At 46.4% G+C, this 68,755-nt stretch overlaps 2 protein-coding genes across 6 annotated transcripts; one reads left to right on the forward strand and one right to left on the reverse strand.

The window, feature by feature from the left end:
* Positions 1–5,857: 5,857 nt before the first annotated feature.
* Positions 5,858–43,586, forward strand: ARHGEF6 (Rac/Cdc42 guanine nucleotide exchange factor 6). Of its 5 annotated transcripts, XM_064712781.1 has the most exons (23): positions 5,858–6,022; positions 7,021–7,104; positions 14,822–14,906; positions 19,586–19,713; positions 20,123–20,324; positions 22,838–22,908; positions 23,911–24,005; positions 24,669–24,764; positions 25,587–25,709; positions 27,018–27,156; positions 29,033–29,092; positions 31,190–31,336; positions 32,198–32,284; positions 33,267–33,345; positions 34,220–34,353; positions 34,632–34,757; positions 37,480–37,500; positions 38,301–38,394; positions 39,501–39,590; positions 40,292–40,391; positions 41,206–41,260; positions 42,168–42,333; positions 42,778–43,586. In XM_064712781.1, exons 1-22 carry the CDS (start codon positions 5,858–5,860, stop codon positions 42,306–42,308), a joined length of 2,322 nt encoding a protein of 773 aa, XP_064568851.1. In that variant the 3' UTR covers positions 42,309–42,333; positions 42,778–43,586. The 5 variants fall into 5 exon arrangements, with proteins under 5 accessions (XP_064568851.1, XP_064568850.1, XP_064568852.1 ...); XM_064712780.1 differs by lacking the exon at positions 42,778–43,586 and having other exon boundaries at positions 42,168–42,527; XM_064712782.1 differs by lacking the exons at positions 37,480–37,500; positions 42,778–43,586 and having other exon boundaries at positions 42,168–42,527.
* Positions 43,587–48,630: 5,044 nt separating this feature from the next.
* Positions 48,631–55,512, reverse strand: CD40LG (CD40 ligand). Its single transcript, XM_064712858.1, has 6 exons — positions 55,301–55,512; positions 53,037–53,174; positions 51,798–51,840; positions 51,441–51,497; positions 51,106–51,168; positions 48,631–49,213 (listed from the first exon to the last, which is right to left on the reverse strand). The coding sequence occupies exons 1-6, from the start codon at positions 55,454–55,456 to the stop codon at positions 48,822–48,824; spliced, it is 849 nt and encodes a 282-aa protein (XP_064568928.1). The 5' UTR covers positions 55,457–55,512; the 3' UTR covers positions 48,631–48,821.
* Between the last annotated feature and the right edge of the window lie 13,243 nt (positions 55,513–68,755).

The following is a 68,755-nucleotide window of genomic DNA, read 5'->3' on the forward strand; positions in this document are numbered from 1 at the left end:
AAGACACTACTTGTCTGCAAAAACAGGGACAATTTGAGTACAGCTAAAGAAAAGTGATGTGGCAGAAAGTGCTGAGCATGAGTTTTTATAAGAGCAGACCTTAAAAATCAGAGTTGTAATAATAAATGTTAGTATTGACATTTAATTTAATCCTGTTGAATGTGCAGGATTAACAATTTTAGTGAGTGTAATCTTGGATTAGGAATTGATCTCTGTAGAGGTCTTGGGATTAAGCTGCAGACTTCAGGTGCCTCCAGAATGGTTTGAGACTGTAGAACAGCTGTGTTTCTTGGCTCTAAATCCTGCCCTATTAAAATAATTTTTCAAGAAGATTGAAGAGCGGCAGTCTTTTAATTTTATGTGAAAGTGTGATTTGCTCCTATTTCTCTGAAAACTCAGAAGAAAAAAAGTGGTAGTGGCTGTCATGTTAATCTAGTTTTCTGGAAAATAAAATTTCTCTACTAAATAATTGCTAGTAAAAAAATGGAAGTAACTTAGAGTGTGTGAAGAATTTGACAAAATCTGGTACAGATTAAAGGAAAAGAACAACTACCTTTTCCGAGAGAAGCATTTATGTAAAGAGGCATGTGTACTGCCTTATGTAATTGTTTATTGAGTCTGTAAATGTAAGAACCTTTTTTGCTTAGGTTCTACTTTCAAGAGCCAACTTTAAAATGGTAAAAAAGCTGTAGTTTGTATAGTTGGTCTATCTGATAGCTGGTCACTGTTACCAGGGAGATTCTATCTTGTGATAAGGATAGGTTCTGTTGTATACTGCATGTTTGTAGCCTCAGTTGGGCTACAATTCAGAGCTCCCTATAGAGTGTCAGTAAATGTGCAATGCCCTTGTCAGAAGATGCTAATAATGTTTTATAAATACTCCTGATAAATTGCTGACCTTACCTTGATAATAAAGGAAAAATATGCTTTGTTTCAGGGTACTGGAATGTGTTTCAGATAAAATACAGAATCGTCATGAGTGTTTTCTGTTCAGGGGATGCATGTAGTTAAGTAAAACAGAAGCTACTGCCCTACTAGCTTTTTATTTTTCTGATGCTTGATAAAATTTCAACCAGCAAATGCTGTCCTTTTCTTTGTTTTCCTTTTAAGATGTGGGTGTTGAAATATTTAAATTAGAGTCTTACTGAAAGGACCCTTCACAATAGGTGTTTCTAAAGGTTAAGAAAACTGAACCTTTTTCATTCAAAAATCATTGATATCCCTAGTGTGCCACTAAAGTGGATTAGGGAAATAGGTCTAAAAGTAGAGTTTCCCCTTCATTTCCTCAACCACCTGCAAAAACCCACAAGGAGTCAGTTTTTAAATTTATAGTTTGACCCAGATGGAGGTCTTAAATTCTCTAATGAAGAGATGAAATGCTGTCTTTAATGCAGTGTTCTAAGAGCCTTTAAAAGATACTGACAAATCATCACACTGGCTGTGTCAGAATGTTTTAAACTTCATATATATGCACCTCAGTTGCCTCTGTTAGCTGGAAAGCTGAAGCTTAATTATTCTTGACAAATGAAAAAGCTTCCCTTTGTAAAAAAAAAAAAAAAGTGATTTTTTTCAGCTTAGTAAATCTGTTGTGACCATGTTGTAATAAATACTGGTGTTAGAGACAAAAGCACACTCCATCAGCCTTGTCTTCAGCTTATGAATGTTTCCAGATTCTTAGCAGGCATGGTACCAATGTTAAGGGAGCAGTAAATAGATCTTGTGGCAAGGAAGGTAATAATAGTCTTGTGGAAAATCAGGGTGCAAATGGAATTGCCAGCTGTATACCTTCCCTTGATTACAAGTTTGATTTTATTTATAGCACATTATTACTTACAGATTAATACCAGTATGTATACCAGTGTATTACAGAATTCCTGAGTAGCATGCTGAGGTTATCAAGAGCTGGTGGAATTTGAAGGGGGAGTTCTCCCAGGTACTTAGTACCTGCCCTGGAGACAGTCTTATACAAGCAGTATGCATTCATACAAGTTGTCCTTGGGGCATTTTGATTATTGTAGTTAGCTATGGATGTACTTTCATACTGTTGGAACAGATCAAATGCAATCGAAATGTACTAACTGTATATATAAAATGAATTCAAAGATAATCTAGTGTTTTTGTCTGTTGGCTTCTGAGAGGGTACTAACTTGCATTTCCTTTTTCCAGTTACAGTGAAAGGTGAAGGCGGCAGTGCAGCAGTGGATGTGCATTGGAGAATCAAAGGATAACAAATCACAACTGATACAGCCTGGCTTTTGAGTGTAGTGTTGCCCACCATTTTCTAGAGGAATGTGTAAGCATTCTGGAGTTGCCTTTGAAAGTAGCACTACCAATATCTTGGACGTACATAAAATTTATGGTGGAAGCCAACTGCTGTCTGCCATAGCTTGCACCTTCCGACAGTCCAGAGTGAGCTGGTTCATTGCTCGTTGCACACGCATCCTACAGCAGCAAAATACTTTGGTTGCCTTTTACACGTGTGCTTGCCATTTATGCTGGTAAAAAGAGCAAGTTACACAGAAGTAAGTCTTAGTGTACTTGAATACAGAGGACTTCACCAAGAAACTACGGAAAGTTCTGCTATATTACATTAACAGTTTTGTCCCAACCTTCTGGATAAGAGAAGGGGAGTATTGCTGTGCTGAGACAATGTTAGTGATGAATGGCCAGAATAATTAGTGTTCCTCGATGTACACTGGACATATTGGTGCTTCCTTCAAAACTTTGTCTTGATTTTGATGCATTTTTCTCTTACATACATGTTGATGGGCCAATGTATGTGAGAGGAATCCTCAGGCATTGGTATTTCATGTAGAAAACTCATAAACAATAATGGATAATAAAATATAAAATAATACTGACTTCTGTGATAGACATAAACTGATCTAATTTAAACAATCCTCAGCTTATGAGTGACTGAAGAAGAAAAAGCATGCATACCTTGTCTAGAGATTTAAAACTTAATGTTTGGGATGAGGACATCACTTCAAATCTCAGTTAGGGGCTGCAGATTCTAGGAGTAAATCTGTGTAGCAAATTGGTAGAATTGCAGTATTTCCCAGGGCAAATAAATTTACTGTTAACAAGAATTATGGGTTTGGGGTTTTATTGTCTAATTTAAAAGAAAAACATATTCTTCTTGGACACACTTGGATGGTGGTCGAGATCACTAGTGTTACATCTTGGGAGGTTATTGTTACACAGTGATCTCAGTATCCCTTCTGCAAGAAGGAGTAACATTGTGTACTATTTTCAGCATTAGCTTAGTGTTGAGCGGTGCTGTTCAGGCTGACCTGGATCCTTCCTCCTGAAGTGTAGTGCCAAAATGGCAGCTACTGTATGATCACTTCCTGCCTAAAATCCTACTTAATGAGAATGTATCCTGATCTACAGTATTAGCTCATGCAGAGAGTCAAACTTTTCATTGAAAGCCACCAGTTGAAATGTATCAGTAGATTCTGCAGCAGACAAATACTTCAGTGCTGTTCCTTGTGGTATTTTCCCTCTGCTAGAAAAAAAGAGTGAATTACTTAAGCGTGTGTGACTTGAAAAGAACCACTCAAAAATGGTTTCTGAATATGTGACTGCTCATCTTACCTTTCTCCTGTTGCTGTGCTGTTCTGATGTGTATGCTGCCAGAGTCACTTGGTTGTTGGGTAAAGGAAACTCACCCCCTTTTAAAATAACACTGTGGTATAAATCAGGCTGTAAATAAGATTTTAAACTAAGTTGACTCTGCAAGAGATGATTGATGATTCACTTGATTTGTTGCTGTCAGCAAATAGACAAAGGTGAAGTCTTTCCAAAGACCAGACCAGACACTGTTCTTTCCTTAGTGGCTCTACCTTCATACCTTGGGTTTGCCACAGGATTAATTTTGGTGTGTAAGTTGGTAAACAAGCTGGAATGTGTTTAGAAAGCACTCTAAAGGATGTGAGGTTGGGATTGAAGTAGCTAATGAGAAACTCCATACATTTTTGGACTTTGTGAATATCCATATCTGCAGATTTTTTCAAGTTGTTGGTAAGTGTTCAAGATGTGGGAAGTATTTTCATTTAATTGTAGTTGCAGACATTAATATCTTCTTGGCTGTAGCAGCTGCATGTGAAATAATCATAAAACTAAACCTGCCCATCTATACCAAAGGTTTCCTTTAGAGGAGGGAGTGGGTGAAGTACTTTGGTGTTCAGGTTTGTAACACTGACTTCAATGAAGCAGATGTGTCATTCTCCCAGTGTTGGAAGTACTTCTATTTACATCAGAAACTGCTGTGTTCTGATGCGGTGGCTGAGGTGTTTTCTACATCCAAATGCATGTCCCCTTTGATAAATGATCATTAGTAGTTATCTTGGCTACTACAGATTTGGAAAAAGAATTATGAAATTATGGATAATGTATGTATTTCCTTCTGCAAAGCAATAGTGCTCATGACAACTGGAAAAAAAATCCCAAAACAACTGAATTGCCAATTAGTCATAATTTTGAAGTCTTTTGCACACTGCTCACCAAGTGCAGTGAGCTGCGATTGAGCTGTAACCCACTTTATTCACAGTGCCTGCAACCATGTGTTACGAATATTTCCACACTACAGCGATCTGGAACTCATCCCAGAGTCCTGAAAAAGGTCAGAATTTGTGTCTAACCCTGAAGGGACAGTTTTTATTTACTGGTGGCTCTTAAAATTGGTCTATCAGTAGGTTCCGGTACCAGTCATAAAACTTGCAAAGTACAGGCAAAACCATGCCCATTTACTGTGTACAATTTTATCATTCTGCTGCTCTGATTTTCCCCAGCCCTTTAAATCATTAGTTTGGTAACACTGGGTTCTTGAAAGCTGCTTTAAGTGACAAGGGTAGGAATTGGCTCAGAACACTAACCAAGAAATTCTGGTCTCTAGGATACTTTGTTCTTGGATTTTTCATGCCATGGTGTTCCAGCTTCATCATCAACAGAACTGCTTCATTTTCCATCTGTTCTGTTGAAAGGACAGTTATAAAGATGACTGGATTTTTCTGACTTGCTGTGATAAGTAATGATCGTTAATACTGCCCAGGCAGGGTGGAAAGCTACCTTCAGTAGATCCTGCAGTGGTGCTAGAAAGGGACATCTTAATAAGACAAGTAAAATAGTGGGGAATTTTTTTCTCAGCTTTGGATGACTTAAATTCCTGACCTTTTTGAAGTTATCCAGATAATTGTTTTGAGAGATTCTCATCTCCTAAATAACCGTTTTGGATTATATGTGGACTTCTACACAGCAGTTGAAGAGAGGCATTATTCATACGTAAAGTGCATGATCAGAATTTATTTTCAAAAATGAGACAATAGAAAATTACTGTAAAAGGCAATTTTAACAACTAGGTTTGCCACATAAGGTTGAAAATCTCTATTTAGTCCTACATTCCTTCAAAACATCACCATTACAAATTCTGTTTTAACACTGGAAATTTATTGTTCTTAACAGTATTAAGAAATTTATTTCTTTGGGCAATAACCTTAAGTTCAGACTAAATTTACTAGGTGATAGGGTGCTAGCTGCCACAAGGAGGAAGTCCCTATGTGAGATATTTTGGTGTAATAACTATTGAAATAAAATACTTGCATTTTCAATAATTTTGCAGAGATGTAGTTAACAATCTGTTTTCCGTTTTTCCTGCTGAGTATTAGAAACGGTTTTATTTTGACAACAGTTTTGTACCTTAGAGTAACTTCTTTTAGTTCCTAAGATTTAGTTTCTGTACTAAGCCAAAAAAAAAGGTAGTTTCACACTTGAGCTGCAGCAGGAAGATGTAATCACGGATGTGGGTTCCAGTACACTGTTGTACAGGAGAACGGCTCTGGCGGCAGAGCTCTCCGCCATGAATCCAGAAGAACAGATTGTAACGTGGCTTATTTCACTAGGAGTCTTAAATTCCCCTAAGAAAATAGTGGATGATCCAGAGGGGTTCCTGAAAACCTCTCTGAAAGATGGAACTGTGCTTTGCAAACTCATTAATCGGCTTCTTCCGGGATCTGCAGAAAAGGTAATGCTTTCTGATGTATTTTGCTGTGTTGAGACAGCCCTGCTCAATGAAACCCTGCCCTGGGCATTCTGAGCCCTAGCTGCTCTGGTGAGAGGAGCACAGAGCTTCAGAGAGAGATGTTTTACATTTAAGTTTCTAATTGAGAGCCAAGTATGATTGTAGCTTTGGTTCCTTGATTTTGTTTCTACATCCAGAAAAAAGCCCTGCAAGGTTGCTGTTAATTCGCTTACCCATGTTCAGTCAGTGGCAGGAAATACTTGGCCTACCAGAGATCAGAATAGCTTGATTTTTAATAGAAGGATTTGCAGTGTGTCAGTATTTACATCAATATAATTAACTACAACTGTAAATATAGTCAGTCTTTCAAAACTCTTACTGCAAAATGCTTTGTTAGTCAGTAAATGCACTGGAGAAGCAGATTGGAACAGGAATAAGCAAATAACCCTTGCATTTGTGCCATTTGGTCTGTCCCAAGACCAGCAAATCCATTGGTACTGAAACCATGTGAATGCCTCCTGTTACAGTTTGACAAGGCATGTATTCACAGTCCAGAAGTGTGTAAGAATCTGAAGGAGAAAAAAAAGGGAAGGAGTCCAATGAGAGATAGGAACTGGCAACACAGAAGCGAAGCTTTTAAAAAAGCAACTACACAACGGGTTCTCCACCCCATAAAAAAGGAGCCTTTCATTATGCAGAAATCAGTTTTGCTAGCTCCTTATCTTGTGGTGGTTTGGGGCAGCATGTTGTTAAAGGTCATCAATTTCCCACTGTCAGTTAGGGCACTGTCATATGCTGGCATTCAAAACAAGATGCCGACAGTTTCTGTGTGTGCATCACTTCCTCCAGTGGCTTTCTTCCTGCTTCAACAGCTTGCCTGCCACCCCCACCCGCCCCCTGAAGAAGCTTCCCTAATTCAGTATAAAAGGCACATGTCAATATTCATGCAGGCCTTCTCAGTACAGGCAATGCAATGAGATCAGTGGATTTTCTTTCTTTAGTTTTGCCTGGAGCCTAAAAATGAAGCTGATTGCATCAGTAATATTCAAGAGTTCTTGAAAGGCTGCGCACTTCTGAAAGTGGAGGTAAGTCAACTTAGATCCTTTCTTTTATTGTAACATGCCAGTTTGATCAGCATTCTCAAAGGAAGCCAGATATCAGAGGGAAAAAGTTGGTATCTTTTGTATTAATAACACAAATCAGAGCATGGATGATTCAATATTCAGTCTGGGTAATTTGGAAACAGTGTATTAACTGTGAGCTTGACAGATTCTCATCTTTTGAGACAAAGCATGTAGCAATAACAGATCTGTCTAAAAAGACTTAACCTAGACCTGTTCATAATTTTTTTTTTCATTATTAGAAGGAATTGCACATTTTAGCCCTGCTTTAATGGGAAGGTGAAGTATTCTTAATACTGCACTATTTTTTCATCCCCTGCAACTGTTGTGTAAGATTCTGCAAAACATATTAAATTGTTCCTTACACAAAAAAAAACCCCAAAAACAACCTAATGAAGTCAAAAGATACCTTTCTTGTGGCTGTTCCTGATCCTATCTCTGTAGATTCTTATGCTTAACCATAGCTCATATTTGCAAGATCAGTCTAAATGAATCACTTCAGAATTCAATTAATTTTGCCATCAAATTTGTTACTATCTAAAGACTTTTGTGTTACACTTAAATTCCTACAGTAAAAAGAAACCAAAAACCTGTAACTATCTTGTTTGAAATATGCTCAGGATTGTGAAAAAAAATTTTCTGAAGATGAGAAAGCAGGGACAGAATCCTTGGGCATTATACAGAATATTCATGCACCACAGTGAGAAAAGTCCAACCCACAATAGCTCTGTTTCTGCATTTTTTCCTTTGAAGGTCTAAACAAGAAAAGGGCCTTTCTACTCTTTAGAGCTTTTTAGCTAAGCAGCATGAAAATGTGCTCATTCCAGAACTGTCTCCCCGGTCCTTTGTTGCCCAGTGATGCATTTCTTGGAGCCTGCTGCAGCAGCACAGTCTTAAGAGCATTTATATATATAGAGAGAGAGATTTATAATCCCTGAAGGCCTATTGCATCAGAAATCACTTGTTGCTAGTCTTCTGGTACTGACCATGTGATTTCCTCCATTTTTATGAGTTTTGTTTTCTATTTGTAAACTAATAATAAAATGGTTGTGATGGAAGGTATTCTTAAAAATGGGAATCTTAAACAGCTGAAAGGCAGGACAGGAGAACAGTCCTCGTCTGTTGTGCAATGCCATCTCAAAGCTTTGAAGCTCATTCTGCAATATTGCAGTCACACTCCACAATTTTCAGATACTCAGAACAGGTAACATGGTGTGTCCATCTCTAGGTGTTCCTCTGATCCTCCATGTGCCTTTTCTTCCTTGGCCTTAATAACGTTAAGATTTCTGGCTTTTTTTTCCTTCTGATTTATAACCCACTTCATCTTTGAAATATTCTGAGCCTTCCGTAGCTTCCTTTATGCTCATGTGTGTCTCTCTTGTTTGCTGTGAGAGGAGACCTCAAAAGCTGGATAAAAACTTGAGCCTCTCTAGCTCGAGTTTAAATTTTGCAGTGAAATGACAACAATTTCTTCTTGGTTTTTTTTTTCTTTTCCAAAATATTGTCATTTTATAACACCAAGACATGAATTTTACTTCTTCTTAGTTCCTCTGTAGCCTCGTGTAGAAGAAGGCTCAAGGTAGGACAGCTGAGATGGTGGGCAAGACATGGCACAGGCGGAGTGCTTATGCTTCCTTCCGTCTCTTTTCCCATGTTGCCAGCTTTTCTGAGTCCTCTCAGGCAAAGCCTCTGCCATCTGTTCTTTCTAAAAGCCGCTCTGTTTGGAACATCTTGACAAGGAGACTCTAAGCAACATTCCTACCAGTGATCCTCCCTCAAGCCTGACCCCCAGTTTGCCTTGGAAAGGGCCATTGCCCTTTAGGAAGGGGTTTACTCTGTCTCATTTACTCTGGAAGCGTGTCTGGAGCATCAGAACAGGCAGAGAACCTTCTGCTTCTACGATCTATCAGCATTTAAGTTGCAGTGATCAGGTATTAGGTAAAAGGAAGATGAGCACAGAATAGGGTTCTGTTCTGCCTCAGCAACATACCCTGAGGAAAGAGTAACATCACGAAAGGTCTGGGCTTAGTACATTTTAATTCTGTGAGAGCCATCCTGCTACTTACCCAGACCATGGATATGAAAATCAAACCCCAGAGAGTGGTTCTCTCAAATTCTGCCCTTCCCCAAATGCCACAGTGAACTCTTGCTTCTTAGATGTGATGTACCCTAGAGCTGGACCTGAGCCACCTCTGTCTTGAGACTGACAAGGGTATGTTAAGGTCAAATATTCTGTTCCTGTTGCAGATGTGAACAAAAGAGGGTATTTTGAGGAAAATGAGAATTCACAACTTCTTTTCTGGATGCTGACTTGTACAAAAGGGCCTCACCCTGAGGAATCTTAAACATGACATTAGCATGCCATCGTGGCATCCCTTGGCTTCATTGTACTCTGCCTTCCATTTGCTTTTGTCATGGGTGTTTGTGCAGCTGCCATGTAATACACCACTTCACTGGACATTGCCAGCATGCAGGAAAGTGGTCAGTGTGGAAGGCAGGGTTTCCAGCAGCTTTTGGTGGAAACTCAAGTCCCACCTCCCACTGAACAGACACTTCTTGCCAGTCTTTCCCAGCAGGAGGGAATGCATAGAGGTTACTCTTTCAGAACTACACATACGCACTTTCCTCCTACCCTTTGTTGTCCTGGTAAGTCAGGAAGTGGAAGAAAGACACAGTGAGGCAAACAGCAACTTCTCTTGTTTACAGGTGCAGTGAAACCTTTGGACATAGGGGTAGAAGGACACTGACCTTCCTGCTATGAGCTGGCTCCATTAAGATGAAGCCATTCTGCAGGCTGGAGGTGTGAGCTGGAAGAATCCACCTCATGGCAGAGTATAAATAACAAAACTGTTCCTTAGCTTCAGCCCAGGACTGAAGCCTGAAATCTTTTGCTCTTTCATGTATGTTAGTCCTAAAAGAGATGGCAAGTGGGGGAATCACCCCATCCTTCTAACCAGGCAAGAGTTTTAATGAGGTGAAATAATGAGACTGTGTCCTAAACTTTCCAGCAGCTTTTCAGTGCTAGAATTTGATCCAGGTTATAAGAATATCAGTCAGCCCAGCTCTGCTGAGGCAAAGGACTAGTCAAAAAACATGGACACTTCACTGGAGCTTAGGTGTCCTTAGAGGATTCTTTCATGGTTTGGAGGGAGGAACAGTGCAGAAATCCTAAATGTGCTTCATTCACACTGTGGCTTCAGCATCTGAGCTGTGTTTCTCACTCAGGAGCTGGTCCAGTGAGTGAGCGCTGCTAAGGTAACACCAGCTGGATGCTGGTGGGTTGAGGTGGAAAGTGGACAACAAAGAGTTTTGTCCTGATGGCGAGGTGCAGTCTAGTGTAGAAAAGACAGGGAAGAGATCATGACTATAGAGGAAAATCATGGAAGGCTCCTGGCCTACCTTGTTTTTGAGGACAAAAATGGGAACTCTGATTTTGCTGTTGACACCAGTGTGCATATAACAACAGTAGATCAATAGCTAAGCACCATTTGCTAGTGAAGAAGAAGAAGACCTTTATTCAGTAGCCACATTTTATTGTTATTAACTACAAAACTTCTGACAAGGTCTGTATTTTGTGAACTAAGAACAGTATATGCAAGATAAATCAATAGCTGGATTAACCTGGCTGTCCAGAACAATCGTAGAATATGCAGAGGACAATTACCATCACGGGCAGCACAGAGGTTATTTGTGCTATTGGAGGTGCCTGCAACCTCCGACAAACTACCTGGATTGAAGGTGTGGGAGAGCAGGTGAGAGATCATCACCCTTTTAGCTCCCCAGCCATGCACTCCCAAAACCTGCTCTGCTTTGGCTTCACTCCAAAGTGACATTACCTCTCCTAGCTGGATAACGTCAGGAAATGCTATCCAGCTAGGAAATAACAAGAGCTCAGAAGAGCTCCTGCCCAGCACCAACCAGCACAAGCACTGGAGAATGGGTCCGTCTGCAGTTAGAGTGACCCAGTGTACCAGAGACCCCTGGCTCCAGGTGTGTGGCATGTCCCTGCATGGGGCTGGGACAGCTGGGCTTCACCCTGGATATCAGTGCAGCGCTGCATCCCCGTCCACACTGCAGCCTGCTGGTGTGCTGAAGTATCTGAGGATTTTCCTGTTCCCTGTAGGAGAATGTTCTCCAAACAGATGGGCAGAGCCAGTAGAGCATGCAGGCAGTCTCACTGCCTCAACTGAACTGTGCCCCATCTATGGGCCCTCTTGCAGTGTTTCTCTTCACAGTGGTGCAAACCTGCTGCAATTACTGTTCCAATAGTGTGGGTGTTCCTTTTCTGTTCTATCCTTTCCTGTCCTTTCAATTTTTTCCTTTCCCCTTCCCTTTCCTTTCCCTGTCCCTTTCCCCTAATTCACTTTTTCCCTTTCCCTCCTCCCTTTCCCCTTCCCCTCCCTGATTTACTTTTCCTCCTCCCCTTTCCCTTTCTTTCCTTCTCCCTCTCCCCCACCTCCGGCCTTTCTCTTCTTCCCTTTCCCATCTCTTTGCGCTTTGCTATCCCGTTCGTGCTCCTCCGGGTGTTTCCCGGTGCCTCCGGCCCGCGGCCGGCGGAGGGAGCTGCGGCCGCACGGCCGCGCCGCGTCCCGCAGCGAGCGGCGGGGCGGAGCGGGGCGGCGGCGCCGCCTGTCACTTCCCCTTCCCTTCTCTTCCCTTCTCCGCGCCGCGATCCGGCTCCGGGTCAGAGCCGCAGCGGCCGCTCCGCAGCACCGCTCGCGCTGCCGCCATGCCCCGGGGCTGCGCGCCCGCCCGCCCGCCGCCGTGAGTACCGAGCGCCTCCGTGGCCCGGGGTCCCCGCGCGTGTCCCAGCCGCTCAGCAGGGCTGTCTCCGCCAGCTCCCGCGGGTGTCCCCGCCGAAGGGGGTGAGGGCACCGCGGCGCCCGAGCAGAGCCCCCGGAGACGGAGCGGCGCTTGTGCTCCGCGGGGGCGGCCGAGCTCCCGCCGCCCGCCCGGTCTGTCTCGCCGATGCTGGCGGAGCTGCGGCCGCGCCGCCGCTCCCGCTGGAGGCAGAGGCGGGTCCGGCGGGAGCAGCCGGGGCAGCGAGCGCCCGAAGCGCCGCATCGCTGGGGGACAGGCGGCTCTCGCCCCTGGCCTCGGGTTTGGAGGGGTCGCGGCCGCGCCGGGCTTCGGGCTTGGCACCCAGCTGGGGGCTGTCCAACTGTGGACAGCTCGGGCTTGAAACGCAGCCCGGCTTTCCCTAACTTTTCTGTGCTTCCCGTCGCGGGACTGGGATTTTGGGGGCTGATAACTTGCTAGCCGCGCCCGGGTTTGGTCTCCTGTTCTCGTCCTTCCCGAAGAGCCGGGTGCTCCGGTCGCGAAGCGCCGGCTCCTGCTCATCCCCTCGCTGCCTGTGGCGGAGGCTGGCGGTGCGGCAGTGCAGAGCTGCTCTTGCCCGGTGAGATGCTTGACGGAAACAGACAGAGTGTTTTACCGAGGAGAGCTGCAGCCTGTGATTCTGAAGTCAGAATAGCGTTTTAATGGAGATCCTCAGATGACAGGTGTAGATTTAAATGGGGTTTTAGTGACATCCACCTGATCTTCCATGTGTTAGAAGTGAAAAAGCCTTTTCTGCCTCTATTTATCTTCTAGCCGCAGCTTGTCTTTTAGCTATGAATGGAATTATCAATGAATTGTGCTGGAAAAAGTAAATTTTAGTTCATAAATGAGGGCTTTTTTTTAATGAGGAATTTATTCTGGAACAAGCTACAGAGTATATTTATTTACATTACAGTAGCTGACCCCACATAGCCACTGTTCCACAGTAGCTGTTCCAGAAAATTTCCTCATGAAGAAGTTCTAGATGTTATTACTTGCTTTTGGACTAGAATTTTTTGCATATCTTTCTTCCTACCACTTTGATCTGGACTTTGTCAGTCTGATGACTCTGAGCTTACAGCATTATTCTCTGCATTGAAGGATTTGGGATGTATTTTTTCTATTTTGCTCCTTAGGGAAAAAAAAAAAAGTGTTAATTCAAGGCAGGACTTAATTTTTCTGGAATTACTTAAGTGGAAGAAAAAGGATACGGATGAAAAAATGACACACCAGAGAGATGCATGCAAACAACCCAGCCTGGCTGCTGACTTTCCTCTTGTCCCATTCTGCAGCAGCTGCCAACGGGGTCAGCGCGCGCTGGGCTCTCTGTTACCGTCTCCCTTTCCACGGAGATGGGAGCGTCGCTGCTTAGGGCTGAAGGCTGTGCTTGCATGGCGCTGCCTGTGACTGCAGGGCAGGAAAACTGGCTCCGTGCTGCAGCTGGCAGAGGGCATGGGACTTGCATGGTCCAAAGGAGCAAACCCGAGTGAGTGCAGGTGATAGATCAGCTCAGAAACAGCCCAAGGTAGGTGGGTATGTCCCTGGAATGTGCAGAGCAATAAATGCGATCGGAGCTGTGGAGCTACAGGATTAAATATTTGTAATGACAGCAAACTGTCCCTATGCTAACCATGGATTAAATTTCTTTAGGGTAGAACATGTCTTCTATTACTGAGTAGCTGAGTCAGTCTGCAAACATATTCCTAATAAAGAGCAGCCTTCGTACTGTCCGTGTTGGACTTTGGTGCTGCTCTGGTGTGTCTGTTTAAGAGGAGGAGATGCCACAAGCATCCAGGGCTGTGAGAGAGGACAGTCCCCTTCCTATTTGAAATATGCCAAGCGTACTCAAGGAGCTCTGTGTGGAATGCAAGAAAGGGCTGTTTTAAAGGGCAGTCCTAGCCTAAAGGTAATTCAGACTTGTGTCCTTATTAAGCAAGATACACTCATTAGTGTGTTGGAAGTGTTTGTAATTAGATGGTGTCTGCCAGGAGAGCGTTAAAATAATCTTTCCTGTTCATTGGATTTGTGTATCTGTGGTCTCGATCTGCAAGAAATCATGTATTTGGGGATTAGCAGATGGTGCCATGGTGGTACCAAGAGGGACTTTTTGTAACTCTTATCTTTGCTTCATTAATGGTAAGATTTGTACAGTCTGTATGAAGTTGAGAGCGTTTTTCAGGTGTTTGAGGAGGTTGAAGTGTTTTGGAAACTCAAACTGCCTTCACTGTTCTGGTGGTGATTTCTGAAGAGTACAAGGTTCAGGTTTTTAGTCATGGAAAATAAGCCCTTGCTAACCATGTATTTCTGTTTCACCATTGAGGATTAGCAGCACCAAATTCTTTAGGGTGAATTTTTTTAATATAAGATAACTGGGTTTGTCTTCCTGTAAAAAAGTGTAAATAAACTATATATTGCAATAGCAGAAAATTCCATGTGTGTTAATTTCTGCTGTGGAAAATGTGTGTGTTTATACATAGATCTGTACGTACAGCCTCAATCTCTTCGGCTCTCGGTAACAAAAATAGGAACAAAATCTTTCTTTCCCTCAAGGCCAGCAATAACCTTCTTGGTGATTTTCAGAGCAGTCTCTGCTCTGCAGACAACACTGATTCCTTCCCTGTTCCGAGCCTTATGCTGCAAATGCTTCTGGGCTCCCCTGCTATTCCCATGCTGCCTGCCAGTGGTGCCCCAGGAATTCTCTGGCTGTAAAGGAAATGGAACTTGTCAGCCCTGAATGATCACCCTTTCCCTGCAGAGACATGGGGGCTGCCCAATCACCACTGTCACCCTCCAGCACCATGGGCGGCTCCAGCACCCACTGTGAGATGTTTTGGGCTCGACTGACTGAGTTCATCTTTCACAGGTGTTTGATCCACATGATTTATACACTGGAGATCAGTTCTCCAAGGTCCTGAGCACATTAACAGCTGTAAATAAGGCTACTGAAGGTAAGAAAAAAGGGGTTCTTCTGTTGTCCTTTCAAACTATTTCTTGTGTGTATGAAGGGCTGGTTTTTAATTTTTGTTAATTCCTACTTTATGGTGATTTCTGGAGGTTTGTCAAATTGTGCTGCTAGCACTGATGGCGGGATTGACATTTCAGGCTTCTGACAACTCTGGGTTAAAATGTGATGTTTCAGAGTTGTTGTATGAACTCTGCAGACCTCAATTATCACTTTACACTGAGGGACCTCTGCTCAGTTTTGAGCATTAAGAATTAAGGGGCCTCAAAGTAGGTCAGCATAAGTGATCCTCAATGTAAATGAGCATGCACCTCCCAAAATGCAAACATCATATTTTAAAAGAGTTGTGTTTTAATGCAAACATCATATTTTAAAAGAGTTGTGTTTTAAAGCTGAAGAGAAAACAGCTTCATCTGCATAATACCTTTCCTGAATGTCAAATTAAATGTTGTTGCTAGCTGCTCAGTCGATTGTATTGATGCTTTTCTCTCTCTCCTCTCCCTGGCTCCGTGGAGTAGGCTCCTGGATCTGAGAAGCAAGCTGATGGCTTGTCCTGTATCCCTGGGAGCAGGAGTAGGCTGCTGAAGCAAAACAAATCACCTTACCCTGATTCCTTCCCAGACATGTAGCTGTTCCCTACAGATTGCTTTAAAATGATATTCAGTAGCATAGTCTGTGAAAGGAGAAGTTCAGCGGGGATGGGGGTAATGGCACTGTGGTGCTCTGGGGAGGGATGAGGGGATCAGAGTCTCTTTTCTGAGATGAGGAGGCACAGGTCTGCCTGGTGCTGGGAGGAGTTCACAGCTTCTTGTCATAGAGGTATGTTAGACAGACTCCTGCACACCCACCAAAGTCCAGCACCGGGAGAAGAGTTCCATTTCCCGCTTGTGGGTTACATTTGAGATGGTGTAAAGGAGGAAATTTCAAAATGAAAACTCATTACTTTCCTCTCATGGGAAGGCTTTTCTTTTAGCTTACTGCATTATGCCTATATATTATATAAACTGGTGTGTTGTTTATTGTGCATATATCATACATTGACATATATAATAATATATGTCTAATAATAATATACAATGTATAATAATAATAGTATATATTTGTTAACCTCCTCCCACCCCCTATGATTTGTACTTACATATGTGTGCGTGTGTCTGTGTGTACAATGCTGCTCTGAAGAAATTCAGGTTCTGAAGATGCTGTTCTGCAGCCAGGACTCAGCTCTGGTGGCAGCTCACTCTGTAGAAGTTTGGGAATGGGAACGTGGCCTCAGGCAGCCTCAGCACCTCCTCAGTTACCAACAGTGCCCACTGACCCTGTGTAGAAGCTCTTGCAGTTCAGTGTGATGGGGGATATAAAATGTAGGTTATGGGTAGGTAAAATGACTGGGAGCAGCCTCTGCAAATGCTGCTGTTATGATTGATATTTGCTTCATTAATCTGAAAGCAAAAGGAGAGAGAAACTCTCTTGCCTCTGTCCTTGCCTGTTGCTGCACTGGAGGGGTGTGATGGGGTGTGTGCTGGCAGGGTGGCAAGGCTGCAGTGCCATTTTCACATCTGTCCCTTTATTTATGGCCCAAGCTCCATACTTCCAGCCACTCATGTGCCAGCTCAGCCCGGGACAGGGCTTTGCTGGGAAATAGTTCCTGTCATATTTTACTGGCGGGGCCGTAGAGAAGCAGGGATCCTCTTGATTCCATGGCAAACATCTGTTTGAACATATGCTTTCTGCGTTAAAATGGTAAAAAGTGCAATGCCTGCGATATAATTAGCTGCTCAGGCAGAGAGCACCCTTGGGAAAAGTACAGGGTAAAATAAATATATGTCTCAAACATTTACTTTTTGGTTGCTTAGTCAAATTCCCGAGGAGCCTGTGTCCTACAAACTGCCCCTGCAGGTGGTCCAGTTTGTCTGTTTTGCCAGAGGCCGCAGGCTGAGCAGAGCATCTGGGTAAGCCTGGTAGCAGCTACTGCAGCTGATGCTGTCACCAAGGCTCTGACATGCCTGCACATCCCAGCACCCGCTGCACTGCTGCATCCCAGCACCCTGCGTGGAGGCAGAGGGAAGTAGGTGTCAGCTGAGGAAAGGTTGTGGGAATGTATTTCTGAGGATCCATTTGAAGTCCAGTCCTTGTGTCTTCCTTTGTCTTCGTGGATCTTTCTGTATAAATAACTTGAGGCATCATTTTGTAGTGGATATACTTGTAGTTCAGCAGCTGTCCATCAAAACACAGCAATACAGATAAGCATCAAAAAAGCATCATGATGCTTTTTGTCTGCAAGAGAGGGCAGGGGAGGAAAACCAGCTGTGCTGGATCAGACAAGGCTCATCTGCCAAAAATAGTGTAGGAATGTGAGCAGAAAACCCAGCTATTTTAACCATAGTTTAAGCAACATATGGCAGCAGTGTTCCGTGCTGGACCAGGCATAAAATAGGACACTGTCATGATGCGATATAAATTATACACTTTCCTGCCAAACTGTCAAAGGCAGTTTTACATTTGTTTCTAGGTTGCTGCAGATATTTATAAAAGCTTTGGAAGATTGGGAGGGGCAGGGAGAGTCATAAAATCCACAGTAATGGAGTAATTTCCGTGGGACTGTGGCTGATGACTTGAATAAGTGAAGTCTGGACTCAGGATTTATGCCCTTCCTTTCAGAAGGAATCAAGGGAAGAATATCTCACACTGGCAGCCAGCCACACCCCTGGCCTGTGAGTCACTAAGAGCAGCCAAAACCACTCTGCTCAAATATCAGGATGCTTCAGAGAGAAAAACCCACTCTGTTGGCCAAATGGGTTTTACATGGGGAGGGGTTTTGCCATTTCCACAGCCCAGAAAGCTGGGAATTCACCATGCAATTTTCAGGCAGTTGTGTAATGAGCAGGACAAGAGAGAAAACTGACTCACTGACGGCACACAAGGTTTACCAGGGATGTTGTCCATCTCTGGAGCATGGACTGACCAGATGGTGTGTGAGTATGGCATGGCTGGGCTTTGTAAGGCAGCAGCCTCTGGCAGCCATAGCCAAGGACCTGGTCCCCACTGTGCAAGGGTTAGGAGAGAGACAAAGCAAGTCTCTTCCCCAAGAGCTCACAGTTTGTGTTGTTCCAGGTCCAGTCTAAGGAAGAGATATTTTCCTATTGAAATAAAAATCCTCTGAGGAGAATAAAAGCCCAGCTGAGTTCCTGTAACTCCTACCAAACTTCCCCTTCAGAATGAGTTTTCCATGCTGACATTCAGACTGGAGGAGAATGGAGGAAAAGCAGCCTTGCAGTTTGTCTTTTCTGATTTCTGCACACGTTTTATGGCTGTATCACCCTCTCCTCTTGCCATGTTTTCAAGGCAGAATTCCAAACGTGGTCCATGGACTTGCACACCCAGCACAGGGATTCCTGCAGACTGCTCTGTTCTGCTTTCGAGGTCCATGGAGACGTGTGGTCCCCACTGCAGGTGGAAACCTGCAACACTGGAATGCAGAAAGGTCCTAAAATCTGAAGAGAAGCTACAAGACTAATCTTAAAAATCCCTCATGTTTACTGAAATGATATCTCCTGTTGTGTCTTTTCACCACCATGGAACACACAAAGGAGGTGATCTGAGTGGTGTCCCACAGTGTGGTGTGGGGTAGAGTAGCAGTGAAGCACTGGGAATTACTGGGTGGCTTGTATCCCATGTTTTTACACCTCTGCAGCATCCAGCAGGATTCTGGGGTTCAGCATGCCAGATTCTGCCGGAGCTGGAACTGCTCTTAGCAACAAGGCTACTGACTCAGTCTCTGCACAGTTAGGACCAGGAAACTTTTTACCCTCTGGCAATTTTTTTGGTATTAATATAGAAACAAATCACTAATTACAAAAACAGATGTGTCAGAGCAGCAGCATTGCCTCCAGCATCAGGTGGGGAGAAAAACAAGCCTAGAGACTGGTTTGCAAAGCAAGGAGCTCTGAGTGTGAAGGAGGCAGCTCCAGGAGCTTGCTGGGATGATCTGAGCCTTTCCGTGAGCAGTTCATCTCCTGGGGATGACACTCCTGTCCTTCCTCGGCATGGCTTGAATCCCTCTTTCACATGACTGATGGCAACGGTCCATGAACAGCAATCAAAATAGTGCCTAGCCTCTTTCAGCTGGATAATGAACCCAGAAGGACTCCTCTAAATAGAGGAGCGATTGTGTTGACCAGCTGTTCAGCATTCCTCCCTGCTCAGTGTGGATAGCCCACACTGCAGCTGCAGAGGTGACCTAAGAGCACTCGCTGGAGAGCTAAGCTTTGACGCACCTTCAGCAGTATTTACTTTGATCCCAGAAACACCCCCAGTGGGAAACCACAGTACTGAGTGCTTTTCTACTTTTCTACAGTTTTAAGGGGGATTTCAAAGAAATACAGCAGTTGGATGTGTGGCTGCAAAGCTGGCCCAACCCAGGAGTGCCTTGAGATGCAATTCAACTTCTTCCATGATGGAAGCATTATCCCAGCCCAGAAAACCACCCTCACTGCTGGCTGAGAGCAGCCATGCTGCAAATGCCATGCACTTGCTGTCTTGCTCTCATAGATGCTCTTTGAACTGTTGTGACCTGTTCCTGTTCTCTTTACAGGCTCCTTGCTTTGCTGTGATGTGGAGGGATGGTGGACAGCTGAGTAACACTCAGATGTTGTTTTGTTTCCCCAGATCAGCTGTCAAAAGGGCCATGTTCACATCTTTCCTCTCTTAACTCCACGGCTGGAGACCCCCAGAGTGACTCCACCAGCACAGCTTCCCAGTCAGCAAGGGTGTTACGGAGGCAGTCCAAGCCTGTGGTACCCTTTATTTAACGTGTAATCATGGGTTTGGTGGCCCTGGGGGGAGGTTGTGATTGGTGCCTCTGGGTTAACACCAGAGGTTGTTCTCCCCTGATCTCCATCATGGGTTTGCTGTCTCAGTTGGAGGGAGTCCTGCAGCTTCTCCAAACTGCAGTGTTTCTCTGTGTGACATGAGAAGAGTGATTCTTATCTGCCACCCATTGCACTGGAAAACTAAATTAATGCTTGGGAGGGACCTTGTGGTCCTCTGAAGGCAGTGTTTACACAGCAGCAACATATTATTTGTTGTTATACAGAGCAATACTGAGAAAACAGCTGTCACAACAGAGAAGAACAATGGCTTGTCCTAGTTGTTTCTGGGGTTTTTTGACTATTTACTGATGTTTTTCCACATTTCTTCCCTTAGGAGATGACTGAGAATGGCAGTCACCAGCTGGTGGTAAAGGCCAGGTTCAATTTTAAGCAGACCAATGAAGATGAACTCTCTGTTAACAAAGGAGACATTATTTATGTCACTCGAGTTGAAGAAGGGGGCTGGTGGGAAGGCACCTTGAATGGAAAAACAGGCTGGTTCCCAAGCAACTACGTCAGAGAAATCAAATCTACTGGTAAGCAAATTGCTTTCAAGGGCTGATTGAATGACAGTGGCATAATGCAGTGAGGACCCTCATGCCTTTGGGAAATTGCTGCTATTTATTAAGGACCGTTTGTGTACTTCAGGCAGCTGGGCTAATGGAAGGATGAACGGAAGGGTAAAGTGCAGTGTTTCGGATTAATTGCTTGAGAGCTGCTTCACCTTCTTCCCACCACATTGTGCGTTTCTCTTGCTTCCCCCAAGCCCCAGCAGCATGTAAGCAGGGATATTGTCAGAGGATGAGGACAGAGATGGATGTGAGTCCCCTTTGTCCTGGAGAGCTGTCAGTGTCTGAGCTCAGAACTAGCTTTTTGTTAGAGACCTTGGTCAGGCAATGTATTTGTGCTTGATCCTGGCTTTTCAGGCGTCAGTGGGATGGATGCTCACCATCACGATGTGGAATCTGACAAAAACTGCATGGCCACAGGGCGTTGTCAATGTTTTGGTCCAATAGTGATGGTTGATTTCACAGAGTACATTTTTCCCCAGATGTTTCTGCTGCAATGTTGAGAGAGGAAGAGAGAGGGGATGATCTGCCTGATGACATCTGCCTTTATTGAGCTTTGTCTTGAGTGTCCTGAACATTTTCTGTGATGTGTTTGTACCCAGACGTAGGGTGGTGAGGATGTGAAGCCCCTGCCCAACTGCCCTGCGACATTACACATCCATTCAGACAGCTCACCCCTGTCCAGGCCTTTGTGTGAAATTAAACCCTTTTTTTGCAAAATGCAACTTAACTCCTTAGTGCACTTTGAGCACTTACCATAGACAGAGACCAGTTGTGTTCTTGATGCTGGTTCTGTGGCTCAGGATCGGCTCTAGCCTCAAACGCTGAGATGCCAGCAGGGGTCTGCAAAGTAGCTGCAACATGTGCAGCCCCTGTTAGACATCCTTTCTTCTACTCTTGCAAAAATGAAGCAAAGGAGGAGAAAAAAATTCACAATATAGTGCTCAGAATTAGGTCAGTTTTTATTTTATTCTAAATGAAAAAAATCATTTCATCTCCCTCTGGGAAATGATGTCTGAGCTGGAGCAGGAAGTTGTAGCAGGGATTGAAGGCTTCTCTGGCACAACTCAGGAATCGCTAATTAACTCAGTGAAGGTAGAAGAGAGATGTTTTAAACAAAGGAGAGCAAACTTGAGTCCTGAAGGGAAAATCAGATGGGAGCTGCATGATGTGACAATACCTCACTGAAGTTAAGGGCCAGTCTCCCATAGATCGTGATGGAAGAGCCCATGAGATTTTTCTGTCTGCAGAGCTTTTCCCTCCAGATCCTCTCTCAGCACCATTTGATGTGACAGGAGGGTCATTGCCCTGGTGTGTGCATGCTCAGGAGATGTGTGTGTATTGCAGGTGAGGAGTGAGGGACCGTCATTATCCCTCCCTGCCCCAGGAGTGCTGCTGGAGTTGCAGCTGGCAGGGAGCTGCTTTTCCCACCTCCACAGTGTAAGACCAGACACACTCTGAATGGAGTTACTTGTTTTTCAGCAGTGTCCATACCTCTGCTGTGTCCTAGGTGTGCCTTTTGGGTAGAAATACTCTGTGATTCTGTGAAATAACTGTGGAGCTGAGCTCTTCTGAGCCTTTAGCTGGAAGTGACAGGAAGCACAACAAGGGTGATATTTAGACAGTACATAAAGAGAATAAATTTATCAATTTCAAGTTTCTGCCCTGCTGTCAGTGTGCAGGTAATTGCCTTGTGTGAGCAATCTCAGGGAGCCAGGAGAGCCTGGCTGTGGCACGTGGCACATTTCAGTGTGTGCAGCGTGGCCAGGGCTGGGGCAGCCTGCCCTGCCTGCCTGTCCCCGTCCACAGGGAGCATGGTGTTGCTGGGAAGGCCGTGCTGCTGGAAGGGAAGGGGCTTCTCTAGGGAAGGAAAATTGGAGCAGGGATTTGTCCATGTGTGTGTGTGTGTGCATATGTAAAGAGCTGGAGGCATCCACAGGGATTTATCAAATGCAGAATGAGAATTGATTTCCAGGGTTTTGTGAGCTTTTCATTTAAATCTACCTTCATTCAGAGAAGGATTTTGCATCACAAGTGGCTGTGGGGATAGGAGGTCAGCATATTGATTGGGGTTGGCTTCAAATGCCTTGTGAATCACCTGCTAAAAAAGATAGTATCTGTCATTTCTGACTGAAGTCCAATTTTAAAACCAAATTTAGTGGGCCAGGTGAAGCAATACTATAGTTCCAAACATTGACAGATACTGGGCTGCTGCCAGGGATTTTGGAGCAAACCTGGATGTTGGTTGGGCAGAGGCTGCACAAAGCTTCTGGTGTGACTCGCTTGGGCACTGTCAGTGTCGTGCATGCCACTGGTTTTAATCTAGTTTTTTTTGAAATGGGGAAACAAACCCTGCAATTAAAGTTTTGTGGTCAGAGGGGTGAAGTTATATTTGCTGGATGTAATGTGGCAGTGTCTTTTCCTGATGGAATAATGAGAGCTGTGCACTGTAATTTATTCATGGATTTTTTTTTGTACAGATAAACCACTCTCTCCCAAAGCATTGAAAGGGCTAGAAAACACTCAGATGACAAAGAATTATTACCCTGTGGTAAGTTTTAAAGTTCTGATCATACATTTTAATAAGTACCATGTTATTAATCTTCTGAAGTAGCTCCTTCCCTTAAAAATCATTGATGCAATTTTAACAACTGGGGATGTGACTCTGTGTTTAAATGCAGCTGTTTCCATTCCCTTTATTCAAGGCCATTGACACAATAAACCACAAATGGAAGTGGCTGCAAGGTGTCAAAAGTAGAAACTTGAAGCAGACAACTGAGATAATTAAGGAGAGGTTGCAGCTTTCAGATCAATGCTAGGGGAGAAGACACAGTATTTCCTGTTGATAAAGATAGGGAGATAATGTCATGGTGTAAGCAAGCAAAATCAGGGCTCTGGCCGCTTTCTTGGGTTTGGCTGGAGATGTTACACCCCATGGTGCCTGTCCTAGGCCTCTGCCAGCAGCTGCCGCAGCTCATGGCCTGGCTTTGTAACTGGGCTTGGCTTTGAGATGCCTCAGGTGAGCATCGCTGGCTCTCAGTGCTGGAGCTGAATCCTGCTCATCAGTATGTCTGAATATATATCAAGCAAAGCAAAGCAGAAGCAGTATGTCCAGGGAGCTGAAATCACGTCCACTGTCTCCAGAGCTTATCAACACTGAGAAACTGGAGTGCTGACTGGGAGGTGCAGGCACTGTGTTTGTCTGCTGTGCAGCCAGAGACAAACCAGCTGCTGAGATGGATTAACAGCACCAAATCCAGATCACTACATCCCTGAAGTGGCAAATGAGGTGTGCCCTGCTTAATCTGCCACAGAAGCCATCCTTGGTGCAGCCTTTAACACCTGCGTTCCAGGCCTCCCCAAGTTTGCAAAGTAAAATCTCAATATTTGACCACCAGGACTTCCCTGAGTGTTCTGGGTTCTGCATTAAGAAATGTAATCTCTGGACTTAAGATACACTTCCATGCTTTGCCAGACTTGGAAGCTGATGTCATGTTCTTTTGACTAGTTTGCTGGAACAAAGATCTTCTCAGCGCTCTGTCTCTCACCCTAGGTGTTGCAAAATATTCTGGAAACAGAACGAGATTATGCAAAGGAACTACAGTCACTTCTGGGAACTTACTTAAGACCCCTCCAGTCTTGTGATAAGTAAGATAAAAGGGCATCTGAGATGGAGAGAACATTGTGGGATCCTTGGGGTGTCATGGACAGAGGGCACGTGTTTAGAAATTGTCCGGTCAGGAGAGATGGGAGAGTTGTATTCTAAGGCCTCTGTATTTCAGTCAGTTCTCCCTTCCCAAAATCTTCATGTGGGAAAATTTTTGTGCTCTCAGCCTTGTAGGCCTAAATGAGGGTGTTATGACTCTTAGGATGAGAGAAGCAGGCACATTAGCTTTGGAAGCACCCAACCTCACTCAAGGGGCAAAGAAGCCCCTGCCTGTTGGACCTTCCTCCCATAGGGAAACCCATGGCATGAATCCCTGAAGACAAAACTCTCTGTCTGTGCACACACCTCCCTCCCCAGCTCTGGCTGCAATCCCATCTGTCTGTGTCTATTAGACAGCTAAAGATCTGACAAGATTAGTGGGATTAAGTGATTTAAATCCAATTAAGATAATCCTTGGCAGCAGACTCCTTCTCTAGGAGACTTTGGTCTGTAGTTCACAGACCATGAATTTTGTGTTCTGTCCAATGCTGTATCTGGGGAAGGAGAAATTTTTGTGCCTTTTTGGAAGGTCTGCTGATAAATAAAAATGGGGTGCTCCTGAGAGCAACTTCTCTTTGATGGTGACTGTGATGTGGCTCTTGTAGGCTCAGCACTGGGGACACGGCAGCATTGCTGGGAAACATGGAAGAAATCTCTGCTTTTCAGCAAACACTGAACCAAGCCTTGGAAGAAGTTGCAAAGTAAGTTTGTGTCATAGCACGGCGGTTGTTAAGCTTTTTAACTATAGCTAAAAATAATAGAAAGGCATGTTCATTAATATTTCTCCTGACTGCTTTCTTAGACTTGTTAAATATAGAAGAAAATAACAGGACTGAGGAAAGGTTGCAGGCGGTGCTGTGGCAGGAGGAAAAGTAGAAGGAACTCTGAGATTGCTGGTGTTAAAGCATGTGCTGAATGAGTGTCACTAGAACTGACACAGAAGTCTGCCTAACCCAAAGATGGAGGCACATGCAGGGTGGGAGATCGGGCAGGCATGAAGATGGGAATTGCCAGGGAGCAAAGAGCAGATTATTAGAGGTGATAATTTCCTGCAGGGAAGCTGACAGACATAATTAGCCTTCTCTAATGGCTGAAAAGAGATGGGGAAAGATGGAATATTGAGAATATATTCAGACTGTGGCTTCTTTTCTCCCTGTCTTTTTATATTCATCGGCAGCCCAGAGTGGTAACCCCCCACCCTCACACTGCCCTTAGTTCCAGCACATCCTCTTCCCCATCATCCCAGCTGTAGCTCTGCTGGTGAGACATATCAGGTTGAGTCACAGGTTGTCTGAGGCTGATAATGGGTTGTGAGGCTCACTGTCTGCACCACAGGAACCCAGACCCACCTGAGGATCCCCCTCTTCCTCCTGCCCAGATGGCAGGTGAGGATATTTTGCTCAGTGCTGCAGTTATGAGGTGACCTGGGAATGTCCCTGAGCAGTGGGTAGCTCCCTGAGAGTGCTCTAGCTGCAGGGTGCAGATCCAGAGGCTTAACACAGCTGGTGTGTTGGTGTCTGCAGGCTCCCTGAGAACCAGCAGCATGTGGGAGGCTGTTTCATGAACCTGATGCCCCAGTTCCGCTCCCTGTACCTGACGTACTGTGCTAACCACCCTTCAGCAGTGAATGTCCTCACACAGCACAGGTAGGTGATGGAGAAGGAGATTCAGACTCCTTTAAAAAGTTAACTTTTGTTATTAATACTTGGCCTGGCATGGCCGTTGACCTATGTTGACAATAGGTCAATGCTATTTCCTGCTGCTGGGACTTCGGGCTTTTCAGCAGGGCCTTTCAGCTTCAGCATGAAGACAACTCACACTGCTTGTGTTCAGAGCTGATCTCACAGGTCCTTTTTTGCACAGGACTCCCATCTTGGGTCAAACAGGCAGCCTCAGCTTTGGCAGTGGCATCTTCTGTGATTTTTACTTGCTAAACAAGCCAAATGCTGTTTCAGGTCTACTTCTCAAGTGCTCACACACTGACAAATGGGAGAGTGTTCCCCTGTGGCACCACGGTGGGGAGCACATCACTGCAGAAGGAGAGTGGTCATCGAGTCACCCGGTTACCCAGTTTATTTACTGAGCTTCTATTCAACCAAATGGTTGATTTTCAGGGTCATTGGTAGAACACATTAATAACTTCTTTCTTCAACATGACCCACATGAGTAGACACTTGAATTTGTGTGATGTCCTGCTCAAGAGTGTGCCATGCCAAGATGCTACAACTGTGTCATCCCTAATATAGGTTAGCTGTCTTCCCTGCAATGATGGGAAAGCCAGATCCAAATGCATAGTGTTTAAGTCTTCCCATTCTGCAATGGGAACTCACGGTGTATTTACTTACCTGCTGAAAACCAGCTTTAATTCAGTGTAACAACATGCCCGGCTCCAGCAAATGACTCATTCCTGTGATTCCTCAGTCTGACCCCTTTTCCTAAATCAACAAAAGAATCAGCTTTGGCAAATGTGCTGACACACAGAAGCCATGTTCTCTGGAGCAATGTACATGCAAACACCTGCATCACAGTTTCCAGCAGGGTCCCAGTGCATTGCTGCAGCCTCCTCCAGCACAACACCAGCCTGTGCATCCCCCTTCCCCTTCTCCCCATCCACCAGATACCTGCCCTTGTGCCACCTTGCTGTGCTGGGGGACCAGCTGCTGGCACCAATGTGCCCCAGAGCTGTGCATTCCAGCACCTGTGGCCACACGACCTCTCCTACATCCTCTCCTGCTTTCCAGAGGAGAAAGGTCTTGCTTGGGTAGAAGCTCCCTGCCTGCTCCATGGAGTGGGTGGGTGGTGCTCAGAGGGGAGTTTGTGCTGCCTTTAAGGAGGCCCAGCTCAGAGCAGAGCCCTGGCCATCAGGAGAGCATGGGTAAAACACAGCCCTCAGCTCTGAGAAACCTCCTTGTTGTGGTTTTTTTTTTTTTTTTTTTTTTTGTCTCTTTTTATAGTGATGAGCTGGAGAAGTTCATGGAGAGCCAAGGTGCGGCCAGCCCAGGCATTCTCATCCTGACCACAAGCCTCAGCAAACCCTTCCTGAGGCTGGATAAATACGTGACACTGCTGCAGGAGCTGGAGCGGCACATGGAGGTGGGTGGGCTGCTGGGCAGGCTCTGCCTCTGGATGCTGCAGAGCTGCTCCCTGGGCTCCAAGAGACACCTCTGCCTCTTGGTATTTGAGCATCATGTGGCTAAAAGTACTTACCACATCTCCAGGGAGATGTCCCATGTCCCCCAGACATTATTCACCTTTCAGATTAAAAGTGAGAAACTGGTGGAAGAGTCTGAGGAATGTTGTGGAAGCACATTACCTATTCTTCACTCCAGCCCTTCCTCAAAGATGGGCCATTTCCAGCACGAGTAAAAGCAGAGTCTAGGGACAGGCTACAGTTGCTGTTTATTTGCACAGCCAAGAATAAATCTGTGGTTTTGTTATCATTTGATGAGATTCCTAAGCCTGGCCACTCACTCCTGTGGCTCGCAGGCACATTCCCACCCCTTGCCCCAGGGTTGTGCTCCTGGGTGGGGGCAGATCTGCACAGACATGGATCTGGCCACCAGCACAGACACAGGGGTAGAGAGTGAGCCCCTGGGAGCAGGGAGAGCAGTCAAGGGCACAGAGACTTCCTTGGCAAGAAGCAAGTGTGCTTCAGGACATTTCTTGCCCCAGGGACTGTAGAGATCCCTGCTACTGGAGCTCTGCTACTCACTGCTGGTGCACTCCAGCTGCAGGAAGGCAAAACTCAGGGGTGGTGCAAGGGGCTGGAGAAAACAGAAGTAACAATCTCTTTTTAAGCAAGTTTCCTTTTTCTCCTCATCCAGTTTTAATTACCAGTTAATTCAGCACATTTACCCATGACATTTACCCATGACCTACAAGCAAGCCAAAGGATTAAATCTTCTATGCTTGAGCCAGGGATATTCCTGCATAGGAGAGGGCATGAGAGCCTGCAGGGTGGGCACACTGCAGACCTACCTTTCCCTCTCACCTGGCTGAGCTGAGCTGCAGGGACTGAGCTGAGCCTGGCTGCAGCCACCATGCCCGTGCAGGGATGATGTGCTCTTTGCAGGATTTGCATTGTGCTCTTTGCCTGCTCTTCGCAGGCGGCTCAGCAGTGGGTTTGGGGACACACATGTCACCTATTTGTCTTGGTTTCTAAGCTGAGCGTGGGAGTTTTGTTGCATGAATCAGTAGGCCTGAGGTTTAAGCTGTGATGCTGTGGGAAGAGGATGGCTGTGTTCAGTGTAGATGTACACCACAGCATTCCCTGCACTGCTGCAGAGCTGCTGAGGGGGCAGGTGTGTTCAGGGCAGCCACTCGTCCCACACTGCAGATGAGCAATGCCAGGCTGCAGGGGCAGGTCCATGACAACCTTGACACCTTATGATTTGCTTGGCATGAGGACTTGGTGATGAGGAGCTGGGCCTTAGATCCAGGAGAACATTCTGGGAGAGTACTAGCATACAGCTGGGGTCAGAGATAAGGGGCACCATTCTGCTTTTACCTGGCCCAAGAGCTCTCTGCTTAGACATGCCCTCCCTTAAGGCCAGCGTTGAAGCCCCCTTGATGGTGGTGGGTTTCCACCCTTGATGGGCAGTGGCTGGAATATCTGGCACTGCAATGGAAGTTTCCTTCCTGAAGGTGTGCCCTGCACCCCTGCCTGTTTTCATTGATTTTTCTTTGCAAGTCAGATTTGTTCTAAGTCCAGTCATACCTACTCTTGCTCTGGCCACTTCACATTCATTAAATCGGTATCAGTAAATTGCATAGCTGCCTTTTGCCATGCCATGTTGAAGTGGATGGTGGGGAAGGTACCTGGGAGACTTTTACCTCCTCCTGGATACCATGCTGCCTGTATCCTCAGCCCTGAGCGTACTGGAACAGTGGGTGATGCTCAAGGTGGGTTAACACTCAGGGTGGGTGCTGCTGCTGCTGACGGCTGAGGAATTTGCTCTTCCTTCACTAGGAGGCGCATGCAGATCATGAAGATGTTTTGAAAGCCATCACGTCCTTCAAGTCCCTTGTGGTAGGTGGCAATTCTTAAAATAGAGCCCTCCATTTCAGGTCTGCTTTTCATGAAGAATGAGTCAAGCCTGACATTTGTCTCCCCATTAGGAAAAAAGGTCTTTTGGAATGGAAAAGATGGGTTACAAAGAAACTTCATTTCACATTTCAAGCCTAGAGCTGCTCCTCTGGCTGTGGCAAGTACATGCTGGCTCTATAGTGCCAGAGCAGAGATGGTGGATCTCCAAGTTTCTTTCTCCTCTATTACTGAAAGCCATGTGTGCACCGTGGTGGCAGCAGGGTCCCTTTCATGTCCCGTTGCCTTCAATCTCTAATCATATTCCACCTGAAACTAGACCACTCCTTGCTCATTGAGTGAGAGGTTAGCACAGCTGTGACTGACCCAAGTGCTGGTGCCAACGGGAAATTTTGCTGAGGTTTGCTCCACAGGCATCAGGAGGCTTGGACCACATTTCAGTAATTTGTGGCTCCAGGTGGTAATTTGTGGCCATCGGTGGGGAACAGAGAGAATGGGTGAGTCAGAGACAACAAACCCATTTCTGTGAACTCTGTAGCCTGCACCCCTCAAAGTCCTGCTGCACTGAGATGAAATAGAAGGGGAAAAGCCATCCATATGCACAAAGGTTTTACCTGGAAAAGCTTTTTATGGAAAAAAACTCTAGTCTCTCTTGCTTTGTAGCCACAGAGGACCTTTCACTATAATCACTCCAGATATGGTCCAGCTTCCTTCCTTTAGCATAACAGATGTCACCTGTTTGTGACAAATGCAAGTGTTTAGCAGTGCAGATAAAAGATGGGGAGGAGAAAGTTCATAGAAAACAGGAAAGGGTGATCGTGTTACATTTACTTAGAAACTCACAACCCTTTCTATTTATTCTGGAAGCTGATAGGGGAATAACTCATTTAAATTACAAGGTGTCATTAATCTTTAGGAAATCTCGTAAGCGCTGGATGGCTTTACTTGAAATGTGTACTTGGGTGATGAGTAATTTAATGTCATTATGGCACAACTAAAGAGGTTCGGTGTGAATTTGAGGTTAGACGGGCAGAGATGCCCCTTGTGATGGGCACGTGGTCCTGTTATAGGACCAGGAAGGCTCCCAAGCAAAGGCAGGGAGGGACCAAGGAGCTGCTGTGAGTCACAGTGGTGCCTCTGCAGAGACTGTGATGAACTCCTGGGGATTTTATTTGGAGTTTTATCCTGGGAACGTTGGATTTGGACACTTGGGGAGCCATCAAAACATACGATAGTTGTAGAACCAGAGTAAACCCCAGTTTGGTTCAAATGTGTGTGGTTTCAATCTAGACCCAGTGCAGCCTCTCTCTTTGCAGAGCTGGATAGTCAGTGAATTGGAAAGGAGGAAAATCTCTGTCACATAAAGGGGTTTGGAAAAACCAAGAAGTTGGTGAAAATAGCCTTGGTTTACCTTTGCAACAATTTGCCCCATTGGCAGAGAGGTCAGTTAAAGAAAGTATTGCTTGGATTTGCAGGACTCTGTTCAGTCAGCCTTGTCCTCTCTTGCTGAGAGCTGATGAGATACTGGTCACTACCTGAAGCTTCTCCAGTCCCCAGGTGCCCAGCACTGGTGCAGTCTTTTCAATAACAGCACTTTCAGAAGATTCTTTTTTGTGCTAATCTACAGCACCACCTAGTCCTGCTTTTGGGTTCCCAGATTTTGGTTGGAAAATATCCACCCATCTGACTTGTTGGGGACCTTGCAGTGCTACAAGTTCAACTCTGCTGTTTGGACAAAACCAGCGAAATCCCTCTAAGCAATAGCAAAATTAGAGACATTTAACTGTGCAGCCGTCTTGGTTTGGAAATTGTGAACTCTTAGAGGTGGGGCTGGTTTGGAAAGAAAAGTTTGCTCAGAGCAGTTTGCAATTTCCTTGACATTTGAATGTAATCATTACTTCATAAATCACTGGGATGTGATTTTTTAACAGACTTCATGTAATGGAGCCAAAATAGGTTTTTCTGATCCCTGACATGACCATCTCTGAGCCCACAGGGCTGCGTGAGTTGTTGCTGGTGAAACTGGGATGGTTTGGGTTGGCTTCTGCCCTTTGGCTAACTAAGCTCTGCTGTGATTCCCAGTCACAATGCCAGGAGTTGAGGAAGAGGAAACAACTTGAGCTGCAGATCCTTTCTGAATCCATCCAGCGCTGGGAAGGAGAGGACATAAAAATGATGGGAAATGTCGTCTACATGTCCCAGGTTATGGTGCAGTCTGGGGGAAGTGAGGTGAGTGTGGTGATGTTCTGCTGGCTGTAGACTTCATGTCTGAATACCCACTTGCTCCCAGGGTAAGTGATGTGAGGTGGTAGTTCCTCTCCTTCCAAGCCACAAACTGATGACAAATAATGCTGGTAAATAATTTTACCTTGGGAAGACCTGTGCAATGGGACTGTGCATATCTTTGGAGTGAATCAGGCACGCTATAGGCTTAGTTTCAGGCCTTTGGTGACCCACTTTTCAAGAGAAGTATCTCAGTGTCATATAGCGCATTAATTTCCCTCTTTCTCCCCTGTGACTTACTCTGAGAAACGAGAGTGACTAGAAAATGTGCTATGTGCATCACAGGGGCTGCTCTGACACCCCATCCCAGAGCTGACTGTGTTTTGGAAGCAACTGGAGTGAGTGATTCTTGTCCTACTAGTCCTAATGCATCGCACCAGTGCCTGACACAGACCTTCCACAGTGGTGCTACAGCCATGTGTGCTGCATGCTCAGTGTGGGAAAGTACCTGTTAGCACTGAATTTTTGCTGTTACAGTTTTTCCCTGGGAAGGGAAGACCTGTAAAACAAACCCATGCACTATCCAGTCCCAAAAGTCTTTCTTGTTTGGGATGTGAGATGCTGGGGAACATAAGGCCTTCTGAGGCACTCTGCAATGATTGGAAGAGGATTAGCAGGATGCAGGCAAAAATCTCTGCAGGGAAAATTGGTACATAAATGAGATGCTGTAAATAAAAAAAAGCCAGAATAGTTCGTTTGGGGGTGATCTCACCGGCTGTGATTCCAGCTGCAACAGGTTCAGTTTGCTAGAGGCAGGTGCTTGTGATGCATTGCAGACTGGACTAACTTAAATTCTTATCCCCCTAGGAGAAAGAGGAGCGGTATTTCTTGTTATTTTCTAATGTTTTGCTGATGCTGTCTGCAAGCCCACGGATGAGTGGGTTCATCTATCAGGTAGGCCTGCTTAGTTTGAAGTTGCAAGGCGTTCGGTGTAAGAGTGCAAAACAGATAGTTCTTATCAAATTTGAGTCCTCTGCATCCTTTGAACTCTCTGTTGTGATGCAAACACCCCAGGCTGGGAACCAGGGCTTGGCTTTACCATATGCCAGGGTAGTCAATGCCTTTGTCCTGATCTTTGGTTAAGCAGCATTTGGTAAGTGAATGCTTTGAAATTAAAAAAAAAAAAAACAAAAAACATAAAACCTCAAAACCTGTTGTTCTACCTGCTGTTTTTGAGAGTAGGGTCTGTGTCTAAGGTGTCCTGTTCCAGCTGGAACAGGGTTTCAACCCGCCAGCTGGCTCTCAGTTTTGTGCCATCTCTGGAAAATACTTATAAAGCCCACTGCAGAGTGCATGAAAATTCCAGTCCATGAGGTACTACTACATACAACTCTGCATTTCTTGTGTTTTACCATTTTACATACCCTCCAATGCCTGTTGAGAGCTTGGCTTTTCTCCAGCTGTCTGAAACCATCAATACTGCCAGGAAAAGGATGCTCTTGTTTTGTTGTGACGTTTGTTGTAGCAAGGAAGATGAGAAAGATTTGGGAAATATTTGGCTGGGTTTTCTGGCTGGACCCACTGGTGGGAGTAAGGTGAGTAGGCAGTTCAGCATGCAAATCAGAAGGATGGGGAAGGCTTTCAGAAAAAGCCAGGGGAAATTGATCCTTCTGACTTGATTGTAAAAAAGGTTTGCGCTGAATGAAGGGAAAGGGTGGCAGATGAGCCAGGGATGACTCAGTTGTCATGGGAGCCTCATCTCTGGGGTTTGACCTAGTTGTGCAGGGAGATCTAGTTCCATACATTAAAGGAGACTCTTCATGCAGTCCGAAGCCTTCACAAATTAATTTTAAATGGCAATTTCCAAAGAGAAAGGAATCAGCAGAAACAAGCAGAACAACACCTGCTGGCACTGACTGCTCTTCAATTCTCCCAGGGAAAGCTGCCTTTGACAGGAATGATGCTGACAAAGCTGGAAGATGCCGAAGGGAATGAGCACATGTTTGAAATCACAGGTCAGTGGGGCCCTCTGCCTGGGGCAGTCCTCCCAGTGCAAGCAAGAGTTGCCACTGGAAGTACTGGTCTGCCTCCCACTAACCCCCTGCCATCTTTCTCCTGCTCTTTTGCCGTGTGTTGTCTGAGTTTCTGAGCAACTCTGTCCTGCTTGAGGCAGTCTCCTCCAAGTGCCCTGGAGCTCTGCCTCTGGCTGCCTTTGGAGACCACAGTGCTTTGTATGGGACAAATCTCTAGCCCCAGTAGCACTGCTCTGCGCTGGTGCGCCCTGTCTGCATCCAGTAGCCATGCCTTGTAGCTCTGAGTACCTCATTTATTGACAGATACCTGGTTCTGGTCATGAGGGAGCTTTCATCCTATTTCCCCATTCAGTGTATCTCATTGCTTGTAGGTATACACAGGTCATTTCATGCTCAGTGCCTGGGCTGCAGTGCAGCTGTTTGTGCTGGTGGTATTTAGTGCCAGGATCCTGTTCATCACGGAAGTATTGTGTTTAATGACCTTCAACATTAAATAATCCTCACACATTCACCTTACTTGTTCCCTTAGCATTTCTTGCAGCTCCCACACTGTCAGTGGTTGCCTGGAGCAGCATGGGCAGTCTCATCATCATTGTAGATGAGATGCTTAGGGATGTGGTTTAGTGGTGCACCTTGCAGTGCTGGTTTAATGGTTGGACTTGATGATCTTAGATGTCTTTTCCAACCTTAATGATTCTTAATGATTAATGCTTCTCTCTTTGCCCTAACCTTTTTGGAGCCACTGGACTGTGCAAACTGAGGAGCCATTTCCTGCTGTGCTGAACTGATCTCACCCTTTGTTTCCTCCTGAGTCTCTACCACTTGCTAAAGACAGTTATTTAACTCTCTGCCACAGGGAACATGATGGAGCGGATCACTGTGTCCTGCAGCACCAGCCAGGACTTGCACGAATGGCTTGACCACTTGCAAAGGCTGACCAAAGGGACATGCAGGACCATCTCCAAAACACAGTCCTGGAGTCCTCATTCAGTAAGTGTCACCTCCTGGCCTCTGCTGCCTGGGTTCCTCACTGCTGCCTCAGCTCTCTGTTTCAGCAGCACCCTGACTCTGAGGTAACACACAGCTGTAAGACACATCCTGCCTTTTGCTTTGTAACCATGTTGTGCTTGTACCATTTTACATGTATCCTGCCCTATTTATGTTGCAACTTAGGTGTCGCAGTATTTTAACGCCTGTCCATCCCCCTACACTTCTCTCCCTTGTCTGGTGATTAACAGTCTTGGTTTGCTTCTCATCTATTTTCTCAGACATTTAGTTCAGCTGGGCAGATCCGTGGGCCTCTGGAACCCCCCAAAATCCTCAAGCCCTGGAGCTTGAGCTGCCTCCGTCCTGCTCCTCCACTCAGACCTTCAGCAGCACTGAGTTACAAAGAGGTAATAATCCCACCTCCCTATCCAGGACCCTGATTTCACACAGTCCCTAGACCTTGTGTACAGGTTTCGTATCCCAGAGCAGGGACACAGAAATGTAGGTTCTTGGGGATGTTGAGAGAAATTACTCTGCCACTGTGGCCCTAGTCCTGTGATGGATGTAGGTTGCTGTCCTGGGCTTTGTGCTACATGGGACTCATGAGTACCTGTGTGTGCAGGCTGGATGTTAGCTGTTGGCTGCCGTAGCCAGCACTCTCAGCTGCTGGATTTCACCAGTTCCACATCTGGGTGTCCCATTGAGCCCTGTTTTTTGGAAGTGCCATGGTGGAGCTGCCTTCTCTCCTCCTTCCTGGTCTGAGATGTGGACAGGGCCTGCTCCCTGCTGGAATGTGTTCCAGCTCCAGCTGTGGCAGCAGCTCAGTGGTTCGGCATTGAGAAGTGATAGTGCACTATGAGGAAGAGGCAAAATGCCTGGCCATGCTTCTTGTGTCTTCCACCCTGTTTTGGTGGCTGGAGCAGGACGTGGGGCTTGACCCTCCTTTGCCACCCACCAAGTGTTATACAGCAAGGTCCTGCTGGGAGGCAGCAACTGAGGGATTGCTTCATCTGCAGGAATCCCAGTCTGGGCACTGGGAGTTGGTGTGGGAAAACCCAAAATACAGCCTAGTGCTGTTGGCACCCTGCACCACAACCGTAGTGCTCTCCTTCCCTACCTCATGTTAAATTTTTGGAATTACTCACCAGTATCTCAGGTAATGTTCCTCTTAGTGAGTGAGCACTCTGGGTCTGAGTCAGCTGCCTTTCTTGGTACAGCAGCCCTGGGAGTGTTTCTGCCCCAGTGGGGATGGGGACAGGGAGGGGGCTTGGATCCCCTCAGCCCTCCCAGCACTTAGGGATGGAGAGTCTGGCAGCTGGCACAACTGTGGGTCTGCTGCTCCAGATAGAGGTTTTATGTAGCCTCATTGCATCTTGTTGCATTTATTTCTTAGAATTTGTCAAGTAACACATTTCAATTTGGGAATTGAATTGGTTAAATACTAACTGAGCAGACTGAAAATGACCCATAATCTTTGCATGTTCCAAATTCCTAATGGAGGCTAAACCCTTTCTTTCTTGTGTGGTCAATTAAAAATATTGGCTTGAGGTAAAAGAGAAATTTTTCTGTGAGAAAAATGACAGATTGATGGATACAATACCGTGGTCCTTTGTAGTTTCTTGTCCCCTGCCACTCATAGCAGGAAATAAACTCTCTGTGTCGAAAGCAGGGGAGAGCTTTTTGCCACAGGGGCCCATCCCACAGTGAGTCCCAAGGGATAGGATGCTGGATAGTATCCTGCAAAATCCCATAGGACCAAAAAATGTGGCTTCTATGGGAACAAGCTGTGCTGATCATGTCAGTAGAAACCCAAAGACCAACGTGTCCAGCAGAGTTGGGCAGGCACAGCCTGATACTCAGTCCTGCCTGAGCCTGGGGAGAGACTCATGGACACAAGTCTGTGATGACGGATGGGGAATAAGTTTGGTTGCTGGCCCAAGCAGATCCACAGCTGTCTCATGTCTTCCTCTGGGATGCTTAATCCCTAAACAGAATCCCTATTTCACTGTATTTTAGGTTTTTTAATTTAAAGCTGAGCACAAAATAAGCAATGCTGACAGCTCCATGCAAGCACCTTCCTATAATGAAGATATAATGAAGGAATACAAATTTCAAAGGTTATTTGCAGGGAAATGAGTGGGACAGTTTGATTAAATGAGCTGAGATTTTTAGACATCCAGTGTTACTTCATTTGTCTTCTCATAGCGTAAGATAGGATGGCATAGTCTTGTACACTTCCTTGTACCCAGCTCAGGAAACCTCAGACCCTGCTTGTGTATGGCACCTCACTCTTGTTATTTCCATTGAAATTGGGTATTTTTCCTGTTCTGTTTCCAGTAATCATTTGAAATGACAGAACAGGTAAGTTCTGTGGGTGTCTGGATTCAGTTTAGCAAAGGGAAAATTATTTATACATCATTTCTTCTACTACTTTTTTTTTTTACCTGGCTGCTTTCCATTAGGTGAAGACTTTATAATATCAGGGTTCAGGACTTTGCTGGGCAGACCTCGTGGGCCCCTGGTTCAAGCATCCCAGGGATGGGACCGAGGGATGGAATCCTCCACGGGATGTGCAGGGAGCTCCCTGTCCCTGCCAGTGAAGCAGGGAGGTGTTGCAGTGCTGATGCCTGACATGGTCAGGTCTTCCGTCAGGATGGAAGGTCCCCTTTGAGAAGATGAAGTCCCAGGAGATTGTCACCAGGGTGGGCAGAGTGTCCTGACATCCTGACTAGGCTGAGTTGAGGCCCTTGGAGTTGGTGTTGAGGGCAGGTCCTGAGCGCTTCCTGGCACTTGGGTGGAGCCAGGCACGTGGGGCTCCTGCGGTCCTAAGCACCAGTTTAGGCAACCAACATCTACAGACACCCACTACTAACCAAGAAAGCATGTTCTCTGTGTTTAGAGTGTATTAATGCCCAGTCATCCTGTGTCTCACATGTAAATTTTCAGTTTTGCATGACACGGTGCTTCTTTGCATGTTGATAGTGCTTTAAAACCAGGACAGAGGGGATGCTGCATTAATCTCAGGACTAACACTGAAATGTGGTTTAGAATTGTGGATTTAATTGACTTGGTGATAAAAATCATCAGTCTCTCACACTCATCTTCTCTTTCTTTGCATATTCATTGTAGAGGATGTCTTATATCTTAAAGGTAAGGGTAGATACATCTCTTTGGCTCGTCGTGGCACAGAATGCTTGTTTCTGTTAATGCTTCTTGTGCTTGCATGACCCTAATTTTGCCTCGTTGTATCTGTAAGTTATTGTCAGAGTCCGTAGCAGCTGGCAAATATATTTAAAGATAACTCTCAGAAAGGATTTAGTGTTATGGTACTTAAACCTCCTGGCATGCCTCTTCTCCTTTAAATCCCTATCGCATGTAACCTACTAATACTCTAATTCTTTCCAAATCAGCAAGGCTTTTAACTGAGTGAAGGAGATAAAAACTTGTGTTTCTTACTCATGGAGTCATAGCAAACACTAACTTTATGTGCGTTTGTTCTCTTCTCTGTGTATATTTGTGTATGGGATTTATACTCTCAAACTGTGGGCATTTAGAAGCAGAGCTATTTGCCAACTCTTTTATATTAATAATTAAGTCAATGGAATAAGCAACATTTTAGGGTTTTCTGGCACAGACCACAGAGTTTGTAAGCAACTAAAAGTGCTATGAATGTATTTGAATTCTTTGGCTAAAGGATTTTAGAGAAGAGCTGCATTTAGTAGAGGAGCCTGTCCTGACCCAAACCCGCAGGTGCAATTCCCACTGCTGTTCCAGGGAGCAGTGGGTACATATGAAGGGAAAAAACTATAATTTTCCCCAACTTTGTCACTGTCTGCTTTGTAGCTTTCTAAAGTGTTGTGTGTAGCATGGGTAGCTGCATCCATCTGTGCTGCTCCACTGTTCCAACTGCCTTTGGTTCTGGTTAAACACAAGAGTCTATTTCTCTGTAGGATTCTAGCAAAAGTCCAAAAACAATGAAGAAGTTTCTTCCAAAAAGGAAAACTGAGAGAAAACCATCTGATGAAGAGTTTGTTATTCGGAAAAGTAAGTGTTGCCCAGAGATGCTTTGGCTGCCCCATCCCTGGAAGTGTTCAAGGCCAGGTTGGATGGGGCTTGGAGCAATGTGGTCGAGTGGAAAGTGTCCCTGCCCATGGCAGAGACTGGGACTAGATGATCTTTAACCCCAACCATTCTGTGATGCTATTTTTCTTTCATTTCTGGAGATTTCTGTGTTCTCAGTGATCTCCATGGGACGTTGAAAACACCCTTTCTTGCAGTGCAGGATGTGATAGGATGCTCTCACTCTGAGCCCACATGCTCCTGAGCATGGGAGACTTCTGGAAGTGCACGGGTCCTCAGCCTCTGACAGATTTCTCCTCCCCTCCCAGTTAGACATACCACCACCCTCTTTGTGATTGCTAGCACAAGGTCATGGGTTGTGGGTGGTCTTATTCTGAGTATGAAGCCAAGGAACTATTTCCAGGTAGTTAAGAACTGCATTAAACTGCGCATCAAGAGTCACGAAAATATGTCTGACAGCTGGGACAAGCCCTTACCTGGCCATGCCAGCATGTCCTAGAACAGTGTCCATGGGGAATTAGGAAACAAAAAGGTCCCCATCCCTATAGGGATGTTCACCTGCAAAGAGGGGTGTCCTGAGAACTCCGTAGAGCCCACTTGGGGCACACCCTGGTGGCTTTACACGAAAGGCCGTGATCACCGTGGTCAAGCCATGGTCATGCTGCCATGCCCAGCTCCAGGATCAGCCCTCTCCCTTGAGAAGATGGCACTGAGCGGAGACTGGAAACACTTCATGTTTCCAAGTCCTGCTCTGGTGCTGCTGTACCAGAACTCCCACACTAGGGTTGCTTTGCCTGCCCATCTCCTGGTGCTGCCTGCACCCAAAGTAGGGCATCATCGTCTGAGCTTTGCCAAGATGAGCAGCTAGAGATAAGTTTTCACACCATTTGTTCATGGTACTTGATGCCAGAAAATGTAAAGGACCACAAAACAGATTGGCCAAAGTCCCAGAGGCAGTAAGGCAAAAAGAAACAGCATGATCTCTTAAGGGGCTTGGGAGCAAAGACTGGGAGAGACAAGGCCAGAGTAGCTTGGTTTTTGTGAATGTTATTGTTTGCAATGTTTTACAGGTACTGCTGCGCTGGAGGAGGATGCTCAGATCCTGAAGGTGATTGAGGCATACTGTACTGGGGCAGGCTTCCAGCAAGCTCTCAGCTCAGGTGGGCACACAAACACATTATTTAGCTCCTACTCTGCCCACAACACTGATAACCCCTTTGGGAAAAAAAGATGTTGCATCATACAGCAACGAGACTCGTGCTAGGAAACTGTAGTGTTCAATCTTTGAGATAAGGAAGCTTTATCTGCCTAGTGGTTTAGTTGACATTGTTTTTCTCCTAAACACAGAGAATGAAGCAGGTAGGAGGGCAGATGAGACACTGCAATTTCACCAGTGATTACCTGATGATAATCTCAGGTTGCTTATAGCTTTAGAAAGGAAGCATGAGTATTATCTCTCAATCAGGTGTGTGTTTAAGAACAACCTGCTTTATAAGAACCTATCTAACATTTTCACCTCTGGAAATATAACTATTTATCATTGCTGGTGAGATGTCAGCCAATTAAATCTCTGAAATTTCAAATAATGGTACATATAAAAAAGGGAGGCCATGGTTCTTTGGGGAGCTCTTGACCCTACTCAGATGGTTTCAATTACAAGTCATGATGTAACTTTAGATGCAATAAGTACTCTTGAAAATTTTCCAGTTGCTGCTGTAGCTCTGGGTTAGTGGGATGTAGCTGACATCTCCAGTCTGCCCCAGGCTGATGGTGGAGCAGGAAGAATGAGAGCTTCTGTCTCTGATGTAGCACCAGGGAAGATTACCCCTTTTTCTCCCTCATGAATATTTCTTGTACACAGGCTCCCGTAAAGACTCCATCCCCCAAGTCCTTCTTCCTGAGGAAGAGAAAATCATCATAGAGGAGACACGAAGCAATGGCCAGACGGTCACAGAGGAAAAGTGAGTGTGACTGCTCTCCACTTGCAGATACATCCCTGTGTCACTTTTTGGAATGATGCCCTCTCCTTCTGTGCCTCCACAGAGGAGCAGGTCTGGTGTCATTGACTGCTGCCTTAGTTCTAGCAAACAACCACCAGACAATTTCAGTGGCTACTTTGTCCCTTTTAAGGATAGGGCCACCCTCCCAGCTGTCCTGACATGGCTGTATTCCTCTGGCAGTCTGGATCCCCATTTTATGACTTATCCAGATGTAGGATAATGGGGTCAGTGAGGACAGAACCAAACAAGTGGCTCTAATTTTTTAATCTACTGATGTACTGAGCTGTTGCTGCCCCTTGGGAGCCTGCCTGGCACATGCCTGTGAGTGCTCCCAGCCTGTTCTGTAACTTGCACATCTGGGTGACTATGTTGAGCCTCTCCCTTTCCAAGCCAGTCAGTGTGTTCCTTTCACATTTGATTTTTTGCAGCACAGCCTCAAGGAATCAAGGCTGCTTTACAAAAGATACTCAGGCATTTCTACCTTTAAAGTAATTGTTATTTATTGCCATAGCATAAACAAGGAAGCTAAAGCCACAGACCTTTGCTGATAACTCAAAGCAGAACAAGGTATCAAGGTTTGAGAAGAGAGCCCTGAGTTTTGGACCAGTGGTATATAAATGCTCCTAGGCTGTGTTTCCAGAGTCCCCTCCCAGGCAGCAGCCTGATGCTTGGGAAGCAGAATCTGGCTGCAACTTTCCTGTCAGCACCTCCCATGCTATCACTATTTTCCTGCACACCAACTCTAATTTCTTTTTTCTTTAATTTATTTTTTCAGAAGCCTTGTTGATACAGTTTATGCACTGAAAGATGAAGTCAAAGAGCTGAAGCAGGTAATTTGGGTGGGATTGTTTGTGCTGGGAGTTGAGTGACAGCCAACCAATCTGTGCTGGATCATTTTCAGCTGATCAGTGCCAGGAAAAGTCTTGCTGATGCTGGTCCAATCCTGCAAATTCCTAAAGGAGCATTAGTGTTTTTCTGGTTTACCTTCCTGAATCACAGAATCATAGAATCTTTAAGGTTGGGAACTACCTCTGGGATCATGGAGTCCAACCATCAACCCAGCACCACCACAATGTTTACCACTAAAGCATGTCCTGAAGTGCCATACATACACATTCTGTGAACACTCTCAGGAATGGTGACTCTACTGCTTCCCTGGGCAGACTGTTCCAGTGTTTGTCAACCCCTTCCATGAAGAAACTTTTCCTAATATCCAACATAAACCTTCCCTGCTGCAGCTGGAGACCACTTCCTCTCATCCTCCATGCTTGAGTGCTAGAGAAAGCAAGAGGGAAGGAGGAGCTGGTCTTTGTGGTAACATGAAAAACTTTCCCCCTATTCCAAAAGCTCTTTCACCTTAACCATTCATTTTATAGGGGTCTGGTGGACACTAGTTCTTATAGACTCAAAGGAAATATGTCTTCTTCCCTCCACTCCCAAGTCTGGAGGTGGGAGAAACCATCAGAGGGGAAAAGGGTTCTTCAACCCAAGATAAAATTAGGCTTCAGGGCGGATGTTTCTGTCTGCCCAAAGTCAGGGAACTTCTGTGCAGGTCTGTGAGGTAGTAAGACTGGGTTACTCATGGTCTGATCCACTTATGTTCTTCATCCTCACAAACTCCTATCAAATGTCTCTGTTTTTTCATCACCTCTGAGGCCTCAGATGCATGAAAGTACCTCATTGCATAAAGTGCATGGGCATAACTGCATCTTTATTCCTTTGGTTTTCACCTTGTAGGAAAACAAAAGGATGAAACAGTGTTTGGAGGAAGAGCTTAAATCCCGGAAGGACTTGGAGAAGCTGGTGAGAAGGCTGCTGAAACAGACAGATGAGTGTGGCAGGGAGGACACCGGGCGCAAGTCATCCCTGATCGCTTGAATTCATGGAGAAGCTGCTGGCAGTGGTGTGTGACCTCAGGTGTATTTTTGGGAAGTGGAACTGGATCCTTTGCCTCTTCTTGCTCCTTATTTTGTTGGTTTGGGGTATTTTGTTACCAAAAAAAAAAAAAACAACAAAAAAGTCATAGAGAAAAAATAGTTTTTCTTCCATCCAGTAAGGAAATAAAGCAGAAACAATCAATCACAACTGAACCAGTAAGCAAGCAGTCCATGATTCACAATTCATCTGCAGCAACTAATACCTCATTGTACCTGCTACTGGGAGCAAATACAAACTCTGCTAGTGATTGTTGCTCACAAAGGCTTGGGCAGCATTTTCCTAGAAGAAGCTTAAACACTTTTTAATACTTTCATTCTTTCCAAAAGCACCAGTACCTATTTATTGAATGAAAACCTTACTGAGGTGGTATTGAGCAGAAACCAAAAAAGCACCATGCTTCTCTTTTCAGATAATCACAACTGGGGAAGCTTTTCCCATCCGTCTTCTTTTCCCCCATTAGTTGACTGTAGCGAACTAGAGCCCAGCAATACTGTGGTTCCTGTGTGGCCTTGATACTGATTAAAATGTGCAATTAACATGAAGATGTTTGAACTCCTTGGGGGAAGTCAGATCTGGAGCACCTGTCAGAGCGCATAGGAAGGTATTTTGCACAGTGCTGCCTCCTTACAGCTCATGATTAGCACAACAGGTAACTCCTGTTCTGCCCCCATCCCTTTTCTTATGCATGATGTAGAATTCCTGCCCCCTGCTTTATTTTCACATTGAGTGTCCAGGTAGCCTAGGAGGTGATAATTTTGCTGTGCTTCCTCTTGCAGGAAATGCTTTTCTCCATATGAAATGGAAACACTGCTTGACAAAAAAAGCAGCCCTAAATGTGCTGGTCCCCTGCTCCCTTCTGCCCACTTCATGCTTTTCATCGCTCCTTCCCAAAGGTTGGGAATGTTGCCAGTGGCCACTTCTCCTCACATCGCCCCACAGGGACTTTCTGCTAGGGAAAAAGAACTTTCTCTTGAGATAGGGAAGATATTTATGCTTTGACAAAAGCTGGAACGCTCCTGAGGCAAGGATGTGCAACACCTGGTCCCTGCACAGCTCCTTGAACACAGCATACCTTCCTTCCTTCCTTCCTTCCTTCCTTCCTTCCTTCCTTCCTTCCTTCCTTCCTTCCTTCCTTCCTTCCTTCCTTCCTTCCTTCCTTCCTTCCTTCCTTCCTTCCTTCCTTCCTTCCTTCCTTCCTTCCTTCCTTCCTTCCTTCCTTCCTTCCTTCCTTCCTTCCTTCCTTCCTTCCTTCCTTCCTTCCTTCCTTCCTTCCTTCCTTCCTTCCTTCCTTCCTTCCTTCCTTCCTTCCTTCCTTCCTTCCTTCCTTCCTTCCTTCCTCCTTCCTTCCTTCCTTCCTTCCTTCCTTCCTTCCTTCCTTCCTTCCTTCCTTCCTTCCTTCCTTCCTTCCTTCCTTCCTTCCAACAGTATTATAAAAATAACCTTCTGTTAATTATGTCTTATTTATCTCACAGGGCAGCATGGTCCCAGGGTGTGCAGAGGCACCACAGGTCATTACAGTCACACCGTTATGTTGGTTGTGAAGGACATAACACAGGCAATAATTACAACTCTCTCCTTGCCATTAAAATTCAGCCAGGACATTGCAAATGGTGTTTTGGGAGATACAGACTCCAGAACATCTCAAGGAGTGTAATAAGAAACCCTCTTTAAAGAGTTTCTAGAGTAAATTCTATTTCTAGAGCGAAACAGAGGTCTGGTTACGTTTGCCATCCCCAGAGCATCCCAGCCAGATAGCAGCTCCCCACATCCCTCCCTGGGCACACAGTTGAGTGATTTGGTCAGCAGTCAAGCCCTGCTGTGCTTGTGAATTGTTTTCCAGGAGCAGGACCTTTGCTGCACTTAGTGCTGCTCAGGGAGGCCATGCCCAGACCCGTGGGTACTGCCTGGCCCTGCTGCCTGCTCCAAGCTGGCCTGGGCACCGGGCTGCTGACATGCAGAGCAAACCAAGGGAGAGGGTGGAAATGTGTCCTCGCTGCCCCCGAAGCGAGGCTCAGTTGAAACCCGTGCTATGTACATATGCATGTTTGTGAGATGTAATGTGATGGAGGGCACACTGGGACTCTTTGGATCAAGTGTTTGTCAAGAGCTAGAAGCCAAAAAAAAGACAAGAAAATAAAATAAAAAGGAAAAGAAGCCATGCCAGATGGACAGCAATGTTTCCATATTTACTTTGTTTACAGTGCTTTGTAAATAGGTTCCAGTGAGTCTGTCTTTAGATGGATGTTGTGTCAGCTGCCTTCCAGTGTATCTTTGTCATGTAGGTTTATTTACTGTAAACTACTTATGCAAGTTCAACTTTTCTAACATGTTTTTATTTTGAACAGTTTTTTTAATTGACATTTTCAACAAATAAAGGATAAAAGTCACTTCTTAGCCCTTGGAGCTGCTTCCTGTGTTTCTGCCATGAAAGCAAAGCCAGTGCTTGCTCTGGGCATCACTGATTTCCTCAAAATGTCATGGCAGCATCATACCTCTCTCATTTACTGGTAGGAATGCTGGTGTGAAATGTGATGCTGGCACTTGGACTGTTGCTCCCATCGTCATGTATATCTGCAGTAGGCCAAGAGCACCTGGTCCCAGGGCAAGAGATGCATTTCCATCCCTCAGGCCCCACGTGCACTCTGTTCACAAGGACTCTTTATGGAAAACAGACTGCTCTGCTGCACCAGGCACTTGCTGTAGATAAGTGACTTCCTGTCTGTTTGAGATTTTATTTTTTTTTGTTAGTGTGTGTTTTTTTCTGGCAATTAGGTGTGGTGACAGGATTTCCTTTGGTCTACCACCACTTGGACAAGATGTCTCCTGCAGGCTGGGAGTTTTTTAACTCTTTGGTGGAGATGTGCCATGGTCTGTGGTCTCAGCCCACAGCAGAAGTGGAAGATCAAGGGCAGGAGGGCTGGACACTCCTCTCCTTCCCCAAACACAGTCTTGAGAGTAGGAAAAAGAACAAGGGAAAAAAGAAACACTAGCCTTGGGTGCATCATGGAAAAACACTGAAGTCTGAAACTTCCAGAGGGCAGGCTTAAATGGGATATTAGAAAGCCTCACTCTTCCCCATGAGAGGGATGAGGCCCTAGAACAGGTTACCCAGAGAAGCTGTGGCTGCCCCATCGCTGGAAGGGTTCCAGGCCAGGTTATATGTGGCTTGGAGCAACCTTGTGTGTGTGTATATATATATATGTGTATATATATATATATATATATATATATATAAAAAGTGTATATCTATATCTATCTATATATCTATATACTTTTTTTTTGTGAGATCAGTGTGTATTGAACCATACAAACACCTCTCCCAGCAGATCTCCATGCTGCTGCTTGGGCAGCACTGCTCATCCATCACCCGCTGTGCCAGTCCGGCTGATGTGCCCTGCAAACTCATTACCCTCTCAACCCCTTAACTCAGAACAAAAATCAGTTTGGAAATGGTAAAATCCACAGCCTGAGGACTTGCACAGAGGCCTCACATCAAGGAAAAAATCAATGTATTGACAACCTTTAAACTTTCCATGGGGAGAGCAAACAGTGCCAGCTATGGCAGCAGGCAGGGCTGGGGGAGAAGGACACAGCGGAATGGCAGCAATTGCCTCTCGTCCTCTCTCACACACTACCTCACATCTGAATCCCACTGGCTATTTTTGGCAAGTCAAGAAACAGAGGCAAGAAACAAAAGCCCTGATAAAGGCAGCCGTGGGAGCAGGGGCTGGAGTTGGTCAGGCAACCCACAGGCAGGAGAGATGACAGCTGGTATCTGCTGCCTTTGCTGCAGAATTTATGGACTTCTTTAATGACTGTTTTTCTCCTCCCCTCTTTGTTTTCCTCAACCATGCAATTTGCAGCTTCTGGATCCCTGCTCAGTGATCTGGGCTGGGGACCACCGCCCAGCCGAAGGTCTCTGGCAGGTGCTCCTGGCCATCGAGGCTGGGGGCTGCAGGAGGCTTCAAAGTGTGCACTGATCACAGTTTTTCCACCTGTGATGAGCACGTTTTCTAGTCCTCGCTTTTGACCACACACACACTCCTCACAGATCTCTCCTCCCCATTCACTTGCTCCAAGCTTCTCCCCCTGTCTCAGATCATGCTAGTTCGCACCGTTTTCGGTTTCTCCTGTAGCTCCCACCCACACTCCCACCATGACCGAGCACCTCCACCTCCCCTGTGGAGGTTTGTGGTTCTTCAGGCAGCCCAGCACTGCCTGCAGGAGCCTGGCCCACAGGGCTGGCTGTGTTTCAGTAGGAGCAGGGGGATGTGGTCTGACCCACACTACCACAGGGCACCGCATCCATCCCTCTGCTCTGAAGCAGAGACATCCCTGCAGGCTGCATGACCTCAGGACAGGCAGGAATTATCCTCTTTCAGTCAGGTGTCCTAAATCCCATTAAAACTAGTCCCCACCCCTCTGTTTCATTGCTGTGCTAGGGACTTCAGCCTTGGTGTCTCGCTGCCCTCCCAGGACAGGGGCTCTCTGTTTCCTTCTGCTGCCAAAATGTCCCTAGTGTTGCCTGGCCCTGGCACCTCAACATGCCCCAAGGAGCATGGTAGAATGGCTGCCCCTGGAGGCTTCTGGGACTGGCTGTCCCCACTGTGAGCCCCCAGTGCCACTCCACTGCCCTCTTGATCCCCAGACCCCCAAGCAGGACCCTGTGAAATCTCAGCCTGGATTTGGGAAGGGTGAGCAGCGTTCAAAACATACAGAGCCACCTATGTCTGAATCCATAAATTGTATTAATTGTGAGGTGATGAGTGGAAGAAACCCCACACTGTGGAAGGAGGAACTACGAACACTGAATTATGCTGCAAAACACAGCATAATGCACAGTCCTCTGGCACTCAGCTTCTCTGGTTACAAATATAAGATGGGTTCAATTAAATAAATAATCTTCATACAAGATGTCAGACAAGAGTGGTCCATCCCCTAAAAAAGTTAGTTTTGGAGAACATCCAAAAAATACTTACTGAATTATAGTGAAACCAAACAGTCCCTGAGCTCTAATGGTTTTGAAGGGAGCTGTGCTGGGCACTGAGCTCTGCAATGAGCTGTGCAAAGAATGCCCTTTCTGTCCCACCAGTGGTGGAATTTGGGCACTATGTTAGGACTAGACCTGCAGCCTCCAGCACAACAAAGCCTAAAGACTGTCCAAATCTAGAAGCTCTTTCATTTGCAAACTTATTGGTGTCCAAGATCATTTCCAAACTTTGACCCTCTAAGTGTGACCTGTATAACCAAACACCCCAGGCTTGTCACATGCGTCATCTTCAAATGTTTTTTAAAATGCAATCAATGTCCTTGTGCTCTGATCACCTTCCCTGCAGATCAAGCTGGAGAATAGGGCTGGGAAGACCCTAGTGTGCAGTGTCACCCAGGTACCCCCTGCCCAAGGGGGCATCTGCACAGTCCTGCTCTCCTGGAGCTCCAGAAAAAATGCCTCTGTGGACATGTCCTCACTGAGAACAGTCAGAAGATGCCCTGCACATGTGTCTTGGAGGGAAGAAGTAGGTGGTCCTGCCACCCTGTGATTTCCTGGTCCTCCTCCTTGGGTAGGAGGGGTCTCAGGAGAAGATGCAGTTCCAATTTTGATGGTGGTGCCCAGTGCCCCTTCCATAGGGTAGTGAAACTGTCCACAGGCAAAGGATCCTCTGCCTGCAGAGGTGGGAGGACAGTCTGGTGAACTGATTCAGGTCACCAAGCGCAGACCACCACTAGGGCCCTACTTTCTCTCTGCCTTGAAATCTGCAGTCCTCCCTCAGGCACCAAGAACCCCTCTGGTGCGGAGCGAGTGTCACCAAGTATGAACCCAGCCAAAGCAGTGCCAACCTGAGGAAGTTGGTTGAGTTTCACTGACAGGCATGGATGGAAAAAGGGGGTTCTCCAGATACAGCCGACAGCTGGAGCGGTAACATTGCGTCACCAGCAGCTACCATGCAATGACAGTGCTGGACTTACTGATTCCTTTAGAGAAGATGTTCCTAAGCCTTTTAATGTTTTTCCATTGATGTCAGATTTCCATTGATGTCAGATTGGTGCCAGAGATATGCATGAACCCAGCTTGGCTGAAGTGCCCTGAGCCATCGTACATTTTTAGGAAAGAAACATTGATGGCAGAGTTTGGAAAACCAAGCTCTTATGACATAACAGGGACATCGACCCTGCCAGGAATGTGGGGTGTGGTGGACCCAGACACACGACACCAGCATGTACCAAATCACTGGCTGCAAAAGAATAAAAACTGAAAGCAAATAATAACAGCTTCAAACTTTGTTCCATTTGTGTTCTCAGGGCCCCTTGGCCCTCATTAATAAATAACAAAATATACAAATTAAGAAACAAGAAAAACAGAGAGGCAGAGGAACATAAATAAGGGGAAAAGGGAAAGGCACTTTGTTCAAGAAGGTTGGACTGAATTGCCAGCTCAGGACAGCCCTTTCCTCACTACAGCTTGAAGATGCCAAAGTAGGTGTTGCCGTGGCTATACCCCACTTTTGTGGAGTCTGTCACATTGACAAAGACCATGTCATCTTCCCTGAGGTTGAAGACACCTCCCACACGGATGGACTGGAGTGCACAGACGGTCTTCGAGTGTTTTGCTTCATGCGTCTTCAAGGAGGTCTGTGTCTTTTGTCCTCTCAGCAAGAGCCGGTCCTCCTCTTTGGGGATATGTAAATAAATATAGAGGGTGAAGGGTGCCAAAGACACTTCTGAGGTGCAGAAGCTGACTTGGGAGTAGATGTAGTAGAGCCCTGCTTCCTCCACCTTCAGTTTCCCCTCCTTGTTGGATATCAAGCTGTTTGTGGGGCCATACATGGTCTCCCTCCACTCCAGCACTGTAAGGAGAGAGCATGGCAGGTGAGCTCAGAGAGGGAGACTTCCAGTTTGGCAGGCTGATTTGGGGGAACACCCACAGACATCTGGCCTCAAAGCCTCTGTCTGTCTGTGAGGCGCAGTTAGTGGGGTACCCAGCCCAGGACACCATCCCCAGCCCAGGGGCCCAAGGCCAGAGCAGATTTAGCCCTTGTTTGCTGATCACTGGCTTTGTCAGCCTTGACTGGGTATGTGAGTGGAGGTACATTTAGCTTCCTTCATCCAGCCAAGTGGAAATGCTTAGGGAGGAGGATTGTCTGTGTTTACTACAACAGACCAAACAGTGTCACTTCCATTTGCTGCCCTCATGGACTTCAGTGGGACACCCTCCAAACCCTCACAGCACTACCAAAATACGCTGCAACTCTACTCTTCAGAGCCTCCCATCCCAGTTTTTTTCCATCTGGGGGCTGCCTTTCGTCTAGAGTCCTTCCTCCTTTGGGCCTCTGGAGATGGTAAGGCTTTACCAAGGAAGTCCAAAATTAAACATTGCACAGTTGCTATCCCTACCTAAGTGCAGAGCTGCAAGGGCGTAGCACAGTGAGTGCTGTTTCCCATTGCCAGGACCATGGCCCACACAGGTCAGGTGATACCATGGATTTTGGGACACTTGGTGTCATCACAGCAGCTCATGGGGTTAGTGCAGATAAGCCTATACAGAGACCTGGAAGCCATGGCTGTAGGGCTGAGCTCAGCTATGACCTCTGGAATTTGGACGGCTGCTTTCCCCAGCCTACAGAGACACCTAGAAGAACAGCCAGGGGGAGCAACTTGGCTCCAAGGGGAATAATGGGTTTGACTACCCCAGCCCAGAGACAGTGTGCCGTGGGTAGTCCTGGAGGAGGCATGAAGCCCATGGGCCCTGACCAAGCATCCCATAGGAATATTTCCCCACACAGAGTTGAACTCCAGGCAACTGCTGCTCTCTGGACTCGGCTTTATATGCTCAACAAGTGTTTGAGCAGGGAGTTTTAAAATACAGCGAGTCTCTCACTTCTCTGATCTTATCTAGCACTAAGCTTTTCACAGGCAGACTGAGCACTGGTGAAATGTTGCATCAGAGACGGAAAGAGCAGTTGCCGATTACTGTCAGTTACTCCAGAATTAAATCAGAAGTGCTTAGATTGTGAAATCCTTGCCAGATGGAGTGACTGACCGTGCAAGCTCATACTCACTTTGGTAAGCCTTGCTGTTGTGGGAAGTCCCTAAGCTAAGGCTAAGCTGAGGGATAGAGCAGCAAGAGCAACCAGAATGGATACAGTGGATGCACAAATGCAAAAGGACTCAGGTGTTTCTCTCAAACATGATGTGGCCAGGGCTGTGAACAATTGCACCTTGACCAAACCAGTTTGGAGCCCTATGTTGTGACTGTAAAGCCCTCAGCCCGCCCATCTTACTACCAGGAGCACTACGGGTGAGAAGAGGATTAAATCAGCAGATGCAAATACAAGCAGAGCCCTCCAGCAGCAGCCACCCTAGCAAGAGATGGCCAGGAGAGAAAAAAGATCTATTTTAAGAACAAAAGAAAAGTGGGAGGTTGCTTTCCTTAAATACAAAGCTAAAAAGTTTTCCACTCATAAAAAACACTGGAAAGATTAAGCCCTTGTGGTGCATTTCTAGGAAGGCGCGCATAGGGCTACTGAGGACAATTGGGATGTGTGAACCCCACATGGCACAGGTGCACGTGGCGACGTGACCACTGGGAGGTTTGCTGTGTTTTGGGGACACATTTTTGTGCTGGAGTTGTTCTGTCCCGTTCCCCACCCTTAGAGAGCCACAGGGCAGGACTGGGAATGCACACTGCTGTGTCCCTCGGGCTCCCTGGTCAAGGTAGGACCAAGCGAGTCTGTCTTACCTGAGCCTGCCTTGTTGCTCTGCTGACCTGCCAGATGAACTGCAATTGGCTGCCTCTTCTCTGCTGCAATTTAGAAAGGCCAGTGTTATTGATGCCTTGGCACTCACTGTTTCCCCAGCGCTCCTCTGCAGGGACTGCAGCTCCTTCGCCCTTAATGCTTCTTTACAGGCAAAGTCATCATCTCCAGATTCCACCCTCAGCCCAGAGTGAGGCAGGACTCCACTCAGCAAAGAGCTGCAGGTGCCTCTGAGGTAAAGCCTCTGATGGATGAAGCCTGCGGAGGAGATGGTGCCACTTTGTCCTTGGAACAGGACCTGGATGTGCCCACACCTCACCTGCCACAGATGTTTCATTCTTGTGTGTCACACGGGGATGCTCGTGGTGCTCAGGACCTGCCATGTAAAAAGGCCACAGATTTAATTTTGAGCTCAATTTCAACAACTTCAGACTGCCTTCTCTGACACCCAGAACCACCTGCCCTGGGGAGACAGCCATGGCCAGTGTCCCCCTCTGCCAGCTCACACTGAGCTCAGTCCTACACCTACGGGGATGCTCCAAACCCCAACGCATACCCTGCCTCCACACCATGCTCTGAGAAACTCATGGGCTGTTGAAGGAAACCCCTTCCCAGGCCAAGGAACTTGCCCTGCCCCAGCAAGTCATGAGTGCACTGGCTACACCAGGAAACTCACCTCTCTGCATTTCAAACTTGGGCTGCTCCTTGGGGGGTCCGTCCTGTTACAACAGCAAAAATATATGTTTTTTTTTCAAAATCAATTATTTTGAAAGTTTCTATATAAAAGATGCTCTGGTCATTGCTAAGGTTTGGTGATATTTAGCTCCAACAGCCCTGTCAGTTCGTGACAGAGCATATCTGAAGCCAGAGAGCCCCTCTTGTACCTTCCCCAGCTTGATGGGGACTGTTGACCATGGGCTGTTTGCAGCAAGGAGTTTAGAGGGTTTAAGGTCTTAGGTTTTATTCAATTAAAATGATGGGTAAAGTTTATTGAAAACAATAAGATAAACAAACAAGAAAACTCTCCTTTTCATGTGGGAGAGCCATGATGTAAGTGCTGCCAATGTACACTGCTGCCCTGCAATTGGTGTTTTCAGGACTGCTGACCACAGCCTACCTCAGACACAATTTTTGGTGTCTGTTGGGTACTGTTGCAAACCTGAAGATGTAGCTGAGGCAGGTTTAGCTGAGGTGTTTGTTGTCATCAGGCAGTGACAATAAAGAAGAAATGTTCCTCTGCTGTCAACTCCAGCCAGCACAGCCACTCCTGAGCAGTGAATTCAGGGCTGAGCAGGATGAGAGCAACTCATTGCAATGGACATTGCAATGCAAATTGGTTCTTCTGCATCCAAATGTGAGGAGCCTGATCCAACTAGAGATGCCATCCCTGAGTCCATGGGGTGGCAATTTGCATAGCACCCTCACGCTCCTTCTCACTGGTTGCCAGGAACTGTTTCCTGGCCCAGGCCTTGCACTGTCATTGACACCTGGGCAAAGTGGGCAGAAATGTGTTATCAGTGGCAGGTGGCCACAAGCATCCTCGCAGCCACCCAGCACAGGACTGGAGCAAGATGCCAGACAGCAGAAAATAAATTATTTTCAGACTGGAATCAGGGAGAGGTGCCAAGCTGGCTGTAGCTCCATCCTTGTTTGGCCACCACAAGGCACAAACATACCATGGCATGATGCAGCTAGATGTACTCTGATCAAGAGCATTTTAGGAAAAAATCAATGAGATTTCTCAATAATATCAATATAGTGTAAAAAGGATACAGCATAAAAAAGGGCATGTGCTACACAGCCTAAAAGTAAAGAGCACCCACGCTTTTAAAAAAAGCTTGGGGTGAAGCTCTGTGTGTGACTGGGAGCCCCTCTCCTTCTTCAGTGGGATCTTTATCCACCCAACTGCATTTACCTTGCACTGGATGTTCTGGAAGCCCTTTATAACCTTTTCACAGTCCAATAATGTCGACTTCTGACCTTCTGCTGTCTGACATTTCTGAACTTTCTTCAGGAAGATGTAATCTTCATTTAAGCTCAACACCTCTTCCATCTGCCAACAGAGGAGAGAAGGGAGGGTCAATGGGATGTTAGCAGGAAACCTGCAACAGCAGAGCCATGCTGCATTCCTACCAGCAACATATCCAGCCTGGGAAGCTCAGGGTCGGATGTTCAGCACTAGAATGAGATGGGCAGACAAACCGTGGGCAGCAAGAGCTCCCACCAGACACCCAACACAGCATCTGTGCCCTCATCCACTGGGAACTGAACCCATGGAGCTCACCCTGAATGGCAATGCTAGGTGACAGGAGGATTGCTAAGGATCTGTGGGAGTCACATTCTCTGAACCTGAGAGAATCCGTGAGAGATGCAGAGAAAAGAAAGAAAAAACCAATTCTTATCTCAATTGCTACTCCTCTTGTTCACAAGTGGAATGCACTGTGGAAGACTGTTTACCTGTAGGAAATTGGTAATTGGATTCTGTGTGAGTATTTTGATTCATTGACCAATTGAATCCATGTGTGTGTGTCGGGACCGTTGGCAGACCGTCAAAAGATTCTGTGCAGTCAAGTTGAGTGCTTTGTGCAGATTCGGTTAATTAGCCTTCTGATAAGATGGAGTCCTCCTCGTCATTTATTGCCTTCATTGGGCTTGCCCTGCTTTTTCAATAAGGATCTATCTTCTATCACCTTGATAATTAACTTAAAAGTCCATCTCTAACTTTTCCTAAAGAAACAGAAATCCCAGTGGGTGGCTCAGGAGTTTTGCAGGTCCTTCCCCAATGGCCTTAGCAGGCAGCTGGGATGCTCGCTCAGCCCCTCACTGCCCTGTCCACTCAGAGGGGTTTAATTTCTACTGACTTCTTGACTAAAAGCATTGCCAGCAAAACAAAACAACATGTAGGTTGGGGCTGAAATGTGCCAAGATCTTCAGATTAAAAAAAAAATATCAGAAAGCCAATAAGAAAATAATTAAATGCATTCAAATACTGATTTTTATATTTACACCTGTTTGGGGTTTTTTTGTTGTTTTTTTGTTCCTTGTAAAAACCTAACATGCAGTTAAGTGGTAAAGAGGAAGTGCAGCTGGACATGAAGACACACAGCTGGGCAGAGAACTCAGCACAGGTAGCACTAAGATATGGAGGATCAGATTTGAAGCCCTGCCACAAGCTCTGAAGGCAACTGAAATCTTCTTGCCACCTGTGACTGCATTTCAGCTGCCTCTGAGCCTCGGCCATGCCCCCCTGTAGTCACATTTCCCTCTGCCAGAGACCCTCTACACATTCCTTCATGACAGCCTGCAACCTCCATGCAGTGAAGTCCCCTTCAACACCTCTAATATTAAAGCCCCTCTAGCTCAACATTGTTCTCCACCCTTGTAGATCAGAAACCACACATCTAAATTTCAATTTAAGTTGAAACAACACATGTAAAAATCAGTAACATCCACCGTATCAGTGTATCAGGTAAGAAAAATGCATGCTGGGGTTTAGGCACATATTTCTTTAGCAGGCAGTAATTTCTGACTTGAAGAAAAGTAGCTTTAGATTGGTGATTTTAGGCATCATGCAGTGCTGCAGCCATACCAACCTCAAAAACGTCTTTCTGGACTTTAACTTTTTGGTAGCTATTGTCTCAAGTATGGGACAGGATCACTAGCACTATGTACCTTCAAAAACAGAGGAAGTACTAGGGTCTAGTCTTTTCTTCCCTAACCTACACGACAGCACCTGAAGTGAGATGTTGATAAAATCACTTAAACATGAAAAAAGAAAATATTTCTGGACCTTTCATTCTCTCAGTTAATGTCACAGTGCTAATAAGTGCTACAAAATCAGAAAAAACCACCACCAGCCTAAAACAGCCACTTGCATGCCTAAACCACACCCTCTTGTCCTCAGACTAGCCACCAGCTAGCAGATTTATTCCAGGTGTCTCTTGGCAATTGGTCATTCTCTTTTTGTTAGCACGGGGAACAGATCTCCCACCTATTCTCATGGCAAATTAAAGCAGAAATGAGAACATGGGTGAGATAAATGATACTGCTGCCTCCATCCAGTGGTCAGCACCATTTTCCACCATGTTCATCCTCCTGGTGAGCAGATCTCACCAGACCTGAACTCAAAGCATGCCAGCAATCCAGCAGGGACAGAGACAACTTTCTCTCTCTGCTTACCTTATCCATCTTCATGTGAAGATACAAACAGAAGAGCACGGTCCCAATGGTCTGCACTACAATAAATACACTGAGGAAGCCCATGAACATTTTCATGATGGCAGGAGATGTGCTGCTGATAGGACGGGGTGCCTCAGGACCATAGGGTTCGTTCATCCTCTGTGCACGTTGCTGGGGCTCCTCCAAATGCACTGCTTGCAAGTAGCATGAGAACTGTTGTGCGAGCGCCTGCTGCTCAGGGGATACAGGGTACAGCAACCTACACTTCCTGGAAAAAGCTCTTCATAGTGGGTAGGTTTGTTCACTACCATCTCCCATAACAAACAACAACAAAAAAGTTGCTTAGACTTTCTTCTCTGTTGCACTTCCATGCTTTTTCCTACTGTTCTACCAGAAACAGAGAAAGGTTCTTATTTTGTATATTCATATCTGCCCTTGAATCACTCAAAAATATTCCCCGGTGGATTGTTTTTACTGTTGTGAATGAAAGTTCTGTGGCAAGTTGCCATAAAATAAATGTACACTGAATACAAATACAGAGCTTCTGAGCAGTACTGTGGGCTGCCAGGGGCTGGGAAGCACTCAGAGATTTGGTTGTTTCTCAAAAGGGGAAGAATAGCTTTTTCCTTTTGATTTCCTCTAAGAGAAGGATGATTTCTGCAGTGAAGATGCTTGGCTGAGGCAGGTGGGTTGTGCTGGTTTCTGCTTTCCCTTGTGCTATCCCTGGATGATGTCTCTGCCTGGTTCTGGGTAGGCTGGATGATCTGGGAGAAAGGACCATCTGTACAGAGAGTGTAACCCTGGTGCGGGCAGAGCTTTCATGCTCTTTCGCAGACAATGGGACTTTGAGCTTGGTGCTTGGCTATTAGTTTGCAGAGACAAGTTTTAAGTCGCTTTCTTGATACCCTAGTGAGGTGCTCACCCTGTATCCAAGAGCACAAGGCATCTCATACCCTGCCCCACTTATTTCTGTTATCTGTATCTATGTACCTAGGCATGAAAAGGGGTGTTGGGAATGCCAGATACTCTGGCCAGCTTCTGACCTCCCATCATCATTGCCATGCAACTTTGAGAAATCCATGTCTCCTCTACACCCTGATGCCTCTCGAGCTGGCTGCAGGGAGGTGAGGTCCTGCCCCCCAGCTCTTCAGGAATCCAACATTCATGAGTACATGCAATGCTGCTAAAATAATACACCAAGTAAATACCAGGGGGTCCTCATTGCTTGCAACAGGGGACAGACCTCATTTACTCTATGCAAAGAGAATAAATGTGGGGGTTTGTTGGGATGCAGAGGAGGAGGGGCTGCAAGAATGTGTTGAGGAAGACTGGAAGGATGGTTTGAAGGCTTCATCAACCACCATGTAGAGTTGTTTTGAAAGTGGTATGCTAGAGGAGATTTTCCTATCAGATGTTCACACAGCTAATACAGGGTTGGATCCTGTAGGTGGGGGGTGCTGAACAGGTCCTGCTTGCCAGCAGCCCCAGGAGAGGAGGGTACACAGTGCCTTTTGGGGCTGCTCAGAGCATTGCAGGATGGAGTCCAGCATCTGCTTTTCCTATCTGCCTTCTTTCCCGCATCCTGCCCTGTGTGGTTAAGGTGTTATGAGCTGCAAATGCAAATGCTGGTAACAAAGCACAAACACCTCAGCAACTGAATCAGGGTTTGACCTTAGCAGGTCACTGTGCTCCTAAATATAACATCCTAATCACAAGTGTGGGATGGCTCCAGGGTCTTTGTGGGCAGCATTTGATAACAGGGCAGAGGATGCCATGGGGTTGAGGCCCTGGCTGGTGCTTTGAAGTCATGTAACCCTTCAGCTTGCCAGGACTGTCACACCTCTGCATTGAGGGGTAGGGCTCATCCTTTGGGAAGAGACTGCCAGCTCCGAGGTCAGCTCCCCTTCTGCCTCCTAGAGGAGAGAGTAGCTGCTAAGTCCATCCCCTTGAATGCCCATACTCTGAGGGCCCACACACCCTGACCATCCAAGGGCTGCCTTGCTGCTCAGCTCACCAGGGCTTTCCAGTCTCCCCAGGAGTGTCCTCCCAGGGGCAACAAGGTGCCATAAACAGTACTGGGAATGCATTACTTGTGTCCCCAAAGAGGGTCTCCTCAGTATCATTGATCTTTGGACCTGGTCCCTCAGGCTTGCAGCTCTGCTGCGCAGAGGACCAAGCCCACACATAGCCTGGGGCCACTGCCAAGTGCCTGATTTTATTTCTTTTTGTCTTAAAATTGCCATAATCTTTGGAAAGGCCCAGCCTGGTCTCCTCTCAGACATCTGGTCTGACATCAAGCTCCTGCATACTTGTCCCTATCTGCAAGTTTGCCATAGGCAGAAAGCAATTTGAAAATCCCCAATAATACTCAAGACAGCTGAGGGCCATGAGGCCACAGTGAGGAGCAGCATCAGCTCCCCGAAGTTCTCATGCTTTGCCTTAGCCCCACCACACTCAGCAGCATTTTCCAGGGCTCTTTAGCATTTCCTCTAAATTTAACACATCTGGGGGAAGTCACTACATGTGAAACTAAATTACATGACAAGTCATCATTTAATACTGTTCCCGAATGTGTTGGGACAGAGGCAGCCAACAACGTGTGAAACCACAGTGCTGAGTGTTGCAGAGAGTTTTTGCACAGCTATTCCTGAGCCCTGGCTTTCTCCAGTGGACAAAACCTTTTCAAAGGCATTTCTGTAGAGCCACCTGCTTCACTGAAATGAGAAGAACCTGTAGGAAATGTTGAAAAGACCAAGCATGTCACTGGTCCTGTTGCATGCTCCTTGATGGAGGCTGGAGCCTTAGATGGGCTGATGAATTTTGTGAGGAGGATGGGGAAGAGCTCCAGTTTTGAGTACCCAGCACAGAACATCACCGTTGGCCACCGGTGCTGCAAACCAGGAAACTAAGTTGCTCCTTGGCAGCACCCTGACAGGGGAAACCAGGTGGAAAATATGACAGTGGGGATCCTGGCAGAGGTTCAGCAGCAGCAGATCCTCTTCAGGAAACCATTGCTCCACATCAGCAATCCAGCCCCCTGCTGCTGCAACTGGCGGGGAGCAACCCTTGTGAGCTGTCCACTCTGCAGCACCTGGTCCTGAGGCTTCTACGGCTCAACCTGGACCACCACAGCTGCAGAGCAGGAGTGTTGGATCAGACAGGAGGAGCTGACCAGGCCCTGTGGCAGGCAGACCCCCAATGAGCCGTTCTGGCACCGTGACTGCTCAGAGCCAGGCAAACCAGGGACCTGCTGCAGGGTACGTGGAGCTGTCGGCCCCTTGGTACATCCTCTATTGCCACCTCAAATGGATGGTGGGGATGGAGGGGGATGCATATCTCTGACTGTTTGGCTGCTGTAGGAACATGGGGGAGCGAAGGAAAGTGGGGAACACAGTCTTAGGGAGAGTGGGACATGATTCAGAGAGATGATGGGCAAGGAAGAGAGGACCCAACAGCAGAAGGAACAGTCTGCCTTCATGGGATAATCCCAGGGAAGATGAAGTCATATCTTCACCTGGTGATAAGCCCATCACCAAGAAACCAATCGGGTTTTCTTTCGCATCCCAAACTCTCTGCACGTAACCATACCCACCCACTTGTGAACGCAAACTGGTACAGTTCCTCCAGCCAGATAACCCCTGAGTGAGACAATGGGAAAATGTGATCCGCTGCTTGCATTCCTATTGCCTGAGTTGTGGTATTTCCGCTGATCAGCAAATTGTCTCCATTCGTATTCGGTGTTCTGAGTTTTGTTTACTGAGAAAATATCCGGTTGCCTGCCCCTGTGATCTGTCAAAGGCTGGGAGCATCTCTGAAGGCAGCAAGGTGAAAGCTGATGAGAAAAGAGTGATTTTTTGGGGTTTTCTGGGTGCACGCTGTGGTTTCTTGACTAGCTTTTTAAAATGTGATGCTTGCCCCACATGCTCTTTATAATTAACAAAAGCTGGGTGTTGTGCAGTGCTAAGAGCAATACAGTCGTAAAGAAGATTTTATTCTGAGTCAGAAAAGGAGTTTGCCTGCAATGTCATGGGAATCATACAGAAATGAGTCTATGAGAGAAACCTAAATTAAGTCCCTTCAGCCCAGGGCCAGGGCAGAAGGGAAATTTGAATTTTTCTATCATTTGCTTTTTCATTTCTTTAGATTTTTTTCACTCTCCTGTACCTTCTGAGCTCTCATGTCTCCAGGATGACCCTGCCATCAGAGAGGAAGAGGGAACAGATATAGTCAGAGCACCACAGAAAACATCACCAGCATCCAGAGAAGGAAAGGTTGCATTACGGTTTCTGTTCACTATCTACCTCAGTCGAATAAGATAAAATTCTTGGGAGTCCAGAGCAGCAAGAAGCAGTTTCAGGGAGAGAAAAACATGTCAATCCTTGTGAAAGCTACATCCCCCTGTGGAAGAGGAGAGCAGAATATGCTGGTTGTAGCCACCATGGTGGCAATGACAGGCTGCAGCCCCATTGCTTGCCATGGTCCTCAGCCATAGAGAAACCCATGTGGAGATGAGCAAAAGTTCCAAGCTGAAGCAGATGTGAACATAGCAGGTAGATCAGATCAGATGTACAGTGTCATCTCCACTGCATTTTCCCTGCAGATGTGAGAGAACATCTGCCCCTCCAGATACCTTCTCTGCCACCATCCAGAGCAGCAAAGAACAATAGAAAAGGACCAACAGGGGGTGGCACTGGGGTACTGCTGTCCCTCTGACCCTGTTCCAAGGGTCACTGTCCCCTGTGCCCCCTTCCCTCCTTACCCCCTCACCTTCCTGCCCTTCTGTACAATCCACAGTTGCACTGGAGCCAGACTTTTCCCCGGGGAGCTGAGGTGGGTGGAGAGCAGGGAACAGCAAAGAAACAAGCCCCAGTGATGCCACAGAGGATGGAGGGCCCTGGAGGGCATACGGCTTTCATGCCACATCTGGGTGACAATGCCAGCATTGCTGTGCTGAGCTACAAAGAGCACCTGGCCTTGGAACTGCTGAGCTTTGCAGTAGCTGCAAAACCACAAATGGCACTAGAAACTTCTTGCTGTGAAGACTGCACCTACTCCTCCCAACTTCCTAAAAATAGAGCCCAGAGTGGGGAGGCCCACGGCCCTGGCCCTGCCAAACAAGCCCCTCTTGCCTGAGTCACGGCGGAAGGGAGCAGAACATCCCATACCTTCCCCCACTCTCGGTGAAAGCTGCTCTCCCTGCACGGGGTGCGGGGGCCTGCACCCACCAAAACCACAGTGAAACGTCCCGGTGAGGCTCTGCCTTTTCATGTTGTGAAAGGAGAAGGGAGGAGTGGGGGAAAACAAAACCCGGGGTGGCTGCAGGGCTGGCAGTACCAGTGCTGCCTCCCACAGCATGGCACGATGGGTGGGTGGGGAGGGTCCTAGCATCATCTTTGCATCTCTCCTTCCTCTCTGCCTGTCCCGTTGGGACAAAAAGGTAGACACGACTGCCTCTTCAGCATCCGTGTGGGACACACAAATGAAACAAAAGCCTCAGAAGGAGAGGGAGGATGCTGCCATTCCTCTCCCCACTGTGGTGCTTAGACCAGTCCAGCCACAACTGTAACTGGCTCCAAGCACTTGCTGGGCTCCACAAACAAACCTTGCCACTACCCAGACTTGCCACAGCAGAGCCATCTCAGCTCCCACCACCCCACAAGGGTCCCTGGCCACTGGCTGGGACATTCCAATGGATCGGGGCATTGAGTCTCAGGGACAGCTTCCCAGCTCTTGACCAAAGTCCAGGAGATGTCATGTGCAGCTCTGGGATGGATGTGATCCCAAGGATTTCGAGGGGGTTCGTGTCCTGGGAGGTGGGTAAGGCACAACCTGAATCAGCTGTTGTTCCACTCAGTCTTTCTCTCCTTTCCTTCCCTCCATAGGTCGAGGTTTGCTGTGAGCCTTCACCATGGCTGAGTCCAGGGCTGGCCATGCCTGGTTATTCCACTGGGGCTGCACAGTGACACATCCTGCATGTGGACACATCTGGATCCTGATTAAAACTTACCAAGATGTGAGCAATCTCCCAAGGCAGACTTGGTAGCTACTTGTTCAATCTTCTCCCTGTTTTTTCTCCATTACACCACAATCCCCCTGCCATGGCAATATTAATGCAAATTGCCCATCTTTTCCCAAACCCTTCACACATCAAGCTCCACAAGGCTCTCATCACAGGGCTTTCTTCACTGCTACGGGAATCACATCTGTGGCTCTTCACTCCTCCCCTTTTAGCCTTTGCTGTCATTTATCCTCTCTCCTCGTTGATTTTGGATCCTTGGGGGGCTTGTGCTCCAACCTCTAGATAACTAGGATCCCATTGGGGTGACACACAGCCCCAAGGTGAGCAAGAGAGGGTGACACTGCTGTCAGTGGCAGGAGATGAGCCAGGAAGGGTGAGTGGCCAAAGATGTGAGGGACAGACTCAGGAACACTGCTCTGACCTAAGAGCTTAGGGGAGGAAATCCTCAACCCCTACTTGGGACTAATCAACCTCATGGAGAAGGCAGCATCAGGGGCAGGCAGAAATTCACATGCAGCCATCTCAGTCAGGGAGCCCAACCAAGACACAGCGTGTGCAGTCAGAAGCAGCAAAACCAGTCTTTAATCTCTTGCAAAGCAATGCAAAGGCAGAGCAGTGCTGCCTTCCATGCATGTTTAGGCACTGCAGTGGTGTCACACAGCGCTTTTGCCTCGGAACTGTAAGCCAGGGTGCTCTGAGCAGGTCATGATGGCGTCACATGGAGCCCTTTCCCTACATGCTTCCAGTCCTGTCTCAGCTGTGGCATGATGATGGGAATGCTCAACCCAGCTCCAGCCTGAGCTTGCTCCTTGGCCAGGCTGAATATTTGCGTCTCTGGGGCATCGTCTTGGTAACAAATCCCCCATAAAATCCCTGTGAACCTGTGAGAGAGCAGAGAACAACTCTGCCATCTACTGATTCCTCCAGCTCCTCTCCCTGACTGATCCACATCTCCATTGCTGCCTCACACAGCCATCTGGAAAACTGTGGCTAAAAATGAAGGGTCTCCATGCTGGAATGTGATGCCACAGGAGACGCCAGAGAAGCCCTGCAGTCAAGCCCACATCCTGCCTCACTGCCCAGTGGCCCTGGGACGTAGCCACAGTTCAGGCTGCAGAGGCAAAAAGAGCAAAGTAAAGTTGCAAAAGCTGCTGCTGACATAACAATGTACTTTGTTCTCATGCCAGGGACAAAACCTGCTCAGAGAAAATAAAAAGTCTGGTTTCCATAAAACATGGATGTTTCAGGAATTCCTCCATCTGAAGACACCTTAGGTGCAGGTTTCCTTTGCAAGGAAGTGGCCTGTCATGACTGGTGAGTGCATTGTCAAGGTTTGCAATGGCTTTCCCCACAGTTCATGGGAGCAGGGCTGGCTCAGTTGTGCTCAGCCCAAACACCGGCAGCCACAGTGGGGAGGAGTGAGAGCATCAAGCCAGCCTGGCAGCCCTGACACCCTGACCAGAGGCGGTGCAAAGCCTGGGCTTGGGCTGAGCACTGACCCTGCTCAGCTGGTTCTGCTGATGGCCAAAGGAATATAGACAGCCCTCAGACACAAGTTAGTGTCCTCCCTTTTGTAGAATCTCCTGACTGTGGGCTGAGTACAGACATCTGAGCAGCACAATACCCTACAGAACCATCAGAGGTGGCTCCAGCCTGGGTGGATCACAGCCAGCAAGGCTCTGACATGAAAGCAGGTCATCTCCAGGAGGATGCTGCAGCCCCAGCTCCTGCATCCTGCTGATGCTGGGAGCAAGGCCGCTACAATTTCTAGGTACCAGAGGCTCTTACTGGCAGACAGAGGGTGCTTCTTGGAGCTCACTGTCTATTTACAGAGGCTTGGAGACCTCAGCTCATCTCATATTTACCACAGGGGCCAGAGGTGCATCCAGGTAGCATCTGCAGAACACCAGCCTTCTTGTATCCCCATGCCCAGCCTCTCTCCCACCATACTCAGGCTGTGAAAGGCTGGGGGCTGGAAACCCTTGAATGTGTCAGCTGCTCCATCCTTGCTAGAGCTTTCCCACAAGATGTGAAAAAAAATGTGTAGAAAAAACAGAGAAACATAGCTTGTTCAAGCACTCTGTTTCAGGGGATGATGGTGCTAAAAAAGCCCCAAACCAGAAATGATTATGCACATGCAGGTCCCCCCGGGATGAAGTCACACCAGAGGCACAAGTTTCTCATGGACAAGACTTCTGCAAACATAACTCATGCACAATAAATCAGACACAGGTCTGTGTGCCTCATGAGCGGATGCTACTTATGGGTCCAGATCACCACATCAAATTGCAGGGCCATGGGATTTCAGCTTCTTTGCTGGTGCCCAGGCTCATCCAGAGTCCCCGGCAGCAGACAAGATCTGGCCTGGGGAGACACAGATGCTTTTCAGGACCCACATTTTCTTTCCAGAGGAGCTCCCTAATAAGTCCAAGCTGTTGGACATATTTCTTCTCACTCACTTGAATGAGTCACCAAACTCCAGAGGCTCTAATTCTCTTTTAGCAGAAAAGCAACCTTATTTCAAAGTGGAAAATCTTTGGCCTGAAGCACCCTGCACAGCTGGAGGGAAGCATAATGCAGAGGTGATGCAGTCAGAGAGGCGTGAATGCTGGAATGGCCACTTCACTGTGAAATACAGTGAAAGGAAAGCCCCAGACACCTGTTCAAGGAAAACACTACTGGCACTAAGCCTAAGGACAGGGAAAAAAGGACCATTTCTCCCCACTGTTCAGGGAGGGGAAGATGAACATGCAACAATCACCATTTTGCTGAGCCACAAGGAAATCTACCTACGTAAGTATTGTGTTGTCATCTCTATGACAGTAACTGGGGGAATCATACTGGAAACTGGGTTCAGTGGTTGGACAGGAAGGAAAGCAAACCTAGAGCACATCCCAATTTGTGCCCTCAGCATCAGCCTCCTTGCATCCCCTTGCAGGCCATGGGCCAGCCAGGATGTGGATCCTGTTTGCCTTTGGGATCTGGGCATATAGATGGAGAGATCTGGAAGGCAGGACACTCACTTTCTCTTGCTGCCTGTGTCTGGTTGCTTATGATATCTTAGATAAGTCACCTGGTCTCAGTTTCATCACTGGTGAAATGAGGCATCTCTTTTTCTGGGTAAAGATCCAGTGATATAAACAGCCAAATAGATTCAGCCTATATAGAAAATAATCACTATGCCAGCTCTAATCTGCAGAGCAATATGATTTCAAAGTGCATTGTATCTTGAGGTGAAGATGCAGGATAAGCAAAATCTTCGCGCCCCCCCCCCCCCCCCCCCCCCCACTCCACGCGGAGTCTGTTTTGGACATGATGGTAATTTCAGAGTCATATCCAAGCCCTTATGTCACAATTTTTCATCTTCCTCCCCTGTCTTGTTGAGTGGCTGAGTGGGCATCTGACAGCAAGGTCAACCCACCACAAGGTCTCAGCCCTCCCATGAGCTGCCCTTGAGTTCCTACACTGCAATGCAGGTCCTGAGGATATCACTGCTCTTCCTGGCTTCCTTTCCCAGGAATTCATCCTAATTTTCCAAGAACTGAGCTGAATCACACAGCTATTACTGACGTAGTGCAATGTTGGGTCTTAGTGCTGCCACAAGCACACAGCTGTGAAGCTCTGTTGCACTGACAGATGAGGCAGAGAGACTAAGTCACAGCCTGCATTTGGTGCAGAACACCAAATTTATCCCAAATTTCCTTCATAACAGCAGAGCATGCAACCTCTGGAGTGGTTGTTGGGGGTCTTTGAAAACAGGAGCCAGGTGGGTTTTTTTAAGTTTTGCAGGGCAAAAAAATCAATGGAACCGAAAGTAGGTTCACATCACTGTACCCACCCATGCAAAACTATCACGAACCACAAAACCAGGTAATTACACAATCTCCTTCCAATGTTTACTAGGTTCATTTTCTCAGCACTGGCTTCTGCTTACAGCAGCCTCAGAGGACTTTAGGTAGAAAGGACCTCTGGGTCTGCAATAGCCAGAAAACCCATTGAGCTTGTCCTAGAGAGTAGAAGCATATGATTCAGGTTTCTGAGAATGAGCCCCAGTTTTCAAATAATCTTGAAAGAGATTTGTACAAACTCAGAGCTCTCACAGCACCTTCATTCATATACCTGAGATCACAGGGAGAAGACATAAAGCAAAATTTCCACCCTGTGTGGTGAGGAAGGTCAGGCATCTCCCAGGAGAACAGAGCTGAAGTCCAAGATGCCCTGGAAAGAACTGTTTGGAAGGGTCGGATCTGATTGACAGCAGGCAATGGGTATCTCTCAGACAAACTATGTCCTTTAAGCCCATTTCAGGAGCTGCCAAACACTGTCCCCACTGATATCCACACCAGGTTTCCCACGTTCTCTTTGGTCATGACCAAAGGCACTATCACAAAGAAAAGAACTGGATAATCACTCCTTGCTCCAAGCAGATTTACCAAAACCCTGATATATATCTCTCCAGCCTCGGCAAGAAGCACAATTTACAATCCCTTTGCACAGGTGGGGGCATGCCACCCTGCTTGCATGGCACAGGAGGAGCAATATTCCCTGGAAACCTCCACTGCAATGTCCTCTTCATAGCCTGTGGATAATCTGTGTTCATAGGATGGGGCAGCTTTCTGCTCCACCCCAGAATGAAGAGGAAATTTCTTCCCTAACAGCCACCACTACAACCCTTTGCAATGAGGTGGCTTTGCTGGGTGGCTACGTGGCAGTGAGTCCTTCATAAAATTATTCCTCAGGTAGGAAAAAGGCCAGAACTCTGCATGGGAAATTAAAAGTTCTTGAAATTCCATAGCTGTCTTGGGGATATTAATGTACAAAATTAATGAGGAACCCTTGAGGGTTTCATACATCTGTCCAATATGGATGCTTGGTGAGTATGAAACCCCAGCATTTGCAGCTTTGGGATGTGATTAAGGCCAAGGAAGAACTGACCAGACACAATTCCTGAATTTCTGTGTTCCTGCAGGGTGTGGTGGTGGCAGGAGCTCTCACCTGGATTGGCAGCACATTGCCCAGTGGTTTTGGTCCACACACAACAACATCAGAGGATGTGAAATGGCGCTGCATGATGCTCAGTACAGACCATCACGTGGAGCAAGGGCTGGATTATGACTCCAGCCCAGCCCAGTCTCCTGAGTTGGAGGCTCAGGAGACACAAGGCAGAAAACCCATCCTACATTAGGATCAAAGATGCAATTCTGATCTCCAAGAGCAGCCGATAAGCAAGGAAATTAAGGATTTGTGCACATCAAAGTTTGCTTGTAATTTCCTCCACTGAGGAGCTCCAGAGAGCTGCATTTCAGAGAGACCTGTGCTTCCCGCTGTCCCCCACAGCAGCCCTGAGCTGGAAGCATTACAGTTTGGTCACACACTTCAGCAGAAACACCTCCTTCTCCTTGCTTCACCTAGTCTGATCCTTGCTGAGCTGCTCTACAGCTTTCATTTCCTCAGCCCTGAGAATTTGCTGCTTTTACTGATGAAGTGCAGTAATGTGGCACTTCTCCAAGCTGAACTGGATGGAAAGTTTACCTCCCACACTAGACTGCTTGACAGCAGCTCTGGGACACAGCGTGGCTCCCTGGGAAACAGTGGTGGCTGTTGAAGCCTGGACCTTAGGAAGAAGATCTGGCTTGCCTACGGCCTATTACTGTCACCTTTCAAGGACTAAGGCATGTGCAGAGAACTGTGCCTCGAGCAAGCATGACCTTTGCATTATTCCTCTTCCATTGGGCATTGCTGGTGTCTTTACCAAATATCTTTCTCCTTTAGCAAAAGGCAAAAAGATATTATTTGTGTTCCTTGCTCTAAACCATTACTAATTCTTGGGTCTTTTGCTGATTATACAGCCAATGTACTGTTTAAAGACTGCAGCAGTAGCAGAGTGTGACAAATGTCAAAGTCCTTGGGTTCATTGAGCATCTTTCTATTCTGAAGATCTCCACAGCAGACGAGGCTTGTCTGGGCGGAGTCTCTTGGAATTAACATGCCAGCATCATGACATGGCATCTGTCACCCAGGAGCTGCACATGTATCTCTCACAAGCACCAGGAGTTCACTCACAAACCAGAGGCAAACTTGATGGCACACGTGCAAATACATTGCACACCCTCAGGCACACAGAGTGGTAAATACCAGGTGCTGGAATATGCAGAAGGAGTCAGACATTTGGATTTGCTGTTATGACTGTTTTCCTTCCATCCTAGAGGTGGAAGTAACACAAGGCAGGAGATAAAGAGAAAAACCCCAGAAAGCAAAGAGAGATGCAGCATTTGCTTGATCCAATGACACAGAGGACTATACACACGTGTGAAAACCTGTTGCAGAAAAATACATATAATAACAGGATGAGATCAAGCAACCTTCCTGACCAAGCCGTACTGACACAGCTGGACTTCCCAAGTTAGGAGGACATGCTCATCCTCTGACCTTGCTGCCCACACAGCAGCAGCACCCAGGCACAACACAGAAGCCCAGCAACCCCTAGAGTGTCCCTGCAGAATAAATAATCACAGACAGCACAATCACCAATACTATTATTTTTTCCAAAGAGACCAGCTAAGAATACACCACATTTTTTGAAGCGAGATTTAGGGAGGTCAAAGCTCTGAAAACAAACAAAAAATAATGGATCACATTTATCCCTGAATATTCAGTTACACAGCAGCACTGAACATTCAGAAAAAATGCAAGACCAGACTAATTGCCTAAATGGGCAATAACTTTCATGGCATAAAGACTATACACTCCCAATATTTTTCCTGTATGCTAGATGAATTAAGTAGAGCATTTCAATTTTAGAGCCACCAAGGAATTAGTGAGTGAAGCCATTGCTTCCAAAGGGGTTTAAGAGAAGTTCAGAAACTAACCAGATCTGAATGCAGGCTAGCAAGAAGGTCTCAGTTTTACATCCAACCACATTTGATCAGTGAAAACCCAAAAACTGGTTATTACCTGAATAATTCATCCAAACCTACTTCTGAATAATCATAAATCTCTAAAGTAGCTGTCAGCTGAGACAGCATCAAGAATACATCAAGAGCCAATGTAACAGCTTTAAAATTCCTGTAAATGCTTAGAATGGTTTGACTCGTTTAATTGCTTAAATCAAGCCAAAATCCAATGTAATGACACCCTTATATACAAAGAATATGTCACAAGTAATGCATCAATAGAAATGCATGTTTTACACAAAGAAGTAAAACTGGTCCTGTGGCAGATGCTCATTTACATATGTATTGATTTAATTATAGATTTCTCTCCCTCCTTTCAAGATTGCTAAAAAAGATGAACACAATCCAAGAAATGCACAAACTGAGCCAGAGACACTAGGGACAGTAATTTCTTCCTTTGATAATTCCTACGGAGATGTGCAACATTCCTGCTCTTATTGACTTAAACAAAGTCAGAGGCATGGGCAGGACTGCCACAGCTGC

Source organism: Zonotrichia leucophrys, chromosome 4A (genome assembly GCF_028769735.1).
Source record: "Zonotrichia leucophrys gambelii isolate GWCS_2022_RI chromosome 4A, RI_Zleu_2.0, whole genome shotgun sequence".
In the NCBI taxonomy this organism is placed as follows: Eukaryota; Metazoa; Chordata; class Aves; order Passeriformes; family Passerellidae; genus Zonotrichia; species Zonotrichia leucophrys.

Bases quoted from the DNA above. Each gene is read 5' to 3' on its own strand.
- ARHGEF6 (XM_064712781.1), top strand. From the start codon at position 5,858: ATGAATCCAGAAGAACAGATTGTAACGTGGCTTATTTCACTAGGAGTC. The intron at 7,105-14,821 runs GTAAGTCAACTT...CATCTTTCACAG, and splicing joins GCGCACTTCTGAAAGTGGAG to GTGTTTGATCCACATGATTT. The intron at 14,907-19,585 runs GTAAGAAAAAAG...TTGTTTCCCCAG, and splicing joins TGTAAATAAGGCTACTGAAG to ATCAGCTGTCAAAAGGGCCA.
- CD40LG (XM_064712858.1), bottom strand. From the start codon at position 55,456: ATGAACGAACCCTATGGTCCTGAGGCACCCCGTCCTATCAGCAGCACA. The intron at 51,169-51,440 runs GTGAGGTGTGGG...TCTAAATTGCAG, and splicing joins GAATGAAACATCTGTGGCAG to CAGAGAAGAGGCAGCCAATT. The intron at 49,214-51,105 runs GTAAGACAGACT...CTCTCCTTACAG, and splicing joins GAGCAACAAGGCAGGCTCAG to TGCTGGAGTGGAGGGAGACC.